Raw genomic sequence first — 69,399 nt, forward strand, 5'->3', positions numbered from 1 at the left:
TTTTGTTCTGTAGGCATCAGATTCAACTCACTTCTGTTGACTGCCTCTCATTCACCAGTAAACCCTTGAGCAGCAGTCTTTCAGAATTGAGTTCCTTCAGCTGCTTATGTTTTCTACTTCAACTTTTCTCATTTCATTCAATCTCAGAGAAAGAAATACGTCCTCTTCCTTAAAGCTGAGCCCCCTAATTGTACTGTGGATTTTTCTTCTCCAGCTTTTTTTTTTTTTTAAATATTTAAGCTGCGTATGGTGTTAGTTGCATCACTGAGATCTTTTGTTGCAGTGCACAGATTCTCTAATTGCGGCTCTGGGGCTTAGTTGCTCCATGCATGTGAGCTCTTACTTCCCCGACCAGGAATTAAACCCACGTCCCCTGTATTTCAAGGCAGATTTTCTACCACTGGACCACCAGGGAAGTCTGTTTATGTTTTGTACTATCAATTATTTATCTCCTTTATCTTGCATAAGTCTATCTCAACTTTTACTGAATCATTAGTACTCTTGCCTGGGAAATCCCATGGGCGGAGGAGCCTGGTAGGCTGCAGTCCATGGGATCACTAAGAGTCGGACACGACAGTGCACTTTTCAGTTTCATGCATTGGAGAAGGAAATGGCAACCCACTCCCCTGTTCTTGCCTGGAGAATCCCAGGGACAGGGGAGCCTGGCGGGCTGCCGTCTGTGGGGTCGCACAGAGTCAGACACAACTGAAGCGACTTAGCAGCAACAGCAGCCTTAGTGAATGGACATGCGAATGTCTCCCCCGTCTCAAAGACTGCTGCTCAAGGGTTTACTGTTTCTTTCCATTCCATGGTTGCCAAACTGCTTCAAAGAGTAGCACTCCTGCCAACAATTTAATGTCTCTATAGTTCACTCACATACTAATTTCTACAGTAGTTCCTGTTTATCGAGTGCCTACTCTGTGCCTACTTTGCTAGTTGTTGGATGTTCGTGGTAACAGAGACATGGTCACTGACCTTCAGTTCAGTTCAGTTCAGTTCAGTCACTCAGTCGTCTCCGACTTTCTGCAACCCCATGAACTGCAGCACACCAGGCCTCCCTGTCCAACACCAACTCCTGAAGCCCACCCAAACTCATGTCCATTGAGTTGGTGATGGCATCCATCTCATGCTCTGTTTTCCCCTCCTCCTCCTGCCCCCAATCCCTCCCAGCATCAGGGTCTTTTCAAATGAGTCAGCTCTTCGCATCAGGTGGCTAAAGTATTGGGAGTTTCACTTCAACATCAGACCTTCCAAAGAACACCCAGGACTGATTTAGGATGGACTGGTTGGACCTCCTTGCAGTCCAAGGGACTCTCAAGAGTCTTCTCCCAACACCACAGTTCAAAAGCATCAGTTCTTTGGCGCTCACCTTTCTTCACAGTCCAACTCTCACATCCATACATGACTACTGGAAAAACCATAGCCTTGACTAGACGGACCTTTGTTGGCAAAGTAATGTCTCTGCTTTTGAATATGCTATCTAGGTTGGTCATAACCTTCCTTCCAAGGAGTAAGCGTCCTTTAATTTCATGGCTGCAGTCACCATCTGCAGTGATTTTGGAGCCCAGAAAAATAAAGTCTGACACTGTTTCCACTGTTTCCCCATCTATTTCCCATGAAGTGATGGGACCAGATGCCATGATCTTAGTTTTCTGAATGTTGAGCTTTAAGCCAACTTTTTCACATTCCTCTTTTACTTTCATCAAGAGGCTCTTTAGTTCTCACTTTCTGCCATAAGGGTGGTGTCATCTGCATATCTGAGGTTATTGATACTTCTCCTGGCAATCTTGATTCCAACTTGTGCTTCCTCCAGCCCAGCGTTTCTCATAATGTACGCTGCACATAAGTTAAATAAGCAGGATGACAATATACAGCCTTGACGTACTCCTTTTCCTATTTGGAACCAGTCTGTTGTTCCATGTCCAGTTCTAACTGTTGCTTCCTGACCTGCATACAGGTTTCTCAAGAGGCAGGTCAGGTGGTCTGGTATTCCCATCTCTTGAAGAATTTTCCATAGTTTATTGTGATCCACACAGTCAAAGGCTTTGGCATAGTCAATAAAGCAGAAATAGATGTTTTTCTGGAACTCTCTTGCTTTTTCAATGATCCAGAGGATGTTGGCAATTTGATCTCTGGTTCCTCTGCCTTTTCTAAAACCAGCTTGAACATCAGGAAGTTCACGGCTCACGTATTGCTGAAACCTGGCTTGGAGAATTTTGAGCATTACTTTACTAGCATGTGAGATGAGTGCAATTGTGCGGTAGTTTGAGCATTCTTTGGCATTGCCTTTCTTTGGGGTTGGAATAAAAACTGACCTTTTCCAGTCCTGTGGCCACTGCTGAGTTTTCCAAATTTGCTGGCATATTGAGTGCAGCACTTTCACAGCATCATCTTTTAGGATTTGAAATAGCTCAACTGGAATTCCATCACCTCCAGTAGCTTTGTTTGTAGTGATGCTTTCTAAGGCCCACTTGACTTCACATTCCAGGATGTCTGGCTCTAGGTCTGTGATCACACCATCGTGATTAACTAGGTTGTGAAGTCTTTTTTGTATAGTTCTGTGTATTCTTGCCACCTCTTCTTAATATTTTCTGCTTCTGTTAGGTCCATACCATTTCTGTCCTTTATTGAGCCCATCTTTGCATGAAATGTTCCCTTGGGATCTAAGTTTCTTGAAGAAACCTCTAGTCTTTCCCATTCTATTGTTTTCCTCTGTTTCTTTGCATTGATTGCTGGGAAAGGCTTTCCTACCTCTCCTTACTATTCTTTGCAACTCTGCATTCAAACAGGTATATCTTTCCTTTTCTCCTTTGCTTTTTGCTTCTCTTCACAGCTATTTGTAAGGTCTCCTCAGACAGCCATTTTGCTTTTTTGCATTTTTTTCCTGGGGATGGTCTTGATCCCTGTCTCCTCTACAATGTCACAAACCTCTGTCCATAGTTCATCAGGCACTCTATCAGATCTAGTCCCTTAAATCTATTTGTCACTTCCACTGTATAATCATAAGGGATTTGATTTAGGTCATAACTGAATGGTCTAGTGGTTTTCCCCACTTTCTTCAATTTAAGTTCTGAATTTGGCAATAAGGAGTTCATGATCTGAGCCACAGTCAGCTCCCAGTCTTGTTTTTGCTGACTGTATAGAGCTTCTCCATCTTTGGCTGCAAAGAATATAATCAATCTGATTTTGGTGTTGGCCATCTGGTGATGTCCATGTGTAAAGTCTTCTCTTGTGTTGTTGGAAGAGAGTGTTTGCTATGACCAGTGCGTTCTCTTGGAAAAACTGTATTACCTTTGCCCGGCTTCATTCTGTACTCCAAGGCCAAATTTGCCTGTTACTCCAGTTATTTCTTGACTTGCTACTTTTGCATTCCAGTCCCCTATAATGAAAAGGACATCTTTTTTGGGTGTTAGTCCTAAAAGGTCTTGTAGGTCTTCATAGAACCGTTCAACTTCAGCTTCTTCAGCATTACTGGTCACGTCATAGACTTGGATTACCGTGATATTGAATGGTTTGCCTTGGAAACGAACAGAGATCATTCTGTCGTTTTTGAGATTGCATCCAAGTAACAGCATTTCAGACTCTTGTTGACTGTGATGGCTACTCCATTTCTTCTAAGGCATTCCTGCCCACAGTAGTAGATATAATGGTCATCTGGGTTAAATTCACCCATTTCAGTCCATTTTAGTTCGCTGATTCCTAGAATGTCGACATTCACTCTTGCCATCTCCTGTTTGACCACTTCCAATTTGCCTTGATTCATGAACCTAACATTCCAGGTTCCTATGCAATATTGCTCTTTACAGCATCGGACCTTGCTTCTATCACCAGTCACATCCACAGCTGGGTATTGTTTTTGCTTTGGCTCCATCCCTTCATTCTTTCTTATTTCTCCACTGATCTCTAGTATCATATTGGGCACCTGCCGACTTGGGGAGTTCATCTTTTTGCCTGTTCATACTGTTCATGGGATTCTCAAGACAAGAATACTGAAGTGGTTTGCCATTCCCTTCTCCAGTGGACCACATTCTGTCAGACCTCTCCACCATGACCCATCCATCTTGGGTGGCCCCACATGGCATGGCCTAAGGCACCGACTTAGGAAATGACAATTTAATGCAGTGATTTTCAAACTCTTTAAAAACTAGAGTAAAAAATGTCTTATGTTGTGCACCAGCATACACATATGTTGTCTGTTTCACAATATGATGCTTACCCTTTACTACTCACTTAGCTGATATTTTATATTCAATTTTATTTCATCTTAAAAATTAACTTTATGACCCATTAATAGGTCAAGACTTAAATTGTTTAAAATAGGGAAAGTAGACAAACCAGTAAATGCTTACAAAATGAGAAAAGTATCGGATTCATGTTGATATACGGCAAAACCAATATAATATTGTAAAGTTAAAAAAATAAAATATAAAAAAAAAGAAAAAGAAAAGTCCAGGCAGTTAGACAATACGGGATCCCCACTTGGAGCCATCGGGGACCTGACATTGACTTTGAGCCCTGAGGAATGCAAAGGCAGCCGTGCAATGTGGAGCAGGGAGGAGAGTAGTCAGGTTGTATCAGCGATCTGTTGCTACATACCAAACCACTCCAAAACTTGGTGGCTAAAACAGCGGTCATTTATTCAATCCAAAGTCAAGGTGACAGCTGGTTTGGTTTCTTCTGAGGCCCATCTCCTTGGCTTGCAGGTGGTGGCATCTTGCTATGACTTCACGTAGTCTGTCCTCTGTGCATATCTAGGTCAGGATATCCACTTTTTATAAGGACACCCATCATACTGGATTAGGGTCACCTACAGACAGAACTTATTTCTTTGAAGACCTTATTTCCAAATATGGTTACATTCCGAGGTACCAGGGATTGGGATTTAAACATGTGAATTTCTAGGGGTTATGTGTGTGCACAATCAACCCTTAACAGAGGGGTTTCAGGGTCCCCCCCAACCCCAGACTACTCTGCCCAACTCTGTTCCTATGACCTCTACCTGGCTTTGTCCCTCCACACTATTCACTCTTGATTTGAAATCTTCAAGCTTTTCCAGATGTGATGTTCAGAAGGGCACTCTCCAACACCAGGACTTCTATTTCCCTCTACAGACTTTAGCTTAGCTTATTCTTCAAGCTTCTGGTCTGCCCACTGCCTCTAGCAGTATTCCCTCTCCCAGCTGATCCCCATGAGACCTAGTCTGTCCCCAACCAGTCAACTGGCATGTCTATGAATAGGCTTCCCCAGGACAATTGATGCTAAGCTGCAGAGCTTTACAGATGTTCCAGTCAAGGTTAAGTGAGCTACAAAATGCATCTGGTATTACTAAAAGGCTTGATTTGCCTTTATAAGGAGTTAAGTAATAGAGGATAACTGAATTTAGGTAAATATCTGCTGAAGACACATAATTGTAGGGACTTCCTGGGTGGTCCAGTGGCTAAGGTCTTGATTCATTCATCAACATCCAAACAAGAGAAAATCTGGGGAAATGTTTCAACTAACTATACTTGAAACACTAAGTACTCTGAGTAACCTATTGATAAAAGTGAATTCAGGATTGGTCACACAACTGAACAAGGAATCCATACATTAGTAAAATATAAAAATTTATTGTTAAATTCATACATTATAGGAATGATCTGTCCACAGTTAAAAAAAAAAAAACCAACATTCATTTAAAGTAGAAATATATATGTAAATTAGGCTACTATCCATCATATTTTTTTTGTGTGCTTATTATGAAAAATGTCCACTGTTGTTTCATGACATGGTCTTAAGTCAAAATCACAATATCCAAGGGAAAAACAACTCTAAAAAGAGAAGAGAAGAGTTTTTTTTAACAAAAATGATCAAAGCCACTTTTTAAAGAATGCTACACAGTCACACATGAGACTATATCCTACCTGTGGTTTCTTAAAATAATCAAGTCCCCTTCCGATCTTAATTATCCATCCATTGTTGAACCTATTGAAATTAGTTATATAGTATTACACTCCAGACATTTAGGTCAGACAATGATCAAAGTTGTATGAAGTGTCAGCTAAATCTCCCCCTAACAAATAAAATCACTTCTTGCAGTGGCGAGTTGAACCAAACCTGGGTTTACCTATGGGCTGTGTCTACAATGAAACAAAACAACCATTAGCTGATAAAAGATTTTAACAATTCAATTAAACCTTCCTCATGAATTTCATCTTCCTGAGAAAGCTTCCCTGTTCTGCTAACAAGTGGCTTCCAAGTGTACTCAGGCAGACTGGTGATGTTTCAGGGACTCCCGTGCCTAGAGGTGGGGATGTGCCAGGGCAGAGGAAGCCCTGATGGGCACAACACAGCATTCTGTCATGCCTGCTAGAAAATTTAATAAACTATAAGAAGTAAAGCCAAATTAAATAAATACCACTATCACCCCAAAAGGAAATTATCCCAATGTCATAATACTGTATGTATAATTGGATAGAAAAGTACTTCCTTTGCTCAGATGACACAGAACATGTAAATTTTATTCCATTAGGAAACAGGAAACTCACACAGAGGACACAATTAGCCAGATTTTTTCTTCAAAAGTGAAAAATACTAAAATTAAGCTTTATTTAAATTTTTAATATTTAAGTGGAATAGTATATGTAATTATATATAATTTGTGAGAAATAAAAATAAGTATTTTTCAACTGCATAAAAATTAAAGTATTACTATATACTAACCTAATTTCTCGGTCATGTATTGAAGAAGAATATTCTAATTCCAAACTCACTCCGTGATTCCTGAGCGACTGTTTTATTTCTTCTAGGCCACTATGCTGATCTTTCCCAGTGCCCTGTCAATAGGAAAAAAATTTTTTACTCAGTTATTAATATTTTAAATTATTCCTAAGCAATGCAGTGTGTGTTCAGTTGCACAGTTGTGTCACTGGCAGGTAGATTCTTTACCTCTGAACCACCTAGAAAGCCCATGCAATGTATATCTTAAAATGTAAATATTCTACACTAGTTTTACTGTCCATTACTGCAAAGAAGCAACCAAAGAAGATGAAGTAGTTTAAGAGCAACTGTTTTTATCAAAATAATCATTTTTTTTCCTAATGTGAACATAACACAACTTGGTGCCATCTCCTAAGATGTATTTTAACGGTGCTGTTTATTCAGATGAGGCTTTCTTCTCAAATTAATCCTGGAAATATGAATTGTTTAGAATTATCCCTATTTAAATCAAAATCAAGATAGAGATGATAGAAACTATCAATACTGAAGACAGAGTGATTGACTCATAGAACATCCAAGAAACTAAACTCACAAACTATTTGAATAGAGAGCTTAGCTAAGTGGCCAAATGCAAGGTACAACATACTAAAATCAACAGCGTTTTCTCCAATGTGTTTTATGCCTAATCCCAGATGGCTCAGGAGTAAAGAGTCCACCTGCCAATGCGGGAGACGCTAGAGACGCGGGTTTGATCCCTGGGTTGGGAAGACCTCCTGGAGGAGGAAATGGCAACCCACTCTCAGTATTCTTGCCTGGAGCATCCCATGGACAGAGGACCCTGGTGGGCTACAGTCAGTGGGGCCGCAAAGAGTCAGACACAACTGAGCGACTGAGCATGAAGATAGCAAGTTCATTTCCAATGAAACAGCTCTGGCTGAAGCATTACATCCAAGTTTGCCTTGAACTACATCCTACAACTGAGTGAAGTTCATGATGTTAAGAAAGAGAAAATGCTTTCAGGTACCTACTTCATCCAGAGAGGTGAGAAGATGAATAGTTTTTACTTTACATGGCCTCTTAACCAGCATCTCACAAAATCGAAGGAAGTTATACAGCTGAAAGACATTAGGATGGGTTATTACTCGTACATGTTAAATAATGACTATTTCATCCTGTGTGAGTACATTTCACCTACCTGATGTGTGTGTCTAATATAAGGATCTTCTATCCAAACTTCTGTAACTGTTTCACTCAGGTATTCTTGAAAAAGGGACTCATAGCTGAAACCTGTTGCATTCTCTTCTATCTTAATTTGCTTGTGATATTTTCCAGCTACAAAACAGAAGTTTCTGTAATAAAACCAGTGACTACTTGTTTTCTTTTTATACATACTATATTTATAAACAGTGAAAAATCAGGAGCACATACAAGTTAATGTTTTTAAACTCATGCACTCAGCGAGCATTTTCGAATGCTCAATCTATACCAGACACATTGCAAGATGCTACACACACACAGAGGTTATAAGGCAAACCATCCAATGAGTTTCGCCTTCATGAAGGCCAGGCAAGTGGGAAAGTCCAGAGATTTCTTGGAATAGGTTCTTGAGCTAAATCCTATGGAACCAGACAGTTTATTCAAGAGAGAACCATACTGTATATAAAGATATCTAATATTTTTGTCACCATGAGTAGAATCATAAGCTATGATTGAGTGGGCAACTGGCCGTTCTCTTCAGATTTAAGTCTTTTTATGTCTTGCAATTTAATAGCTGAGGTATTACATATATGGTTTCCCCAGTGGCTCAGCAGTAAAGAATCCACCTGCAACGCAGGAGACGCAGGTTTGATCCTTGTGTTGGGAAGATTCCCTAGAGAACTCCAGTATTCAACTCACTTCAGTATTCTTGCCTGAAAAGTCTCATGGACGGAGGAGCCTGGTGGGCTACAGTCCAAAGGGTCACAAAGAGTCAGAGATGAGTGAGTTACTAAGCACACATTAAATAAATAAATGCAATATAATATGGAATCTAGGAGTCTTAGAACTTGTAGAGAGTGTGTTAAGCAAAAACTTATAGTACCTCTTAATAATCCAAGCCAAAGACTAGAATGCCATAGGGTCAGCAGGGGAGTTCTATTGTTTTTGTTCATTCAAAATGAATAATTATTGAATAAGTTATCAAAGACCTTTAAGGTTTTTTTTAAAATATGATCCTTAATGGTAGTTCCTGATTTATATGTGGGTTGCACTTTTAAACTTTGTTTGAAAATCAGTGGTTTGGATTCTCTTCCTAATATTTCAAAACATAAAATGTTACAAACTGTGCATCAGTTTTGAAGCCAAGCTAGTCACACAGGTTAGTTTTAGCCAGTGTATTTACGCCACAAAGTTGATGGTACTCTATTTGCTTCAGATTTCAGAGGGAAACTGCATTGCAGGTTTCAATTTGGGATGAAGTAAACAATTTTATCACTCCTCAACAAAGTAGCCAGCTAGCCAGGTTAATCTGGGTAGCCAGGGTTTGGGATAGTACAGAATACCAGGAAGAGGCATGCAGAGGGCAGGAGTAAACAGGAGCTGAGGGCTGGGGGACATTGTTTTTTTTTTTTTTTTGAGAACAGCAGTTCCTTTGACTGTAGGATGCAGCAGCTGTGAATGTCAGGTGGCAACGGCCATTTGTGTCTGTATGTCTGTAAACTGGATGCTCAAAAAGTAGTGAACTAACCATACCTCCTGCATCTCTCATCACTGTGAGTCTCAGTCATGTCTGACTCTATGACCCCATGGACTACAGCCCACCAGGCTCCTCTGTCCATGGGATTTCCCAGGCAAGAATACTGGAGTGGGTTGTCATATCCTCCTCCAGGGGATCTTCCCCACCCAGCGATCAAACCCGTGTCTCCTGTATTGGTAGGCTGATTCTTTACCACTGCGCCACCTGGGGAGCCCCCAGAGAACCAATTATAAATAGGGAACCATACCTTCTGCATCTTTCATCATTAAGAATACCTAACTCCTCAAACGTTCTGATTCAAGACAAAAATCGCAAAGCAGCCCTGGGCATTTCTGGAGCTACTTTAATATTTTGGTCATTTTATAAATGGAGATACAAATAAAATATAGGCTTTACGTTCAGTATTGCTCTGCTTCATGGGGATCATGAATTCCTTAAAATGGCATGCAAAGTTCTGCAGTATGTAGAGCTGTCCTCAAATTCTCAGGAGGAGAATCGGACTGCCACCTTCCCCTGCGCAGAAAACAAAACAAAACAGGGCAAAGGGGCTCCCTTGTGGTCTAGTGGCTAAGACTCTGAGATCCCAGTGCAGGGCTCTGGGTTTGACCCCTGGTTAGGGAACTAGATCCCATACACTGCAACCAAAAAAAAAAAAAAAAAAGACCCTGTCCTTTTTTTAGTGATGCAACTAAGAGCCAATGTAGCCAAATAAATAAATATTAAAAAAAAGTTAAGAACTGGAAATGCAGAAGAGACCTGTAAGCTCCCAAGGGTAAACGGTCCAGACCACACTGAGCTCCAAAGGGCACAGCCAGGAACACTGGGTGAGACAGGCTTTGTCACAAGGGCTCAGGCACACACTCTCCAAAACAGCCTCCTTACCTTCTTTTTCTTGGTCCAAGCGTTTCTTTAAGTGTTCTGCTCTATCCATGTGGTCAGAAATTATTTTTCTGAGATTACGCTTCTTTGTTTCATCTTTGGTGCCTACAAATTAAAAAATAGACTCTCAAGATTCCAAACAGGCTTTCTCTTTGGTATAGGCAGTGTTTCCTAAGTTTTCCATGGATTTCCTGTCCTTTGGCATGGTTTGCCATGGTCCTAAAATACACAAATAATAGGTCCCAGTTTAGCTTGATCCTGTACGACCTCCACCTTTTCACTGAGCATTGGAAGCCCTTTATTTAGAAGTGGGGACTCTGACACTGTGACTGATAGCTGGGGACACTCAATCCAGTGTGGAAACAAAGGTGGCTTATTACATGTCACTGACTATGAGCACTATTTTGTTCCAATTACCCATAAGTTTGAAATCTTAGCATAATCAAAAGATAGCAAACAACATCTTTCTTCCACAAAACCAGTCTCTATTCTAGACTTCCCCTTTACAGCTTACGTTGACTCATTTTCCCAGCCATCCCAAAAATCAAAGGTATTTTTGAGTATACATTATCAATAAAAGCTTATCCCAAGCCCCACCTCCAACCAGTTAACAAATTACTTCTGGTCCCTTCCTTCCTCCCTCCCTTTTAATACTGCTTTCACTTTTCACTTTAATTTCATTTTTAAACTCTGTTTTTAAAAATATTTTATTTTGAATTAATTGTATATTTATGGAAAAGCTAGGAACATGGCAGAGACTCCCTTCATCCGGATTCCCCTATATTAACATATTACACAACTACAGTACAATTATCAGAGCAAGCACATGAACATTCATACAACACTAGTAGCTCATCTACACACCTTACTGGTATTTCATTAATTGTCCACTTTATTGTCCTTTGTTGTGCCTGCCCATCTTTGGGTGCAATATTCCCTTGATATTTCCAACTTTCCTGAGATCTCTAGTCTTTCCCTTTTGTTGTTTTCTTCTAGTTTTATGTACTGTTCATTGAAGAAGGCTTTCTTGTCTCTCTGTGCTATTCTCTGGAACTCTGCGTCGAGTTGGATGTAAAATTGGAAATATCAAGGGAACGTTTCACCCAAAGGTGGGCACAATAAAGTACAGAAACAATAAAGACCTAGTAGACGCTGAAGAGATCAAGAAGAGATGGAAAGAATACACAGGAGAACTGTACAAAAAAGGTCTTAATGAACCAGATTACTCTGAGGATGTGGTCAGTCACCCAGAGCCACACATTCTGGAGTTTGAAGTCAAGTGGGCTTTAGGACTCACTGCTGTTAATAAAGCTAGTGGATGTGATGGAATTCCAGTGCTCACTCACTTCAGTTGTGAGACTCCGTAACTGTAGCCTGCCAGGCTCCTCTGTACATGGGATTCTCCAGGCAGGAATACTGGAGTGGGTTGCCATACCCCTCTCCAGGAGATCTTCCCGACCCAGGGATCGAACCTACATCTCTTACATCTCCTGCACTGGCAGGTGGCTTCTTTACCACTAGCACCACCTGGAATTACAGTAGAACTATTCAAACAAAACCCCAAAGGATGATGCCCTCAAGGTGTTGCTGTCGGTATGTCAGCAAATCTGGAAGACTCAGCAGTGGCCACAGGACTGGAAAAGGTCAATCCTCATCCCAATTCCCAAGAAGGGCAGTACTAAAGAATGAGCTAACAGTCAGATAACAGTTGGATAATTGCACTCATCTCCCATGCTAGTAAGGTCATTCTTAAAATCTTGCATATTAAACTTCAGCATTATGTGAACCAAGAAGTTCAGATGAACAAGCTGGGTCTAGAAAAGGAAGAGGAACCAGAGATCAAATTGCCAACATTTGCTGGATCTTAGAGAAAGCAATGGAATTCCAGAAAAACATCTACCTCTGTTTCATCAACTATGCTAAAGCCTTTGACTTTATCATACACATAGTGTGGATGATAACAAACTATGGAAAGCTCTTAAAGAGATGGGAATACCAGACCATCTTACCTGTCTCCTGAGAAACCTGTGTGCAGGTCAAGAAGCAACAGTTAGAAGCCTGTATGGAACAACTGATCGGTTCAAGATTGAGAAAGGAGTATGACAGGGCTGTCTGCTGTCACCCTCTTTGTTTAACCTATACGCTGCTGAGCACATCATGAGAAATGCTGGGTTGGATGAGCTACAAGCTGGAATCAAGATAGGCGGGAAAAACATCAACAACCTTAGATATGTGGATGATACCACTCTAATGGCAGAAAGTGAAGAGGAACTAGAGAGCCTCTTAATGAGGGTGAAGGAGGAGAGTAACTTCTAAAAGAACTAAGATCGTGGCATCCAGCCCCATTACTTCATGACAAATGGAAGGGGAAAAGGTGGAAGTAGTGACAGATTTCCTCTTCTTGAGCTCTAAAATCACTGCACATGGTGACTACAGTCATGAGGTCAGAAGACGATTGTTTCTTGACAGGAAAGCTATGACAAACCTATACAGTGTGCTGAAAAGCAGAGACATTACTTTGCTGACAAAGGTCCGTATAGTCAAGGCTATGGTCTCCCCAGTGGTCATGTGTGGATGTGAGAGCTAGACCATAAAGAAAGCAGAATGCCAAAGAACTGATGCCTTTGAACTGTGGTGCTGGAGAAGACTCCTGAAAGTCCCCTGGACAGCAAGGAAATAAAATCAGCCAATCTTAAGGGAAACCAACCCTGAATATTCATTGGAAGGACTGATGCTGAAGCTCTACTTGGTCATCTGATGCAAACAGCCAATTCATTGGAAAAGTCCCTGATGCTAGGAAAGATTGAGGGCAGGAGAAGAGGGTGTCAAGAGGATGAGATGGATGGATGGCATCACTGATGCAATGGACATTAACTTGGGCAAATTTTGGGAGATGGTGAGGAACAGGGAGGCCTGGCATGCTGCAGTCAATGGGCTTGAAGAGTTGGACACAACTGGGTGACTGAATAACAACAAATATCCCACTAAAGAAAGTTTTCTGGTCTAGGATCCCACATAGCATTTAGGGGTTATGCCTCTTTAGTCTTCTCCAGTCTGTAATAGTTCCTTTAGTATGTTTCTGCCTTTTATGACCTTGACATTTAGGAAGAGTAAACAGTTATTTTGCAGAATGTGTCTCATTTTGGGCTGCCACTGTTTTCTAAGGGTAAGATTGAGGTTATACATATTTTTAGCAAGAAAATCACAGAAGTGTTGTGCCCTTCTCAGTGGGTACATGAGGTCAATATGTCTTATTACTGGAGATGTCAACTTTGATGACTTGGTTACGGTGGAGTTTACAGATTTCTCCACTAGAAAGTCACTATTTTCTATTTTGTATGAAAAAGCTATCTTGTGGGTAAATATCCTATCTCTCTTCACTCTTCATCCACTAATTTAGGACCCACTGATGGTTTTTTTTTTTTTTTTTTTGGCCATGGCATGCAGCATGTGGGATCTTAGCTGCCCGACCAGGGACTGAACTTGAGCCCCCTGCATTGGAAGGCAAAATCTTAACCATTGGACTGCCAAGGAAGTCCCATTGATGGCCTTTCCCTGTAGCAATTACTACTGCAGTATTTGCCAAATGGTGATTTTCTACTTCCATCATTTCTACTTAATGTATTAACTGGAATTCCACTGTAAGAAAAAGCTGTCCCTTCTCACCCATCTACTTATTTATTCTACTAATAATTTATATCAATATGGACTCATGGAGATTTTACTTTATGGGTTGTAATTGAAAACTATCATCATTTTCCTTTTTTTAATTTATTTTTTTATTGAAGGATAATTGCTTTACAGAATTTTGTTGTTTTCTGTCAAACCTAAATATGAATCAGCCATAGGTATACATATGTCCCCTCCCTTTTGAACCTCCCTCCCACCTCCCACCCCATCCCTCCCCTCTAGATTGATACAGAGCCCCCGTCTGAGTTTCCTGAGCCATACAGCAAATTTCTGTTGGCTATCTATTTTATACATGGTAATGTAAGTTTCCATGTTACTCTTTCCATGCATCTCACCCTCTCCTCCCCTCCCCATGTCCATAAGTCTATTCTCTGTCTGTTTCTCCACTGCTGCCCTGTGAATAAATTCTTCAGTGCCATTTTTCTAGATTCCATATATGTGCCATAGAATATGATATTTATCTTTCTCTTTCTGACTCACTTCACTGTGTATAATAGGTTCTAGGTTCATCCACCTCATCAGAACTTACTCAAATGTGTTCCTTTTTATGGTGAATATAAAAATGTAGTAATATTCCATTGTGTATATCTACCACAGCGTCTTTATCCAATCATCTGTCGATGGACATCTAGGTTGCTTCCATGTTTTAGCTATTTAAAATAGTGCTGCAATGAACATTAGGGTACATGTGTCTTTTTCAATTTTGGTTTCCTCAGGGTATATGCCTTCTAGTGAGATTGCTGGATCATATAGTGGTTTTATTCCTAGTTTTTAAAGGAATCTCCATACTGTCTTCCATAGTGGCTGTATCAATTTACATTCCCACCAACAGTGCAAGAGCGTTCCTTTTTCTCCACACCCTCTCCAGCATTTATTGTTTGTAGACTTTTTGATGATGGCCATTCTGACTGGTGTGAGGTGATATCTCATTGTAGTTTTGATTTGCATTTCCCTAACAATGGGTGGTGTTGAGCATCTTTTCATGTGCGTTTGTTAGCCATCTTTATGTCTTCTTGGGAGAAATGTCTGTTTAGGTCTTTTTCCCTCTTTTTGATTGGGTTGTTTTTCTGGCATTGGGTTGTATGAGCTGCTTTTTCGGAAATTAATCCTTTGTCAGTTGTTTCATTTGCTATTATTTTCTCCCATTCTGAGGGTTGTCTTTTCACCTTGCTTAGTTTCCTTTGCTGTGCAAAAGCTTTTAAGTTTAATCAGCTCCTACTTGTTTACTTTTGTGTTTATTTCCGTTACTCTAGGAGGTGGGTCATAGAGGATCTTGCTTTGATTTATGTCATCAAGTGTTCTGCCTATGTTTTCCTCTAAGAGTTTTATAGTTTCTGGTCTTACATTTAGGTCTTTAATCCATTTTGAATTTATCTTTGTGTATGGTGTTAGGAAGTGTTCTAATTTCATTCTTTTACCTGTAGCTGTCCAGTTTTCCCAGCACCATTTGTTGAAGAGCCTGTCTTTGCCCCATTGTATATTCTTGCCTCCTTTGTCAAAAATAAGGTACCCACAAGTGCATGAGTTTATTTCTGGGCTTTTGATCTTGCTCCATTTGTCTGTATTTCTGTTTTTGTGCCAGTACCATACTGTCTTGATGACTGTAGCTTTGTAGTATAATCTGAAGTCGGGAAGGTTGATTCTTCCAGCTCCATTCTTCTTTCTCAAGACAGCTTTGGCTATTTGGGGTCTTTTGTGTATCCATATGAATTGTGAAATTTTTTTGTTCCAGTTCTGTGAAAAATGCCATTGGTAATTTGATAGGGATCGCATTGAATCTGTAGATTGCATTTGGTAGTATAGTCATTTTCACAATCTTGATTCTTCCTACCCAGGAACATGGAATATTTCTCCATCTGTTTATGTAGTCTTTGATTTCTTTCCTTAGTGTTTTATAATTTTCTGTGTACAGTTCTTTTGTCTCCTTAGGTAAGTTTATTCCTATTTAATTCTTTTTGTTGCAATGGTGAATGGGATTGTTGCTTAATTTCTCTTTCTGATTTTTCATTGTTGGTATATATTAGTATATAGAAATGCAAGTGATTTCGGTATATTGATTTTGTATCCTGCATCTTTGCTAAATTCACTGATTAGCTCTAATAATTTTCTGAACTATCTTTAGTGTCACATCATCTGCAAATAATGAGAGCTTTACTTCTTCTTTTCCAATCTGGATTCCTTTTATTTCTTTTTCTTCTCTGATTAATGTAACTATGTTGAATAACAGTGGTGAAAGTGGACACCCTTGTCTTGTCCCTGATCTTAGGGGGAATGCTTTCAGTTTTTTACCATTGAGAATAATGTTTACTATAGGTTTATCATATATGGCCTTTACTATGTTGAGGTAGGCTCCTTCCATGCCCATTTTTTGAAAAGTTTTAATCATAAATGGGTGCTGAATTTTGTCAAAGGCTTTTTCTGCACCCATTGAGATTATTATATGCTTTTTATCTTTCAATTTGTTAATATGGTATACCACATTGACTGATTTGCATATATTGAAAAATCCTTGCATTCTTGGAATAAACCCAACTTGATGATGGTGTATGGACTATTTGATGTGTTGCTGAATTGTGTTTGCTAAAATTTTGTTGAGGATTTTTGCATCTATGTTCATCAGTGATATTGGCCTGTAGTTTTCTTTTTTTGTGTTGTCTTTGTCTGGTTTTGGTATCAGGATGATGGTGGCCTCGTAAAATGAGTTTGGAAGCATTCCTTCCTCTGCAAGCATTTTTTGGAAGAGTTTTAGAAGGACAGGCATTAGCTCTTCTCTAAATGTTTGACAGAATTCTCTTGTGAAGCCATCTGGTCCTGGGCTTTTGGGAAACTATCATCATTTTCCTGGTTAAATATTATCAGCATTGGCTTTGAGAGCTCCTTGTGCTGGCTCCTGTGTTCTTTTGACGTACCCCATTATTTTTTGACTACTTCCTTACATTTTGGTGCAAAACGTAGTTTTCTTGCTCCAGCCTGAAAATCAACCATTTCTCCCAGAGACTTTGGTTTGTTTATTGGAGAATGGTATCAAGAGATCATATTCTGAGTGCTAAGTGTGTTCACTGTGGCTTGGGGAAAGTCTAGACCCTTTCTGTCAAGACAGGCAGAAAGTCTATGGAGGTTTACTAATACATACATCTCTATTGCTGTATCTGTCCATCTGCATCAAAACCCACAAATTCATGTTAACTTTGATCCCACAGGGTTCATTCTAGCCTTCCTCCTTTCCTTACCTGTAACTTCTTTCATTATCCACAATATATTTACTAGCTTGTTCCTGGTTAGATCCCTGGGTAGGGAAGATCCCCTGGGGAAGGAAATGGCTACCCACTCCAGTTATTCTTGCCTGGAGAATCCCATGGACAGAGGAGCCTGGTAGGCCACAGTTCATGGGGTTGCAAAGAGTCGGACATAATTGAGCAACTAATACTTTCACTTTCAAGTTCAATATAGACATCAAGCAGTTTCAGAATTCTTAACCCATACTGTTGTGAGAAAACAAAATTAACCAACTAAAATATAATGTTTGGGGACTTCCTTGGTGGTCCAGAGGTTAAAAATACGCCTTCCAATGCAGGGTACTTGGATTCAATCCCTGGTCAGGGAACTAAGATCCCACATGCCACGGGGCAACTAAGCCCATCTGCCTCAACTAGAGAACCCATGCTGCAACGAAGACCCAGCACAGTCAAAAAAGAATTAAAAAACAAAACCTGCTTTGCCACTTTTAGCTGTGTGACCTTGGCCAGTTATTCAACCTCTTTTTATCTTCTTGTCTAACACGGAAAGAGTAACAGCACCCTAGAAAATTGTGGAGAGGACTAATTATGAAAAACTAATTGCAAAGAGTTGACATGACTTAGCATCTGAACAACAACAAATTATGATACTGGCATGCAGAAAATAGTAAATGTCAGTATCATTATCATCTACTTAATTTCTTTATACACTGCCCTCTCGGCTTCCTCTAGAACTAGATTTTATCTAACACCTGTTTTCTTAACTCTACTGTTACTTTGCTACTGCCTATAAACATAGGCTATTTCCCCTGTCCTCTTTCTTAATCATTATCCTCAATCACAGTTTGACCATTCTTCAAACATGACTTTGTCTTCCAGGTTTCATCATATAGCCATCTCCAAGTCCCATTGGAAACTCACTCCCACATCTAATCAATGAGCCAATGCCAGTAATTCAATGTCCACTCTGTCCTCTCTCTTTCCTAGTAAGTGGTGTCATTCAGGTCATGGTTCATTCAGGCCCTCATCTCCTCTCATCTTGACTCCTGCAGGAGCTCATTAATTGATCTGCTTGACTTCAGTCTCTTCAGGTTCATGTCTCTCCTACTCTCTTGCCCTGTTCACTCATTTATTCAAGAAATATTTACTGAGAACTTACCACATGCCAGGCATTATTCTAAGCACTGGAGACACAGCAGTTAATAAAACAAAACACAATTCCCCACTATCATTCAAATGGGCGGAAAGACAACAACAGAGGTAAATTGGTAAAACACATATGTTAGACTGTGATAAAGTGCTATTAAATAAAGCAAGGAAGAAGGATAAAAGAGTCCTGGAATGGGGGTTATAATTTCACATTGGGGGTCAGGGAATGGCCTCACAAATAAGGTGATATTTGTATAAATACCTGAAAGAGGAGAGAGAATAGGTCATGCAAATATTTGGGAGAAAAACATGTGCCTAAGAGAGGCAGGCCCTGAAATGCAACTTTAATTTTGTCACTCCTTTGCAGAAACTTTAGTTTCTCCTTGTCAATGGAATGAGTTAAAATCTCCTGGCGGTCAAGGCCATCCACAGCATGCTCCAACCATCAGTCTACCTTTAAACTTCTCCTCTTCCTCTATAGGTATATGCTAAAGTGAACTGAATCATTTATTTAGTAAAACAGCACAGACAGAACTGGAACACTTTTAGCTGAGTTTCTGAAATTCTACTTAACCTTCCAAAACCCCTATTGAAAGCAAGCCCCACCTTTCCATCCCCAAATGACCACTGGCTGTTTAAATCCTCATTGCATTTGTTTCCATGGCTCTTGGCACTTATTCCCTGCAGTACAGTTATTTGCGTTTATATCTTAACCTTCAAGATCATGTCACTGTCTCTTGAACCACCACAGGATCAGTGGAGCACACAGGAGCAGAACTCCTGGGATTCTGCTGCTTCAGGGCCCACCACTGTATGCCATGTCCCTTTCTGAGAGTCAGCAGAGCAGAGCTGCTAAAGCCTTGGGGTCCAGTTGTGACTCTACCAATGGTGGCTGAACTGGAAAGTGAACTTTGCTTTTTATGCTGTTAAAATGAGGGCAACATCACCTCATACTTCATAGGGCAACCGTAAGGACGAATTGGGATCATGCTTCTAATGTGCTCTGAATACTGCCTACCACTCAAGACTTATAAATGATAGCTACTCTTATTATCACCGTCATCAAATGGTCCCTGCCCAAGGTAGGGTTTTAGAGTTCTAAGAAAAGCACTGTACACTGAAGACCAGCCTCTGCTGTCTCAAAGCTTCCGAAACATATCAGAAATATGCATGCAGAAAGGTATAGAGGGGAGATCTTGGGCCAGACAGGAAACACAAGAGGATGGGGAGCAGGGGCTCATTTTAAGTCAATTAATATATAATTACATGTTTATTAGCTGCAAGGGATTGTGCTCGATGTTAAGGTTATTTGGGTACTTCTAGGGGCTTCCCTGGTGGCTCAGAGATTAAAGCGTGTGCCTGCAATGCGGGAGACCCGGGTTTGATCCCTGGGTTGGGAAGAGCCCCTGGAGAAGGAAATGGCAACCCACTCCAGTACTCTTGCCTGGAGAATCCCATCGAGGGAAGAGCCTGGTAGGCTACAGTCCATGGGGTCGCAAAGAGTCAGACACGACTGAGCTACTTCACAACACTGAATTGGTCATCTGACTCGGACAGCCAACTCATTGGAAAAGTCCCTGATGCTGGGATAGATTGAGGGCAGAAGGAGAAGAGGGCATCAGAGGATGAGATGCCTGGATGGCATCAACTGATGGAATGGACATGAACTTCAGCAAACTTTGGGAGATGGTGAGGGACAGGGAGGCCTGGCATGCTGCAGTCCATGGGGTCACAAAGAGTCGGACACGACTGGATGACTGAACGACTGAACAACAACAACACTAATGACCATGTAACAGAAAGTCTTAACTCTCACAATCCTATACATTTCTTACACGAAATTTCAGTATATCCATTTCTAATGAAAAAACTTAAATTGGAGTATAGTGTGATAAAGAACCCACCTGCCAATGCAGGAGATGTAGGAGACACTGGCTCAAACCCTGGGTCAGGAAGACCCACTCTAGTATTCTTGCCTGAAAAACCCCATGGACAGAGGAGCCTGGCAGGCCACAGTCCATGGGGTCACAAAAAATCCCACATGACTGAGCAACTAATACTTCTTAGCTGATTTAGACTGTCGTGGTGGTTTCATGGGTATGGCAAAGTGAATCAGTTACACACACACATATATCCACTGTTTTTAAAATTCTTCTCCCATGCAAGTCATTAGAGAGTACTGAGTAGAGTTCCCCGTGCTATACAGTAGGCCCTTATTAGTTTTTTAAACTTATAATGAAAATGTTTAATGAGAAAAATAAGGAAAAGGGTGTAATGATCTTATTATCTATCACCTAGATTTAAAAACTGATAGCATTTTGTCATATTTGCTTCAACGTTCAAATTCAGACATCATAATTCCTTTCCAAACATGTTAGTCTTCACCCCTAAAATTAAGAAGAGTTTGAAAAATACCATACTACCTAACAAAGTTAATAATTTTATTGCTACTTGTTCCATATACAATCTTCCTAAATTGATCCCCAAATGTTTATACAGTTCCTTCAAACCCAAGTCGCTTCAAGGCAACTATTACATCTGCTGCTGCTAAGTCGCTTCAGTCGTGTCCGACTCTGTGCGACCCCATAGACGGCAGCCCATCAGGCTTCCCGGTCCCTGGGATTCTCCAGGCAAGAACACTAGAGTGGGTTGCCATTTCCTTCTCCAGTGCATGAAAGTGAAAAGTGAAAGTGAAGTCGCTCAGTCGTATCCGACTCTTCGCGACCCCATGGACTGCAGCCCACCAGGCTCCTCCGTCCATGGGATTTTCCAGGCAACAGTACTGGAGTGGGGTGCCATTGCCTTCTCTTTCTTCTCTTCTCTTCTTCTCTAACTATTACGTCTAGTTACCTCTTAAAATTCTAGAACAGTAACCTCTCTTTCACTGACGACATCAATCTAATAAAGATATAAAAGAAACCAGTCCCCCTGTCCTGTAGAATACCCCATCTTCTGTATTTCACTGCTGTCTCGCGGCGAAAGGAATCGTTTTAACTCTTTCATTCCCACTCAGGCAAGACGGATTGCAACTCCATTTCCTCCAGTCTCGGCTCCCCGGCTCACTGCTCACCTTTCAGAACCTGCAGGAGCAGATCGATCCCCTCCTGGTAACACACCAGAGCCTGCGGGCCCCGGGACTCGGACTCCAGATCTAACGCCCGCTTTAACACAGTCAATGCAGCTGTGCTCCCAGGGTCCTGCGCCAGGCTGGACCTCGACATAATCTCCGAAACTACTGTCAGCTTCTTCCAGTTTCTTGGTGGGTGGGTCTGCGGCGCGCCTGCTCGCGGTCACGTGACGCCTCTGCGCTCACTTTTTATGGTGCCGGAGTGGGAGAGAGTCGGCAGGAACTAAAGTGCTGAGCTGTGTGTACGCACTGTTACGGCCGAGTTTGAGTGTGGCACTCTGGGTCCTTCCTCGGCTCCTGTTCTCAGTGGTTAACTTAAGGCTGAGAGACTTCTAGCAACCGCTGGTGAGTGGGGAGTGAGTGGCTGAAGGTATTGCATTTTTGCTAGGAGCATATATCTGGGAACCCTATGCAGAAGAGGATTGATTTTGTCTATCCAGTTCTGGGTTTACGGGTCACAGTAAGCTGTATGGGCCTGCGGCCAGGGTTGGCCCTTGGTCTCCCGAAAAGCCGCTTACCGCCTGGATCACGTCTCCCGGTTTGAGGGATCCCGGGAAGCGGCCTGAGGAGCCCCGCTTCCTGGAGCTCGAGGGCTGAGCGTCCCCGGCCTGGCAGTCTGGCGGGAAAGGGTGTTATAGCATTTTCTGTGCTTCTGTTTTATCCGTAACTTTGGCTTTCTGCTGGGGTCAGCCTAACTAATTGTTAATGGTGACACAAAATTGTCTAATTTAAAAATTGCTGCATTTTAGAACGCAAACCCTCCGGAGTTGGCTTAGTTTACCTTTTGGGATTTCCCTGACGGTCCAGTGGTTAAGACTCCTCGCTTGGGCTGCAGGAGGCGTGGGTGCCACCCCTGGTAGAGAAACTTAAGATCGCACTTGCTGTAGGACGCAGGCAAAAAAAAAAAAAAATTACCGTTTTACTAAAAGTCGTGATTTTGCAACCGTGTCTTGATCGCCACCTACCCAAAGCTACTTGTTCTGCGTTGTTTTGTTTTGTATTTTCCCAAGAGGCACTTAGGAGGGCTGCCTAGTAGGCATTAGAGTTCAAAAAAGAGGCATTTCTTGCCCTCAGAGATGTCAGTTTGTTCAAAGGGAAGTTCTACGTTCTGCGTTCCTTCCCGACCCCCATTTACTATTAAATAGATGTCTTGCCTCTTTAGAAAAGGAATTAGTTTTCTTTTTTTAAGAACAGTTACATGTACGGTCATTGTAAAAGAACAACAGCAACAAACCTATCAGACAATACCAGGGGTGGAAGTTTGAGAAAATAGCTCTGGTAGCCTGCCCTTCTGTCCTCAGATATGCTAACGTTTCTCTGATAGGCTTCTAGAGTTTCACAGACATCGCTCTCTCTTTTTAATGGAATGGAAGTGGGATTATACTCCTCATGTGTATGTGTGTGTGTGTGTGCTCAGTCTTGTCCAACTCTTTGTGACCCCATGGACTGTAGCTCACCAGCCTCTGTCCATTGGATTTTCCAGGCAAGAATACTGGAGTGAATTGCCATTTCCTACTACTCCAAGGGATCTTCCTGACTCAGGGATCGCACCCACATCGCTTGCCTCTCCTGCATTGGCAGGCGGATTCTTTACCTCTGCACCACCTGGGAAGCCCTGCATTTATTTTCCTGGCTTTTCATCTGTCCGAGAGAAAGGTAGTTGTACAGTGAGACAGTATAATTGCTTCAAGGTCTTTAATTGCTTCAAGAGTTATGTGCCTAATTATTAAGAACAACTTTTACTTTATTGAAAGTTAATGACTTTTGACTATCACACCTTCTGAAGTCTGGAAGTGAAACTTAATTCAGCGAAAATTGAGTGGCTGCTACAAGGCTGTGCTACTTAGGTAGATGCTTGAAATATATCTGTGAATAGACAGAGCAAACCAAAAACAAAACAAAATTTTAAAATCTTTGTCCTTGTGGAACTCACATGCTATTGGGTGGAAACAGATGGTAAACGACAAACCTAACAAGTAATTAAATTATGTTAGAAGATGTTAAGGGCTGTGGAAAGAAAGTCAAGTAGAGTAAAAGACATTGGGAGTGCTGACAATTGTCCTCTGGGTCAAAATGTTAAATAATGGAATCAGGGTAGACCTCATTGAGAAGATGAGATTGGAGCCAGAAATTGAAGGATGTGAGAATTAACTATGTGGATATCAGGAACATTCCAGTAGAGGGAATAGTCAGGGGAGTATGCCTGCCTGGCAAGTTACAGGGCTTTCTTGCAGCGGGTGTGTATAGCAACTGAGCAGGAGAATAATTGGAGATGAAATCCTCAGGGTGGAAGGTTAAAGACTGGCTGCCAGTCTAAAATGAAGAGGCGTTAAGTTAGAAGTTTTCAGTCTAGTAGTAAATAAACTTTAATTTTGGAGTAATTTTAGATTTACAGAAAAGTTATGCAGATATTAATATGTCCTATATACCCTGCCTGTCGGAAGCCGCGTTAGGCATTACTGACAAAATGGAGGCATGGCCCTAAACCCCCTCCCTTTATTCCGCAGGCACGGACCGGGAATGAAGGAGTTAGGCTTTGTGATTCTGACTTGTTTTTCCCTTTCCTCGGCTGAGTTGACTGAAGAGAATATTAAGGTGCTTATTGTTTTTGAGAGGAGCATAAGAAGGCATAAAGCCTTCTGCAGCTGTGCTCAAAGAGTAATTCATAAAGTTAATCACTGACATTTGTTCAAGGACTTTTACAAAAAGTGCTCCAGGGTGAGCACACAGGCCGCAGCTTGAGGCCATGTGAGGGATTGCTATCTGAAGCCCATTTGTGAGAAAAGTTTATGGCAAAGGAGTTTGCTGAATTTAGGGCTTAGGAATAATTAAAATAGAAGCTAAAGATTTAAGGATTGCTGTAGTGTTAGCATATTCTACTATAGCTTATAGAAATTAGGGACTTTAGAGATATTATTAGGTAGAAGCCCTTTCTAAGAAATAGTGAGCTTAGGATACTAGGGGCAAACAGGACCTTAGAAAGATAAGAAATAAACTGAGGAATGTGATATGCAGCCCAGACATTAGCATGAGTTACAGTGTATTCACAAAGACACATGAGAAAAAGTAGATAAGAGAATCGGTAAGGAAGGAGCTCCTTTTGAGGGGCAACAATGATTTCTGGAAAAAAATAAATCTGGGTCCATGGGAACTAAAAATATCAAACCTCTGACCTACTGCTTTTGTAAAAGTATAAAAGAGAATCATAAGCTTGAAATAAAGAGGCAGTCCAAGAAAAATGAGAGGCTGCCTCAGTTTCTCGCCGACACCGCTCATCCCTTCAGGCTGAATCCCTGGCTGCTGGAGCTGGACTCTGGCACCTGCCCACACAAAATTTCCCTTTATTAACATCTTACATCAGTGTGGTATATTTGTTATAATTGATAAGCCAATATGAATACCTTGTTAACTAAAGGTCGTACTTCATTCAGATTTTTTTAGTTTTTGTCTGATGTCCTTTTACTCTTTCAAAATTCCATCCAAGGTACCACATTATGTTTAGTTGTCAAGTATTCCTCTTGACTATGACAGTTTCTCAGACTTACCTTGGTTTTGATGACCGTGACAGTTTTGAGGTGGTCAGGTATTTGAGGAAATACTGGCCAAGTATTTTGTACAATGTCCTTCAACTGGAGTCTGTCTGATATTTTTCTGTTAGAGTGATGAAAGGGGTTTTTGGAAGGAAGACATAGAGGTGAAGTGCTGTTCTCGTTCTGTCATTCCGTACATGCTATCAGCTTGGCATTTATCACAGCTGATGTTAATCTTGATCACTTTGAAGATGTAGTGTTGGTTAGATTTCTCTAGTGTAACATTATTCCCTCCTCCCCGCCCACCCCGACTTCTTTCCTGACTCTGGCAGAAAGTCTTTAAGCATACCCCATGCTTAAGTGTTGATAGCTTTTCTCCACCTCTTTAAGAGGGGAGTATCTACATAAATTATTTGAAATTCTTCTGTAAGAGAGTTTTTTTTTTCCCCTCTCTCTCATTATTCATCTGTTTATATCAGTATGGATTCATGGTTAGTTTATGTTTTGGGTTATATGCCAAAACTGTATTACTTACCTTGTTGCTCATATTATTTCAGCTGTAGCTGCTGGGAGCTCTTTCAGTTGGCTTCTAGTCCCTTTGACATACCCCCGTCATTTTTGACTTTTTTGAGTAGTTCCTTTCTAGCACTACAAGATGCTCCAGAATTATCTTTATATATGCTTTATATATGCCTTGCTACAGCTGTGTAATCAGCCTTTTCTCCAAGGAGTCCTGGTTCTTTTTATCAGAGAATGCTATTAGGAACTAAGATCTTAGCACTGGGTGTGCTCATTCCTATTGGGATGCCATTGTTTTTAGGTCCTCTCAGCTAAGAGGGCCAACCCATGTATGTATATGTATCTATAATTATTTCTATATCCATCACATCTTTATTTAGCTAAATATTAGTTCTAGCACTAATCCTGTGTCATCGGATGACATAGATATTCTACCCTTCCTCTCTGGCTTGTGTGTAACCACCTACTCTAACAATGAGAAACTGGCTCTTTGGAAGGTTTTGAGCAGAGGTGTTGATATTACCTGATTTCAGATTTAGTGAGATGATTGCTGCTGTAGGGAAAAGACCTTGGGGAAATTAGAATAGAAGCTGCTGCTGCTGCTGCTGCTGCTAAGTCACTTCAGTCGTGTCCGACTCTGTGCGACCCCATAGACGGCAGCCCACCAGGCTCACCTGTCCCTGGGATTCTCCAGGCAAGAACACTGGAGTGGGTTGCCATTTCCTTCTCCAATGCATGAAAGTGAAAAGTGAAAGTGAAGTCGCTCAGTTGTGTCTGACCCTTAGTGACCCCATGGACTGCAGCCCACCAGGCTCCTCCGTCCATGGGATTTTCCAGGCAACAGTATTGGAGTGGGGTGCCATCGCCTTCTCCGAGAATAGAAGCGGGAAGGCCAATTAGGACACTTTGCTTGGAATCTAAATAAGAGAAAGATTTAACAAAGAGCCAAGCTAAATAAATTGGATTAGTACCTAACTTTGTGCTTAGGTACCTACTATCTTTGTTAGTACCTAAGAAAATACTTAACTTTGGAGGAAGAAGTATGGTAGGGAAAATAATTTAGATTGTTTGATTGGAGGGCTGGAGGAGTAAGCATCTCTTCTAAAGAAGCCTTGATACAAAGGATCTAAACAGCCAGCCAAGCAAACTGGATAATTTGAAGTAGAAATTGCTGTGCTGTATTGTAATGTTTGAAGTATAAAATCTGAATGATGGTTATGAAATTCTGATTTACTTCTGAATTCTCGGTTGAGTGGACCATGGATGAAACCCATTAATTAATTCAGACATGCATCAACAAACCCTGGGTACCTGCAGTCTATCAGATGGTGTGCTAGATGCCACAAGTATAGAATATGAATAAAACAAAATTTTTGCTTTGGGGGCACTCAGAATATAGTAGTTAGCTCTTCTAAAACTGATACAGAATTTTGAAATACTGGTTCAGTTGCTGATAATTTTTCTGAAGTCAGGCCCTTTTAGGGGGACATCTTGTATTAATTTCCCAACTTCATTGCTTTTTCCACACCACAGGAAAAACCTGCAGAGCTTGAGTGAGCCAGAATCTGGTAGACATTGAAATACAGCACTTACTTTATTTTGGCATAAGGTTAGGGTACTCTTACTATAGCTTTGTAATAACTTAATGATCTTATAATAGTAAAAGTTACTATCTATTAAGGGCTTCTGATGTGCCAAGTACTGTTCTAGATGTTTTTAGAATAATTCATTTGCAAGATAGGTGTTATTTTCTTTCTGTTCTTGGAGGCGGTGGGGTGGGGAGGGGGGGGGGGCGGAATTGAAACATATGAATTAAGTCACGTATCCAAAATATATTAATGCATGTAGTTCATGAACTTAATCTTTCTACGTTCAGTTTAAGTCAGTGTGTGTGTGTGTGTGTGTGTGTGTGTTAGTCACTCAATCATGTCTGACTCTTTGTGACCCCATGGACTCTAGCTCACCAGGCTCCTCTGTCCATGGAATTCTCCAGGCAAGAATACTGGAGTGGGTAGCCATTTCCTTCTCCAAGGTATCTTCCCAGCCCAGGGGTCGAACCCAGGTCTCCTGTATTGCAGGTAGATTCTTTGCCCTTTGGCAAAGGGAGCCACCAGGGAAGCCCTTAAGTCAGTATACTAGGTTATAATTGTTCTCTGTCTAAATAAATGTGACTTTTACTTTATAAAAGCAGTGCATGTTCATTAAGAATAGTTTAAAATGCAAATAAGCAAAAAAGAGCATCCTACTGTTCTTAACAGAAAGGTATTAGGATTTAATGAAAATGTAATAGAAGAATTAGGTTCCAGACCATATACTCTCTCTTTTTTTTTTTTGACACTCAAACACATCTTTTTATTATATACTAAATTTAAAAGTACAAATCTTATTAAAAATGCTTATGAAACATTATATACATAAGTACTGTCAAATACTATCAGATTATGACATTATGTACATTTGCTAAGGTTAATTAGAAACAGAACAACATTCATAACTTTGCTGATAACGAATTTCAGAAGTCAAATATTTTAATTAGCATTTGGCAACTTTGAAGTAGTGATCTGCACAGGAAGATGTCTGCAGAGGTAAAACAGTGAGAAGACAAACGGAAAAATGCAGGTATTCCTGCCCTCAGTGTCAATAAGGAGATCTCGTCTTCATCCTCTTAAGTCAGAAATTAAAGTGCATAAGACCACCAGGAATACCTGATTCGGTTGTACCCTGAAGCTGGAGGCTCTTGGGTGAAATGACTGACCTCTCTGGGATTCATTTTCCATATAAATAAAGTAAGAAGGTCATTAGTTCCAATTAGGGGTTGGGATTTCTTCAGTCCTTTCCAGCTCTTTCTTTTTTTGTTATACTAGAGGAAAGCATTCTTTATCTGCCCTCCCTGTTGAAGATTTTTTGAATGATAGTAACCTCCACTGCCCATTTTTGTTGTTGAGATCAACTTAGGGTTTAACTTTTTGGTGAAAATGGTACATGGTTAATGTATAATTACTGCCTATGGTTTTCTTGAACTCTGACTAAAACATTTATTATAACTTAATTCTTGTCTTTATTGTATTAAAACAACCAAGATTGTACTGTTAAACATCCAGCTTTTCAATTTGCTCAGCTTTTTGTTACTACAGAAATGAGGGAGCTATCCGTTTCCAAAGCATACGTGACCCACAGATCTGTTTTTTTCTTCTCACAGCCTCTAAGGAGAACAGCCACCACATCCATGGCAGGGATTTTGCGCTCAATAGTTCAGAGGCCCCCAGGGAGACTACAAGTAAGTGTTTCTTTTCAGTAATTATCTTTTTCAGTTGTCTTGCTTTTCTATTCCTTAAGAACTTTTAATCGCTTTTCTTTTTTTTAATTTTATTTTATTTTTAAACTTTACATAATTGTATTAGTTTTGCCAAATATCAAAATGAATCCGCCACAGGTATACATGTGTTCCCCATCCTGAACCCTCCTCCCTCCTCCCTCCCCATACATACAGGCAAGTTAAATTTTTAAGTTTCTTTATATATTTTTTCTTTTTTTTAATGTTGAGAGTTGATTTTAATTGGTTTATTTGCTGTTTTATCCCTAAAGAATTGAAATCACAAAAGACCTTTTCCTGGAGAACTTGCTGGTAAAAAAAGACTAGTGTTGATCCCCGCTTTGTTCACCTTAATCTTTTTAGATTTTTTTCCCTTCAATTTTAAAGAGAGTCCATTTTCAATCTTAGAAAATTAGAAAAATGTAGAAACACAGAAAGAAGAGAAACAATTTCCCAGAGATGATTTATGTTTGTACTTTCATGTATTTCCTCCTGGTCTTTCTTTTAGAAATTGCAGTGGAGTAGCCTAGTCTACTCATGAGGGCCAGAGTCTAGGTAGGCCTGCAATTAGATGATGATAATGTCAGGTGCTTGAGATTCTTACCTTAGCCTCAGATTAATCTTGAGGGGTCAGTATTATTTCCTGGTGGATCAGAGCCTGTGTCCGTCACTTCCCCCCACCCCCCGCCCCCATTCCTTCCTGCTTATTCTCCCAGTGCCCTCTGCTGTCCAGGGAAGGCATAGAGGGAATGATTACTGCCTACCCAGAGGAATTTCCTAGTATGAAGTATTGGCAGTGAATCCTTTTTCTTTGGCAGCCTAGGAGAAATACTACTGGAAGCTTGTAGAAAGAGGACAGGAGACAGGAACCCAGAGTTGATGGCACTGTTGGGACTAGAAAGAAAACTGGAAACTCATTTTGACTTTCTTTTACATTGTGTTGTTGAAGGGTAAATTACCATGTGTTGTCTTGAGCGCATTGATGATCTATAACCTACAGGCCAGGTTCAGCCCACCATCTGTTTTTGAAAAAGTTTTATTAGAACACAGCCACAACGATTTGTTTACGTATTGTCGATGGCTGCTTTGGCCCTGCGGTGACAGAGCTGACACTTGGCTCTGGAAACCATGTAGCCCAGAACTGGAAATATTTATTGTCTACTCCTTTACAGAAAATTATTGCCAATCGCTGGTTTAAACATTTATATTAATATTTAATGTTAGTGGTAAGATAAGATGTATTCATTCAGCTAGGTGGTTGAGATAAATGTTTAATAATTACAGGTTAGATAAGAATAGGGCTTCCCTGATGGCTCAGACAGTAAAGCAATGCAATGCAGGAGACCCAGGTTCAATCCCTGGGTTGGGAAGATCCCTGGAGAAGGAAATGGCTACCCACTCCAATATTCTTGCCTGGAGAACTCCATGGACAGAGGAACCTGGCAAGCTAGAGTCCATGGGGCTGCAAAAAGTCATACAAGACTGAGCGACTAACACAAGAACAAAAAGAATAGACTTTCGTCACCTAAAAATAGTAGGTTTGGGTTTCTGCACTAGATAGAGTGCTAAAAAACAAATGTTTTATGTCATATTTTAGACGGCAACAAAAGGTGTGGAACCTCTTGTTTGTACAGACTGGATTCGTCACAAATTTACGAGGTCAAGAATTCCAGATGAAGTAAGAACAAGGTTTTGTTTTCCTGTTACTATTTTTGAAAAACATGTTGTATTTTGAAAGGTACTGGTTTTTGTAATATTGGAAACTTTCACGTTAAATTATTTGTCAATATAGGTAGAAGGGTAGAGTTTTAAACATAGGGTGATTTAGGTAAATAATTATTAAAAATAAAGTTGTGCTACTGGCCTTTTAAGTAGTGGATTTTTTATCATCTCAGAACCTGTTTATTCCTGTTTATTCCAAAAAATATTATGGTTTTTTCCCTTAATATTTTGTGTTTTCATATCACCGTTGTCCTGAGAAAACAAACTGTCTTCCTCCTGCTCAGACTGTCCCTGTGGCTCTTGGTTTTCACTCTCTATCAACTGTTGCTAATTTGGATCTTCTCTGCTAAACTTGTCTGTACCTATCATTGTTTCAAAAAACTCTGGCTAAGCCCTCAATAGATTTTTGTTTTGTTTTCTCCAAATTTTCAGTATTATGGTAAAATGCATAAGATATAAACTTTAGTATCTTAACTGTTTTTTTAAGTGTACACTTCAGTGATATTATGGGCTTCACTGGTGGCTCACATGGTAAAGAATCTACCTGCAATGCAGGAGACCCTGGTTCAGTCCCTGGGTGTGGAAGATCCCCTAGAGAAGGGAATGGCAACCCACTTTAGTATTCTTTCTTGGAGAATTCCATGGACAGAGGAGCCTGGTGAGCTACAGTCTAGGAGGTCGGAAAGAGTTGGACCCAACTGAACGACTAACACTTTCACTCAGTGATATTAAGTACTTTCAGATTATTCTGTGACCATCACCAGCATCCCTCTCCAGAACTCTTCATCTTACAAAATTGAAACAACTCTGTTCCCATTAGACAGTAACTCCTCATACCTTCTTCCCCCAGTCTCTGGCAACCACCATTCTCTACTGATTGTTTAAAAGCTAAAATAGTATTACCGTCGATTATTTTGATACCCTTAACATGCTTGATGTTCTTTTATCAGAACTCTCTTTTTTTCCAAGTCATGGTCTGCAACTACATTGTCATATCTTTCCGTGTTTCTTAGACTGTAAACTTCTGGAAGAAAAGGATAGGTACAGATGTTAACATTTGTTTAAAATGTGGAAGGCAGTGATTTTGATCGCCAGCTGTAGTGAGTGTGAAAACTTTCCAGCCTCATAGAAATGACCCTGAAGTGTGCATCTGTAGCCTGTTGCTTATCTCCCAGACTTATTCCTGTTTTCTCAAATAATTTCTAAACCTTGCTGCTTGGATAACCCATAGGTATTTCAAGTTATCCAAAATTGAGCTCATTGTCTTACTTTCCCTCCAAATAAGCAAACTAAAAGAACATGCTTGTCCTGTATTAGTGATGTCAGTTGATCCTCTGTCTGATTTCCCAGACTGAAAACCTTTGAGTCAGTCTCAACCCCATCTGCTCCCTCACCCACCACAAATCCATCTATTTTGCTGGCCAAAGTCCCTAGATCAGTCCTTTTCTGTTCCAGCTGCTGTAATTCAGACCCTTAAACCATGTCCCTAAGTCCTTCTTGAGTTTTTTTTTGTATCAGTCTCCACCTCCAGTTCTTTTGAAAGAGTTTTCTTTCCAAGCCTATCTTTGAAATGTCATATTGTTTCAAACCTCCAATAGCTTTATATGCCTTCTGGAAATTTCTAAAGACTTAGCATAGTTGAGCTTGGTTTAACTCCCCTTGCATTGCTTTTCATGTTTTTTTTCCTACCTTATTCACATGGAACCACTGACTTTTCCTGAATATTTCATGCTCCTCACACCATTTCTTTATGTCGTCTCTCCTTTTCTTTGGTGTGCCTACCCCATCCTGTGTCTGCCACCATTCTTCTCACCCAACATTTCATCAAAAGCTCTAGAAAAATATCCTTCATCCCACCTGTTTGGAGACAACCACTGCCCACACCCTCCATGTACTCCTCTTTTATGTATTTTTAAAGATGTGCATCATCTTGGCTGTCATGCTTCTCTAGCTGCTTTCATCACTTAGCAATGTAACCTGATCCTCCATGGAGAAATTAATGATTGAATAATATTCTTTGTGATTAAAGTAACATCTTTTTTTGTCCTTCCTCTGTTTCCCCAAAGGTATGACTCTCGACTTAATGTTTTTGAGACCTTTCTGCATTTAAGGGTGTGTGTATGTATGTGTACATGTATACACACACATATATGGGTTCCCTGGTGGCTCAGTGGTAAAGAATCTGCCTGCAATTAGGAGACCTGGGTTTGATCCCTGGGTCAGGAAGACCCCCTGCCAACTCCAGTATTCTTGCCTGGAGAATTCCATGGACAGAGGAGCCTGATAGGCTATGGTCCATGAGGTCCCAAAGAGTTAGACACGACTGAAGGACTAACACACACACATATGTATAGAATTGTTTGATTCACGTTTAGAATTTAAGGTCATATTCTTAGAATCAATATTTATAGAATACATCACATGTACACACTCATCATGGTATCAGTAAAGTTAAGTCGCTCAGTCATGTCTGACTCTTTGTGACCCCATGAATCACAGCACGCCAGGTCTCCCTGTCCATCACCAACTCCTGGAATTCACGCAAACTCACATCCATCGAGTTGGTGATTCCATCCAGCCATCTCATCCTCAGTCATCCCCTTCTCCTCCTGCCCCCAATCTCTCCCAACATCAGAGTCTTTTCCAATGAGACAACTCTTTGCATGAGGTGGCCAAAGTATTGGAGTTTCAGCTTTAGCATCATTCCTTCCAATGAACACCCAGGACTGATCTCCTTTAGAATGGACTGGTTAGATCTCCTTGCAGTCCAAGGGACTCTCTTAAGAGTCTTCTCCAACACCACAGTTCAAAAGCATCAATTCTTCGGTGCTCAGCTTTCATCACAGTCCAACTCTCACATCCATACATGACTACTGGAGAAACAATAGCCTTCACTAGACGGACCTTTGTTGGCAAAGTAATGTCTCTGCTTTTCAATATGCTATCTAGGTTGGTCATAACTTTTCTTCTAAGGAGTAAGCATCTTTGAATTTCATGGCTGCAGTCACCATCTGCAGTGATTTTGGAGCCCCAAAAAATAAAGTCTGACACTGTTTCCACTCTTTCCCCATCTATTTCCCATGAAGTGATGGGACTAGATGCCATGATCTTAGTTTTCTGAATGTTGAGCTTTAAGCCAACTTTTTCACTCTCCTCTTTGACTTTCATCAAGAGGCTCTTTAGTTCCTCTTCACTTTCTGCCATAAGGTAGTGTCATCTGCATATCTGAGGTTATTGATATTTCTCCCGACAATCTTGATTCCAGCTTGTGTTTCTTCCAGTCCAGCGTTTCTCATGATGTATGTACTCTGCACGTAAGTTAAATAAGCAGGGTGACAATATACAGCCTTGACGTACTCCTTTTCGTATTTGGAACCAGTCTATTGTTCCATGTCCAGTTCTAACTGTTGCTTCCTGACCTGCATATAGGTTTCTCAAGAGGCAGGTCGGGTGGTCTGGTATTCCCATCTCTTTCAGAATTTTCCACAGTTTCTTGTGATGCACACAGTCAAAGGCTTTGGCATAGTCAGAAAAGCAGAAATAGATGTTTTTCTGGAACTCTCTTGCTTTTTCCATGATCCAGCGGATGTTGACAATTTGATCTCTGGTTCCTCTGCCTTTTCTAAAACCAGCTTGAACATCTGGAAGTTCATGGTTCACGTATTGCTGAAGCCTGGCTTGGAGAATTTTGAACATTACTTTACTAGCATGTGAGATGAGTGCAATTGTGCGGTAGTTTGAGCATTCTTTGGCATTGCCTTTCTTTGGGATTGGAATGAAAACTGACCTTTTCCAGTCCTGTGGCCACTGCTGAGCTTTCCAAATTTGCTGGCATATTGAGTGCAGCACTTTCACAGCATCATCTTTCAGGATTTGAAATAGCTCAACTGGAATGCTATCCCCTCCACTAGCTTTGTTTGTAGTGATGCTTTCTAAGGCCCACTTGACTTCACATTCCAGGATGTCTGGCTCTAGGTGAGTGATCACACCATCATGATTATCTGGGTCATGAAGATCTTTTATGTACAGTTCTTTTGTGTATTCTTGCCACCTCTTCTTAATATCTTCTGCTTCTGTTAGGTCCATATGATTTCTGTCCTTTATCGAGCCCATCTTTGCATGAAATGTCCCCTTGGTATCTCTAATTTTCTTGAAGAGATCTCGAGTCTTTCCCATTCTGTTGTTTTCCTCTATTTCTTTGCATTGATCGCTGAGGAAGGCTTTCTTATCTCTTGTTGCTATTCTTTGGAACTCTGCATTCAGATGTTTATATCCTTTTCTCCTTTGCTTTTCACTTCTCTTCTTTTCACAGCTATTTGTAAGGCCTCCCCAGACAGCCATTTTGCTTTTTTGCATTTCTTTTCCATGGGGATGGTCTTGATCCCTGTCTACTGTACAATGTCACGAACCTCTGTTTGGTATAGATGAAGCAAATACAGAATCCTGCTACACATAGTGATGTGGAAATTTGTTTTTTTGTGGTGTGGAAATTTGGTTGTTTTCGCTCAAGAGTATATTGTGACCATCCTTCAAAGTTAGTACCTACAAAAGTGGTAAATGTAAGCCTTATTTATTTTAATAGCAGCATTAAATTCAGTAGAATCCAATGTAATTTATTTGCATCATATCTGATTTAGTTATATTATTACTAGTTTTATTTAGAATGTAATAATTATGACTATGCAATAATCATAATTTTTTAGCTATTCTCTTGAGGAATATGGATATGGCCTTTAAATGTTTCAGTATTACAAATAGTGTTATACATATATCCTTATTTGGGGATGTAGCCCAGTGCATACTTCTTTTTAATAATACCCATGTGTTATTGTAAGTTTATATTTATCCCCTCCTTGAATGGGGTAGGGGATGCAGTTCAAGGCCCATCGGTATAGTGCAGTGCCTTCTCCTGGCATTTGTCATCCGGTTCCTCCTGCTTTGTTCTTTATCAAAACAAAACAAAATCCCTGGCTATGTGATGTTTTTCTTAGTGCATGAACTCCTTTGACTTTATCTATCTGAGTAGTTGGACTGGTAGAAATGTTCAATTTGAGGATGAGGATTGTAGAATGATTAGATATGAAATCATAATGTAGTTGTTTGAAGTTTTGGGGGTACATTGAAGCTATGTTGAAAATTTATCATTTATAGTTCTTCTTTCTAGGTTTTTCGGCCTTCACCTGGAGATCATGAAAAATATGGTGGGGATCCACAGCAACCTCATAAACTGCATATTGTTACCAGAATAAAAAGTACAAAAAGACGTCCATATTGGGAGAAAGATATAATAAAGATGCTTGGGTTACAAAAAGTATGTACCTGTTTTAGTCATCTTTAGTGTTGTTTAAATTTGCTGTAAATTTTCCACCTTTAAAACTTTTAACCTACTTATTCAATATTTCTTTTGTTTAAACGTATTATTTCATGTAATGTATTAGAAAGTTTGATTTAGATAGAAGGAGACTTCACCTTAACCTCTTCCTGACACGTGGGACCATCTGCACTGTTGAAATTGATCCCTAATGTTGTTTCCTTTGTTTGTAGGCACACACTCCTCAAGTTCACAAGAATATCCCTTCAGTGAATGCAAAGCTGAAAATAGTTAAACATTTGATAAGGTTTGTTATCTGTTATTCTAGCAGTTTCTTAAAATGTGTTACCTGGTATGACACTAACAGCATCCTCTCATGTCACAGAATCAAGCCCCTGAAGCTGCCCCAGGGTCTCCCAACAGAGGAGGACATGTCCAACACGTGCCTGAAGAGCACTGGCGAGCTGGTCACGCGGTGGCTTCTGAACCCAGCGGACCAGGAAGCGAAGAAGTGCTGACGGCCCAGCAGCTTCAGAGTAAAAAGTGGAAGTCATTTCTATTTAAAGATGGTGAGAAAGTTCTCATTAAAATATTGAAAAAATTCTAATCCTTTTCACTGGCTAAACATGGTGTGATTCTTCCTTGGTGTAGACTTGGAGGTTTTAGTGCTATTAATTGGTTTAATTCACTCCCCACCCCACCCTCGGTAGTTTATCTCCCCTTCCTCCCCAACCACCCCCCAGTAGTGAACTGGAAAATGGGTAAGAATAGCAATGTTTAAACACGTGGGTTCAAGTGACACCTTAGCAATCATCATTAACTTTTTTAAAAACTGGTTTTCTCATTTGGATTCAGCACACTCTATGAGTGGCCCTTTAAAAACATTTTTTTTAAATTTTTAATTGAAGGATAGTTGCTTTACAGTATTGTGTTGGTTTCTGCCAAACATCAACATGAATTAACCGTAGGTATATATATGTCCTCTTGAACCTCCCTCCCCATCCCATCCTTCTAGGTTGTTACAGAGCCTATAAGTAGCCCTTTGAGTAAAGAGTGTGTTATGTGTTGGGGAAATCCAGAGCTGACCAGATGTGGTTCCTGCCCTAAAGGAGCTTAGTCTGCTCTGTTGGAGAACAGAGATTCAGCCAGAGGCATTAGACACCGGGTATAGCTTGACAGATTGCTGTGTGCTGTCATCTCTATAAGTTCATATGTGGACTTGGCTTCATTCTATTCTTTAACACCCAGTAGTATCTATTTTCTAGTTATAAATCTCATTTGGCCTAAACTTTATTGATATTCCTTGAATTCCTAGAAACCTCTGCCAACAGTTGAGGTTTATTATTTAAAACAAGAATGAGAAGGGACAAATTCTATAGGGAAAATTATTTCCTTTCCTTTGTTTCCTTTTCAGATAGTTGTAGGGGTGGGGAGAAGTAAGAATTTTAGGAGAGGTTTAGTACGGGGAGATCTGTGGCAACTGATAACTAAAGATGATGCTGAAGACTCGGAATTCTGTTGCCCTTTATTTTCCTTCCTTCAACTCTCCTAAAACCTGGCTCAGGCAGCAGTAACATTGGCATACTCGCTGCCTGTGGTCCTGTGTCTGTCCTGTCAAAGTCTAGGCATCAAGCAGAAGTGCTGCCTGAAGTGAAGCCAGATCCATGAATTAATAAACTTCAAGGAGTCACAGTTTCAGTTCCACAATTACTGACCATCCGGTACATATATAGCCTGGAGAGGATATAAAGCGGAAGGATACTAACTTCACAGGGCTGGTTCTAACTGGTTCAAGTGAAGTCACTCAGTCGTGTCCAACTCTTTGCAATCTCATGGACTGTATCCTACCAGGATCCTCCGTCCATGGAATTTTCCAGGCAAGAGTACTGGAGTGGGTTGCCATTTCCTTCTCCAGGGGATCTTCCCGACCCAGGGATCGAACCCAGGTCTCCCACATTGCAGGCAGACACTTTACCATCTTTGCCACCAGGGAAATCCCCCCAACCAGGGAAATCCCCCATTCTAACTGGAGAGATACCTATTTGCCACAACAGAAGCTGTCCATGCTGGAGTTAGCTTGAGGCCAGTTGTGGATATGAAAGTTGCCCCTGCTGATGTTTTCCCATCTTTTAGTGGGCTAATACTGTTTTACATGGGGAGAGGACCATTGGTTAGTTTTTACCCAAAGAGTCTAACAAAGTTTGGATAAGTTACTTTAACTTTAGCTATGCCTGACTAAAGGAAAATATCTAAATCTTCATTTGGATGTTTAGAAATGAAATTGTCCAGAAGAGTAAAAGCCTGTTGGGAGATGAGCACAGGCTAGAGCGTTTGTTTTCTGTTGTCGTGTGACAGTACCACAGTCTCAGCCGCTTAAAACCACATGTGCTCATTACCCCACTGTTTGTCTGGGTCAGGCATCTGGGCATGGCTTAGCTTGCTAGTCCACTTACGGTCTGACAAGGTTACAAAAAAGGTATCAGCCAAAACTGGCCTCTTGTCAGAGCCTTGACAGAACAGGTATCTGCTTCTAAGCTGTCCCAGGTTGTTGGCAGAATTCATTTCCTCGTGGCTATAAAAATCAAGGCAAGTTGCTTCTTTAAAAGCGGCATCAGAGTGAGAGACTCCAGCAAGATGGGTGCTACCTCTTAGGTTATCATGTAAATGCAGTCATCTGGATTCCATCTCCTTTGTTGCATTCCACTGGTTAGAAGCAAGTCATGGGTCCAGCCCACATTCGAGGAGGAGGGAAGTTCCACAAAGACATGACCACCAGGGGCCGGGGTCAGGGGGCCTCCATGAAGTTGATATGCCAAGCCTGGTCAAGTCCATCCTCAAGCTGGACAAGGGGAATCCCAAGATTCATACTCCTTTGCCTCCCATCATTTCAAACCTTGTGAAGTGAAGTGAAGTGAAGTCTCTCAGTTATGTCCGACTCTTGGCCACCCCCTGGACTGTAGCCTACCAAGCTCCTCTGTCCCTGGGATTCTCCAGGCAAGAGTACTGGAGTGGGTTGCCATTTCCTTCTCCAGGAGATCTGCCCAACCCAGGGATCGAACAAGGGTCTCCCACATTGCAGGCAGATGCTTTACCATCTGAGCCACTTTGTAGGGACTTCTTCTTCCCTGTCTTTGTGTCTCTGAGAATTGCTTTATTTCACAAGGTTTGTCTGGCCACTCCTTGGTGAAACCATTGGCCCTTTGGTCAGGCTCAAGGGAGATAAAGTTACCTAAGTACTATCTTTTTAAGAGCCTCTCCACTTCCCAGGGTCTTCTCAATCTAAATGGTGCCTCTTTCAGTCCAAACACCTGTTTTCTTCATCTTTTCTTGATAACAGTACTAACTGTTAATAGTACGCTTCTCATTCTGTCACAGTTTCACCAAAGTTTGGAATTGCGCTGGCCACTTTAGGAAGCTTTTGCCATGAGCAAAATTGTGTGTTTGGGAGATACTTTAGAACAAAAAGAAAAGAAATCTCAATGAAGACATTATTTGTCTTGTTTTTTTTAAAAAAAATTTTTAAAGACTTTTTTTAATGTAGGTGGTATTCTTCCCTTCTTATATTTTGAGGAGTATTAAGTATTGACTTTCAAGCACACAGCTTGATAAAAATATCAAGGGTCTAAATTACTGTCTAAACCATCTGTCACCTTTTTTAAAGTATACATGTCACAATCTGTTTTATACATTAAAACTTTTCTCAACTTTAATATCTTAGGTAAATAATTAATTAATTAAGACTAGGGGACTTCCTTGGCAGTCCAGTGGTTAAGATTCCACACTTCCACTTCAGGAGGCGCAGGTTCAATCCCTGGTCAGGGAGGTAATCTCTGACCTGCACATGCCATGCAGCCTGGCCAAAAATAAAAAAAAAAGACTAGAAGTCTGGACAGTTTTCAAATAAGAAACAGATACAAAACATTAATCACTAAATAAAAATTTTACCCTTATTGCTTAGCATGGCAATCTAGTGACAAATGATGAAATGCCTTTGGATAAGATTACTTATATTCCTTTTTCCCTCGAAAGTAGTAAGATGATATGAAATGATTGGAGAAAAAAATAGCCAAACAATTTTTCATTTTCTGTCCTCTAATTTTCTTCATTGTTTGGAGAAAAAATTATTGATCACTTCAGTTAATGATAATGTAGTTAATTATGCATGTGTACCTGCTCAGTCAGTCAGTCGTGTCTGACTCTTTGACCCAGTGAACTGTAGCCTGCCAGCCTCCTCTGTCCATGAGATTTCCCAGGCAAGAATACTGGAGTGGATAGCCATTTCTTCCTCCAGGGAATTTTCCCAAACCAGGGATGGAACCCAAGTCTCCTGCATTGGCAGGCGGGTTCTTTACCACTGAGCTACCTGGGAAGCCCAGAGGGAACATACCTCAACATAATAAGGGCCATATACGACACACCCACAGCAAACATCATTCTCAATGGTAGAAAACCTGGAAGCATTTCCTCTTAAGATCAGGAACAAGACAAGGATGTCCACTGTCTCCACTATTATTCAGCATAGTTTTGGAAGTCCTAGCCATGATAATCAAAGAAGAAAAAGGAATAAAAGAAACCCAAATTGGAAAAGAAGTATGCATAGAAAATCCTAAAGATGCTACCAGAAAACTACTAGAGCTCATCAATGAATTTGGTAAAGTTTCAGGATACAGAATTACTACACAGAAATCTCTTGCAATCCTGTACACCAAAAACGAAAGATCAGAAAGAGAAATTAAGGAAACAATCCCATTCACCATCAGATCAAAAAGAAAAAAATTCCTAGGATTAAATCTACCTTCAGTTCAGTTCAGTCGCTCAGGCATGTCCAACTCTTTGTGACCCCATGAACTGCAGCACGCAAGGCCTCCCTGTCCATCACCAACTCCCGGAGTCCACCCAAACCCATGTCCATCGAGTTGGTGATGTCATCCAATCATCTCATCCTCTGTCATCCCCTTCTCCTCCCACCTTCAATCTTTCCCAGCATCAGGATCTTTTCAAATGAGTCAGTTCTTCACATCAAAGTGGCCAAAGTATTGGAGTTTCAGCTTCAGCATCAGTCCTTCCAGTGAACACTCAGGACTGATCTCCTTTAAGGTGGACTGGTTGGATCTCCTTGCTGTCCAAGTGATTCTCAAGAGCCTTCTCCAACACCACAGTTCAAAAGCATCAATTCTTTGGCACTCAGCTTTCTTTGTAGTCCAACTCACATCCGTACATGACTACTGGAAAAAACCATAGCCTTGACTAGACGGACCTTTGTTGGCAAAGTAATGTCTCTGCTTTTTAATATGCTGTCTAGGTTGGTCATAACTTTCCTTTTAAGGAGTAAGCGTCTTTTAATTTCATGGCTGCAGTCACCGTCTGCAGTGATTTTGGAACCAAAAAAAAAAAAAAAAAAAGTCTGACACTGTTTCCACTGTTTCCCCATCTATTTGCCATGAAGTGATGGGACCGGATGCCATGATCTTAGTTTTCTGAATGTTGCACTTTAAGCCAACTTTTTCACTCTCCTCTTTCATCAGGAGGCTCTTTAGTTCTTTGCTTTCTGCCGTAAGGGTGGTATCATCTGCATATCTGAGGTTATTGATATTTCTCCCGACAATCTTGATTCCAGCTTGTGCTTCATCCAGCCCAGCATTTCTCATGATGTATTCTGCATATAAGTTAAATAAGCAGGGTGACAATATACAGCCTGATGTACTCCTTTTCCTATTTGGAACCAGTCGGTTGTTCCATGTCCAATTCTAACTATTGCTTCCTGACCTGCATATAGGTTTCTCAAGAGGCAGGTCAGGTGGTCTGGTATTCCCATCTCTTTCAGGATTTTCCACAGTTTCTTGTGATCCACACAGTCAAAGGCTTTGGCATAGTCAATAAAGCAGAAATAGATGTTTTTCTGGAACTCTCTTGCTTTTTCAGTGATCCAGCGAATGTTGGCAATTTGATCTCTGGTTCCTCTGCCTCTAAAACCAGCTTGAACATCTCTAAGTTCATGGTTCAAGCCTGGCTTGGAGAATTTTGAGCATTATTTTACTAGCGTGTGAGAGGAGCGCAGTTGTGTGGTAGTTTGAGCATTCTTTGGCATTACCTTTCTTTGGGATTAGAATGAAAACTGACCTTTTCCAGTCTTGTGGCCACTGCTGAGTTTTCCAAATTTGCTGGTATATTGAGTGCAGCACTTTCACAGCATCATCTTTCAGGATTTGAAATAGTTCAACTCGAATTCCATCACCTCCACTAGCTTTGTTCATAGTCATGCTTCCTAAGGCCCACTTGACTTCACATTCCAGGATGTCTGGCTCTAGGTGAGTGATCACACCATCGTGATTATCTGGGTCGTGAAGCTCTTTTTTGTAGAGTTCTTCTGTGTATTCTTGCCACCTCTTAATATTTTCTGCTTCTGTTAGGTCCACACCATTTCATCTTTGCATGAAATGTTCCCTTGGTATCTCTAATTTTCTTGAAGAGATCTCTAGTCTTTCCCATTCTATTGTTTTCCTGTATTTCTTTTTACTGATCACTGAGGAAGGCTTTCTTATCTCTCCTTACCATTTTTTGGAACTCTGCATTCAAATGGGTTATCTTTCCTTTTCTCCTTTGTTTTTTACTTCTCTTCTTTTTCTCAGCTATTTGTAAGGCCTCCTTAGACAGCCATTTTGCTTTTTTGGATTTCTTTTTCTTGGGGATGGTCTTGATCCCTGTCTCCTGTAAAATAAATCTACCTATGGGGGCAAAATTACTTTTAAAAAGTAATATCAACAAAAAATAAAAAGTAGGGGGAATTGATCTTCCTAGGTTAGTTATATGTCCATTAAATACATTTCAGTGAATATATTTTTTAAGTTAAACATAGTCCTTGGACACAAAGACTGGTACCATAAAAATATCTTGTAGAAGTTTTCTCCACTGTTCTGAAATTAAAAATTCTCCCCTTGCCCCCACTCCCTTTATTATTATGAATCTGAACAGGTACTAGGGAACAGCTTCAGTTAAATGGAAATCACCAGAGGCTCTTGGCTTATTTCAGTCTTTCTTCACCTCCAGTAGCCAAGATGTGTATCCACCTTGTCTAAGAACCACAGCAGCAATAATAAAAGTATGAAAACTTCAGTTGATTTAGTTCTTGGGTCTCCATTAATCTTAATGGCTTCCCATGCTGTGCTATATAGACTTCCACTGACAGTAAACCCCTGGCATCTTTCAGATAATCACCTAACCTTGGTAAACTGGTGCTGTTCCTTCACACATCGCTGTCCAATATTGCCACTCTAAACCCAGCCACCTCCTTCCCTCTCCCACAAAGGGACAGCCCACAGTTGCTTGCCTCAGGGAACTAGCCATACCCTAAACTGACCTTCTAAAGACTCCCCTGAATAACTCTGATTTAATTGTGTGTGTAGATTATGCATACTTAGTAAAATTAAAAATTACTAAGTCATTTTAAATTTTAAATGGGTTATCAGACTCAAATTTGCCCTTGAAATATAAGCTTTCTTCAAAAATTATATCCATTTGGACTTCCTTGGTCCAGAGATTAAGAATCTGCCTGACAGTGCAGGGGATATGGATTGGATCCCTGGTCCAAGATCACACATGCCACGGAGCAAGTAAGCCTGAGCACCCTAGAGCCCGAGCTCCACGAGAGAAGCCACCACGGTGAAAAACCTGAGCACCACAGTGAAGAGCAGCCCGCCACTCACCACAACCAGAGAAAGCCCAGTGCAGCAACAAGGACCCAGTGCATCCATAAATAAATAAATAATTTTTTTAAAAATATTTAAAACATTATATCCATTCAATGCCCTCTCCCAGATCTGCCCAGTAACAAAACTAAATATTTATACCGATAGGCTAGGTAGCTGATTTGGAGTTAGTCCATGATGCTTTAGAAACAAATGTGCTGATCATCACAGGAGCCCTACAAAACTGACAAAGAATGAAAGAGCCTTGAAGTGCTTTTCTATATGTGAGGAGGTGGACATAATAAAAAGTGAAACTTAGCAAGTATGTTTTGTGATATTACCCAGAGGCAGAGGAACAGCAGCAGCAGCACTGGGCCAGCGCTGGTAGGGTAATTTTAAAGATACCACTGAAGGTTTTTCCACTGCACATCCTACCTGCCAGCAATGCAGTTCTGACAAGACTAGACAGGATGTTCAAAGCCCCTTTGAACACCTTGATTTCCTCTCAGCTGGTGGTGGTTGGGGGTGAGGCGGTGTATTTCTGGTAGTATTTACATACTACAGGGCACGCACAACTGTGGATATAAGGATAAATAAAACACCTGATTCTCTAAAGGGCCCTGCTGGATTCTGGGGTGTCTTCAGTGTTTTCATTGCTTGGGTTTTATAATCTGGGACCCTGGCTTTGTAAGACTTGTCACAAGACTCATGATCCTTTGGTTTCTGGTACTTGCCTGTGTTATGGTTGGTCATTGTTGTTATTGTTCAGTTGCTAAGTCGTGTCCAACTTTTTGCAACCCCGTGAACTGCAGCACGCCAGGCTTCCCTGTCCTTGACTACCTCCTGGAGTTTGTCCAAACTCAGGCGCATTGAGTTGGTGATGCCATCCAGCCATCTCATCCTCTGTCATCCCTTCTCCTCCTGCCTTCTATCTTTTGTCCTTGTATCCTGTCCAAAATCTTAAATGCTGCTGTGCAGTCATTGTCACATCAGATGACTCAGCAACTCATCCTACGACAGAAGAGGGGCCATTAGCTCTGGTCCAATAAAGACTGTGCCTTCTGGACATCTTCCTGGTCTCACCTGGCAGACTTTCCTGTTTTGTTTTTCTTTTTTGCCACACCCTACGGCATTCGGGATCTTAGTTCCCCAACCAGGGATGGAACCCATGCCCCCGCCAGTGGTCCTAACTGCTGGACCCCCAGGGAATTTCCTGAATCAGCAAACTCTTGACAAGTGAAAAATCTGGCTGTCGTGGATTCATGCCTGTGGTCTGACTTTGTCCAAGGAGGTCTTTGGCCAAGGAGGATCATTAGAGAAAAACAACTCTGAGAGTCAGGAGCTGGCTTGGAACCATCACACCTTGGTGTGTCTAGGAGCTGGAGCGATTTCACAGGTCACCAACATCAGATAAAGCCGCTGTGACTGATGGTGGTTTAGTTGCTAAGTTGTGTTCGACTCTCGTGACCCCATGGACTGTAGCCCACCAGGCTCCTCTGTCCATGGGCTTCTCCAGGCAAGGATACTGGAGTAGGTTGACATTTCCTTCTCCATCTGTGACTGACGGATCAAGACAAAAACAAGCTCATTGTGTAATCATGTCTGAGCATAGATGAAAACACCAACATTGTTCAAGCCAGAAAAATGACTGAACACTCCCCTCTTCTGGGTAACGTGGGGGTTGCTGCTGCTTGTCACACAGCTTCAGCCTCACTTCTTCCCTCTCACCTTCTAGGTGAGATTAATGAAGACACCAGTCATAGAGCCGTCTCTTTTTCCTGACAGTGTCCAATCCTGAGCAACCCCTGCTTCTTTGAACACTCATCAAAATCATCTAATAAAAGCCAAATCCTGTAAAGTCCTTCCCAAAGAACCTTTTCTGAGATGCAATAAAGGGAACCTACCAAGCTCCAGGTGTGTCTTTGGATCTGTGGCAAGCCAGCACTCTTGATGCTAATTCTTTTTTTTTTGGCTGCGTCAGGTCGTAGTTGGGGCACTTGTTGTGTCTTGCAGGGTCTTTCATTGCATTGCCCAGGCTCAAGAGTTGCAGCGTGGGCTTAGTTGCCCCATGGCATGTGGGATCTTAGTTCCCTGACCAGTGGTTGAACCCAAGTCGCCTGCATTGCAAGGTGGATTCCACTGGACCGCCAGGGAAGTCCCCTGATGCTAATTCTTGTTGCTTTCAGGGTCTAAGCTGCTAGGATCTCTCCTTAAGATCATTCCACCCAGCCTCCACCTCTTTAGAGTATCTCTGCTCCTAGCTTCACCGCAGGTAACCCAGTCTGCTGGTTCCTCTGCTTGGAGAACTTGCCAGAAAGAAACTCAAGTGGTCCAAGTCTTCCTTTCTCTTCTGTGCAGGGGGATCCGTCATTTCCCTGCTTTCTGTATTCCTTTTCCCAGCATGGCTGGTGCAATTCCAGGCCCTCAGGATGGCTTGGCATGACATGTGAGGGGAATCTCTAGGGAAGAGAATCTGAGATCAAGCCATGGGGGTGAGGAACAGGGTGCAGGGAACAGGGTGGGAGTAACCATCAGGTGCCACTGCCCCCACCAGGAAACCCTGCCCCTGTTCCTCCCTGTCTGAGGCTTGTGTCCTGCCCACTGCATTCCCAGGGATGTCCCCGATAAGGGCCACTGTCAACAACTGCATGTCAGTATCTGGCTGTGAGGTGTCTTCATGCATGTACATATGTGGAATCTCCCAGAGCTGGCATTCTGCTGTTTGAGGAGCCTGGAGAAGATGCTGCTTCCACTGTTCCCACTTCAGTGTCCACAGCCCTTTCTGAGCCTCCCTGACACCAGCCTCCACCTTCTCAGTGGACCTACAAGGTCTCCCAGCCTCTGCTGGAGTGCCTTCCACAGGCCCGTTTTCCCTCACTGCACCTGTCCAGGCTCTGCTCATTGTCTCCCTTCTCACCAGTGGGTCCTGCCCCACCACACTTTCCCACCTCATCACTGGCTTTTGTTTTGCCACTCCCTTCTCACTGGCATCTCCTGCTCCCACAGCTGGCCTCACCATGTTGCTCCAGAATGCCCTAGCTACTGTGTCCTAATCATCACTCGTCCTCTTCACTCCGCCTCATCCCCTCTGGCTTCCTATCTTGGCCACCAAGGTCTTCTCTGGCATTAGTCCCACCTCTTTCCCACCAGAGCCCTTTGTGCCCCTGGACTGCAGTCTTTCTGGGCCATCCTCCGGCCCCCACCAGAGCACACTCAGATACACGATCTTGTTCCCCAGCTAGACTCCCGCTTTGTCTCTGGGGGTCTCTTCTGTACCCCCATGTTCATAGGAGCATTATTTACAATAGCCAAGACATGGAAATAACCTAAGTATCCATCAATGGCTGAATGGATAAACAAAATGTGGTTGTATAATGAGCATTGCATGCTAAATCACTGCAGTTGTGTCTGGCTCTTTGTGATCCTTTGGACTGTAGCCCTCCAGGTTCCTCTGTCCCTGGGATTCTCCAGGCAAGAATGCTGGAGTGGGTTGCCATGCCCTCCTCCAGGAGATCTTCTTGACTCAGGGACTGAACCATTGTCTCTTATGTCTCCAATTGGCAGGCCGCTTCTTAACCACTGCACCACCTGGGAAGCCCCATATTATTCAGCCATAAAAAGAAGGAAATTCTATCGTTTGCAACAACAGGAATGGGCCTTGACAGCATTATGCTAAATGAAATAAGTCAGAGGAAGACTAATGGTGTATGATATCACTAATACGGGGACTCTTAAAAAAAAGAAAGAAACAGCTCATAGGAAGAGAGATCAGGTTTGTGGTTACCATAGGCAAAGGCCCAAACTTCCAGTTATAAGTAAATAAATCCTGGGAGGTAATGTACCATGTGATAACTTGTTAACACTGCTGTATGATATATTTGAAAGTTTGTAAGAGAGTAGATCCTAAGAGTTCTCTTCACAAGTTAAAATTTTTTTGTTTTTAATGTGTCATCATGAGATGATGGACATGAACTAAATTCATTGTGATCATCATTTAATAAAATGTGTAAATCACATCATTGTGCTGTATATGTTAAACTTACACAGTATTATGTGTCAATTGTGGGGGCTTCCGTGGTGGCTCAGTGATAAAGAATATGCCTGCTAATGCAGGAGACATGGATTCAACCCCTGAGTCAGGAAGATTCCCTGGAGGAGGAAATGGCAACCCACTCCAGTATTCTTGCCTGGAGAATCCCATGGACAGGGGAGCCTGGCTGCAGTCTGGGGTCGAAAAGAGTCAAACATGACTGAGCGACTTTCACATACACAGTACACTCATTATAGAATAAGATTAATTTGCCATCACTGTTCAGTATTCAATGAGTAATACCTTTACTAATAAGGGTACTAATGTACACTTTGCATACAAAGCTGCTATTGAAACACACTCTCAGGTGGACATTCACCCCTTTGCTCTTTGAGCAGAAGGCTTCTCTCCTCTCAGATTGCATCTTCCATACTCTGAAGATACCCATGACTCTCACAACTTCCCCCTCCAACTCTGCTCTCACTGGGGGTACTAGACCTCAGGACTTTTCAGAGGTCTTCCCTGGTGATGATAGTTAAGGCCTCCACAGATCTCCATAGTGTGGATACTCTCCCCAGATCCCCCTGAGAAGACCCCAAGGCCCAGAACCATCCATAGAGTCTCATGCTCTTCACCTGTCTTAAAAGAATGCCGAGGATAAGAGACAGCATGGTAATAGACCCTATCTCTTAGCACTGCTCTGTAAATAAGAGCAGAGACAGATGCTAGAAAGATAATAGAAACTAAAACAACCCATGCACTGCACATATAGGAAAGTCTTCACAAGCACCATGATGTTGTGCAACTGTGAAGAAAACTGTGTTTTGTTCACTCATAAACCCCACAGCAATACCTTCAGAACTGTATTGCACTAAAGATGTATTTTTTCCCCTAAGATACTCTTGTCAAAACATTCCAGAACCCAGGACAATCCTAAGATCCGTTAATTATATTTTTGCAAGAAAATGAAACTAAAAATGTGTGTGCATAATCCAATTTAACCTAATTAGTATGCTTTCTATTTTAATAAAGGATAGGAACACATGTTGGAACAAAATTTTTATCTGATCATTTTAATTTTAGATCCATGGACACAAAGCTCAAAGGATACCTGAGCATGGAACTCTTTTTCTTTAGAGAGGACTCCAAAAAACCTCCTCAAAGCTGTAAGCGATAAGGAATTTCTGTTTTTCACCTGTGAAAAGGCTAATCCAGATTCTCTGGCTCTAGTTCCTTACATCAGAAGCAGTACATCTTTGAAATACTTTGACCGAGAGTTCACTTTGTAACATATCTTTGTCTTAATTTTAGAATTCAGTACGGGAAAAAGGCAGGAAGTAGTGACGGAAGGCTTGGGAATAGAGGCAGCAGGAGGGGACGCCAAGCCCATGGAAGACCCTTAGGAAATGAAGAGGTTTGTGTAGACCTAAGAGTTCAGAAGGGGCAGACGACCTGGGGAACAGGTGGAGGAGCACAGGTCCTGCAGAGGGAAGGACCATGAGTGTGAGGGACTGAGTGAAGGACATAATGGGAACTAGAATTAGGAGAGGAGAAGACACAGTTAGGAACAGAGCCGCATGGAGAATTAGGGAAGCCAAACCTGTTGATTTTCACAACATTGACTTGGGATGTGCAAACAGATAAGATGGGATGCTGACAGTCATGGCTCCGTATGGTTTTGCTAGTTTCAAATTACAGTGAACAGCCTCCAGCAGCTTATTTCATTCTTTAAAAAATGAGAAAAGCTGTTTTTCCTAAATGATAATTACACTCAAAATGGATTTGACAAAGCCAAGCACTGGAGTGGTGTTGCTACTCTTTGCTGCTGTTAAATTTGAGCTTCTCAATCAAATAGGAATTCAACCCCAGGCAACCAGCAAAAAAGATAAACAAGTGGAACAGAAATGAGAAGCAATTCACACCCAGATTCCGGTGGCAGCCCTTCTCAGGATGCCAGAGACTGTAGATGCGTGTAACACAGTGGTCCCTAACCTTTGTGGCACCGGGGACCGGTTTCCTGGAAGACAATGTTTCCACGGACTGGGGGTGGGGATGTGGCTTCAGGATGATTCAAGTGCATTCCATTTATTGTGCACTTTATTTCTATTACATCAGCTCCACTTCAGATCACCAGGCATTAGGTCCTGGAGGTTGGGGACCCCTGTTGTAAAGCGTTCAGGCTCTTTAACCTCAAAGGCACAATCAGAAACCACGCCTCCCCATCCCTTTCTGCTCTTCACATTTTTAAAGCTTCAGCCATGTTTTAACCTTTCATCTTAAAAATAAACAGCATAGCTTTTCTGAGGAACGTATTGAGTGAACCCAAGCAGCAGGAATGTCCACCTGGCATAATTCCTTTCACACTTTAATCTGTGTTTTGTTCTTTGTGTTTTGTCTCCCTCATTGGCCAGGCCTTCCTTTGTGTTCCTTTGACTAAAGCCAGCCTCTGTTTCAGGCATTTGTGAGGTTTGTTTTGGGGTCAGGGAGGTGGTCAGGGTCTTAGTTCCCTGACCAGTGATTGAACACGTAGGAGAAATAAGAGACACGGATTCAGTCTCTGGGTCGAGAAGATCCCCTGAAGAAGGGCATGGCAACCCACTCCAGTATTCTTGCCTGGAGAATCCATAGACAGAGGAGTCCATAGGATAACAAAGAGTTGAACACGACTGAAGCAACAGCACAGGCTAGAGGGAGGAAAGAGAGGTTTTCTGGAGAGTGCCCTATACACAGGCAAGGGCCTTCCTGTGTCCCTAGACATTTCAGGATTTCAGTTGATTTACAACTGCCAGGATCTGCATGTCGGCATCTACGGCCTCCTTCCCTTGGAAGTGCAGGTAAGTACACTGCCTAGTTGGCACGGCAGACCAGAAGGGCAAAGAATTAACCTGCTCTCGCCTCAACAGGCAGATACTTGGTCAATGGCTCTTAGAAGTTGATGCATAAATACCCCAGCTCCTTGTCCCTAGAATGTAATATTAATAATTCTGCAGTGTGTGTTTTGTACAGTTCCTTGATGTTTGCTTGGAGGACCAAACGCCAGTGCCCACTGTGGTAGCCGGCTTGATGACATATGTTTGATGAGTTGTCTCCCTTCCCTGTATCCCCGAGCCACTTCATACCAGCATTCCCTGCACCACTCAAATAAACCACCTGCACCTGAGGGTCAGGGTCAGGGTCAGGGTCTACTTCTATGGTAACCAAACTAAGACACCTTAAATATGGACTCTGCTCTACAACATCTGGTATCTCAGTCATAAGTCATCATACTGTTTCTTGTTTTTAAATTATTTTGAAATGATCTCACCTGGGTGTACTTTATTGCTTTAGTGGTGACATTGAAGGAGTTTGCAGTTAAATGGAGAACATGTTTGTGTTTTCCCCCACAGAAGAATTCATTCTTGAGCAAAGTGAATGTCTAAAGAATGTCCTGGATTGCCTATATGCAGAGATAATAATCAAAATATTAAACAGCTGATACAGCATGGTCCTCATTTGATCATAGAAGATGCTGGCCTGTATACTGCAGGGCTGCCACACTATTGGCTCTGCCCCAGTGAAACACAGGGGTCCCAGTTCTGCCTGGGTCACATCTTCAGGCAGGGTTGAGAGATCACTGAGCAGAGAAGGGTTTACCGGGCTTTGTCCAGGGGGGCTCAGATGTAGGCGGTTATTTTTTTTTTCAGCTGTGCTGAGCCTTGGTTGCTGCTCGAGGGCTTTCTCTAGTCTCAGTGTGGGGGGGGCTACTCTTTGTTGCCGTGCAAGGGCTTCTCGTTGCGGTGACTTCTCTTTCTGTGGAGCACAGGCTGTAAGGCACAAGGGCTCAGCGGTTGCAGCACACAGACTCAGTAGTCTCAGAGCAGGTGGGATCTTCCCAGACCAGGGATCGAACCCCTGTCCCCTATATTGACAGGCAGATTCTTGTCCACTGGACCAGGGAAGTCAGGTGGGTATGATTTTGATTCTTCCTTAGAAAAAGAAGTGATGCATAGAAACATTCATCAAACATCTCTGAAGGAAGCTAAAGGCCCAGCAGGGACCACATCAGCAGGGACTTTGAGAACTTTACAATCCAACATGTTACTGGTGTTTTCTCCTGAGTATGGAAGTAAAAGCCGCACTCTGCCTGAGGCTCCAGGAGGAATGTCTCTTCTCCATGGTAGGTGGTCTGGACAAGACCAAAAAGCAAAGCAGCCAGCCCATAGGTATGTGTATGATCCAAGATAGTCCATCAGAGTCTCTCCCCTGGGATGATAAAAGTGAAGCAGAATGGTGAAAGGATGGGAGAAAAAGGCATTGGAGTTCATCTATGCAGTGAGCTCACTAGTTCATTCATGCAGTAGGCTGCTACAAAGCATGGTCAACTGGTTCCTGCTACCCAGAGTCCAGAGTTGCCCGGTTTCTCTTCTTGTCCTTGATCTTCTCTTTGGCTCTGTGAGCCTTTTGATAGCCTTGCAGTAATTTCCTTTTATTGCTTAAAATTTCGAGGATTGGCTTTTACTTGCACCTAAAGAACCATAACAAATTCAGGCCCAATATGCTTATCTTTGGCCACATTTTGTGGAGAATGGACCCCTTGAAAGAGCATATGGCAGCAACTACTGACAAAAAAGGAAAAAAGAGAAGCCAGTCCCTGGATCTTCATCAAAGAAGAGGAAGAAGACATAGGAGACAGGAGTGGGCCTGAGGGATGCGGTCCTTGAGGAGGATTAGCTTTGCCGAGGTTGGCTCTCAGGTGCCCAGGGAGCTCAGATTCCACCCTGGGAATTCGAGGGTTTCTCCACCGTCTCCCAGGTTGGCTTATGAGTCAGGGATCCCTCACAAGCAAAGCTCTAGGGGCTTGAGCAGATGCTGGGAGGAGGTCCAAGGCTCAGGTCAGGCTCTCTTCTTATTAGTAATTCTGGTAAGACAGGGAGTATGTGGGCATTGAAATCATGAGCTAGGACTTCCTGGTTGTCCAGTGGTTAAGACTGTGCTTCTACTGCAGGGGGCACAGGTTCGATCCCTGGTCGGGGAACTAAGATCCCACATGCTGTGTAGTGTAGTCAAGAAAACAAAAATTGTGGGCTAAAATGAGGCCCTGCTGAAATAGGTAGACTTATTCCTAAGAATATGGTAAGAATACATCATTTACTGTGATATTCACTTTTACTGCACAGTAATTATGCATATATCTATATATATCTCATGGGAAACATAATGTGAACTGGATGGATTTTCCCTTTTTTATGCTTATTTGCATGAAGAAGAGGAGGAAATGAATTTTTTGTCTTAAATGCAACCATTCCTTTGCCAGCCTTGGGTACAACACAACCTTATCAAATCCTCAAAGAGGGGCCATATGAGCACCTACCAGCCTGGCCCGCCCATGGAGCTTTGTCTAGAAGCCGTGCTTCTTATAGAACTTAGCTCGGGCTAAAACATCATCGACATAGTCAGCCTGTATGTCTGCGGAGGTGGCAATGGCTTCAGTTCCTGACTTGAAGGCTGAGAGACCACCTGAAATGAAACCAGAGGTTCGGGTTGAAAAATTAACTTTCAACAGAAGTAAGCTATGAGCAAATCTCCAAAAGCATAGTCCCAGATCTTCTTTCCTCTTCCTCTCCTCCTCAGAGGATCTACTTCCTCAAGAGTCACTGAGAAGATTCCAGATTGCTTTCCTTCTGTCTCTCTTTTTCTAGAGGCTTTTGTTTTCTTGCTGCAAAAGTCAGATTTGCTTCTCATTTCTTTACCAGTCTTCACTCTGAGAATACTTATAGCATTGTCTCAGTCGTTCAATAACTCATTTATTCACTCATTCATTCAATAAATGTTTTTAAGCAACTACTGTGCACCAGGATGGGTGCCACACTGACTTGCACACTGCACAATGATGCCCGAGACACACTCATTTCTTTGTAGGGGTATGTGTGCAGTATGCATGTGTGTGTTGTATACCCTAGAAGGTTAATCTTCAGTAGTTACTCATGTGTTTAACATAACCGTGCTCTGCTTGGATGTCTAGAGAAAAAGACCCCTGGCCTTGATCCTTGCCTCCTAGGACCTTGAAATAGAATATAGAAATTGTTTATTCAAAAATCAGGCTGTAAAGTGTGGAAGGAGAGAGAGACTTGCATACGATGGGTCCGTAGGAGGTGTGGTTGGATATAAAAGGAGAAGGAACCAGGGAACCTCAGAAAACAATCTGGTTGTTCTGGCCAGGATGACTGGGTATATTTTGGTGCCTTCCACAGAGACAGAGAATACAGAAGAAAAAGCAAATGTATAATGGGAGGCTAGTGAGTTAATTCGCTTCCCTGTAGCTCAGCTGGTAAAGAACCCACCCGCCAATGCAGGAGATGCAAGACATGTGGGATCCCTGGATTGGGAAGATCCCCTGGAGAACGAAATGGCAACCCTCTCCAGTATTCTTGCCTGGGAAAGCGCATGGACAGAGGAGCCTGGTGGGCTACAGTCCATGGGATCGAAAAGAGTCAGGTACGACTGAGCGAGCAGGCAAAGTGAGTTGATTCAGTCTGGGAAATGCTGAACCTGAGGTGGTCTGTGATCAGCCTAGAAAGCATCTTCCCTGGACACATCATGGTACTTAAAGCCCTGCTGTCACTGAGGATGCTCATGGGGTGAACATTCATTCCAACAATTCAGAAAGTGAGCAACAGTTTCTTGCACCAGGGGAAGAAAACCCATCAGAGAAAGGCAAACATATTCTTTTAAACAATCACACTAACTCTCAGGGCATCACTCAAGGACCAATGATTGGCTCAAGGACCAATGAGAAGTCTTCCCTGGTGGTCCAGTGGTTAAAAATCCCCTGCCAAGCCAGGGGACATGGGTTTGATCCCTGGTCCTGGAAGATCCCACATGCCATGGGGGCAACTAAGCCTGTGAACCGCAACTACCGAGCCTGTGCTCTGGAGCTCGCAAGCCGCAACTACTGAGCCCATGTGCTGCAACTTCTGAAGCCCACATGCCTAGAGCCCATACCACCATGCCTCCACAGTGAGAAGCCTGTGCTCTGCAACTAGAGAGTAGCCTCCAGTTGCCACAACTATAGAAAATCCTGCATGCAGCAATGAAGACCCAGCACAGCCATAAATAGGTAAATGGTTTTTTAAAAAGGAGAACCAAGGAGCGATGTAAAAGGAACCCCAATGTCTGGCATAAGGGGAATGCAAGCAGAAAAGAAGACCACTCCAGGGAGCTCAGTGCTTCAGAGAGCGTTTAGGCTCCTCCCAGGGCCAGTGCTGCTCTGGTGGGCATAGGCCCAGGAATACCCAGGGCACACCCGGCCTTCAGGGCTCTCTCACTCACCGCTCTTCTAAACAAAGCACTACACATCTGGCCTACCTTTGAGGTGTTGAGCCACACTCCAGCTGGGGAATTTTTTCTGGATTGCCTTAATACTGTCTGTGAGAATCCCAACAGCCTGCAAAAGGTGTTCTTTGCCATCCCAGGTACCAACAGGATGATGAATTTTTTTATCAAGCTAGAAAATTCAGATAAGAATGTCAGCATCTGAATGGAGCAACACAGGTTTCTGCTGTCCTGATTTCTACTCCTTATGTTCAAGGTCATGGGCACCGCCTTGCCCCTTTTCTCTCTTTCAACAGAATCAATTCTAAATGTCCTTTCTTTCACGGGAAAGAGAGTCTGAAAAACAAAGTAAGATTTGGGAGAACTGGGTGTGGCATAGTTTTAGTTAAGCACTCAAATATTAACAAATACATAAAGGAAAAAGTTGTTTTAAAACAAATAATGAGCACCCAAAATCTAGATATTTGAAGTCAAAAATATCTTTTTCTAAGTAGGGAGACTGGAAGTCTGGGTTTCTCAGACCATTCAAAATAAAGCCTGGTGGAATTCCCTGGTGGTCCAGTGGTTGGGATTTGGTGACTCCACTTCTGGGGCCCAGGTTCAATCCCTGGTTAGGGAACAAAGATCCTACAAGCTGTGTGACACAGCCAAAAAATAATTAAATATGAATTTTAAAATAAATAAATAATAAAAGCCTGGAAGCAAATATTCTGAAAATTTGGGTCCCCTTCCTCCAAATTGTCTAACGAACAATTTGGTTCAAGTAGGACTTCATTATATTGTTTTGATCTACATGGATGAAATTTACTATTTCATGAACCTCAAGTGGATACTGGTAATAGTGCCCTTTTTTTATAAGATTTTCTCAATTTAAGTATATTGCATAGTATTCATTGCAAATTGTAGTCATAAAACCCGTAAGATACTTTTTTAAAAAGATATCAAATAACTGGTATATCCTGACATGTTACAGAATTACCAGCAGAAACCATGCAAGTACCAGTGTTTTAAAGCCTAGGATAAATGCAAATAGATGCAAATAATCTATCAGGAAGGATGGAGTGGGGCTGATAAAAAGCTTCTGGTTGAGTACCTGCATCAGGCCAAATTTAAGTCCTGTGTGGTCCCAGCCATCCAGCAGGATGGTTCCACCGTGGCTTTCTCTAGAGATGATGGCTGCAATGAGAGCAGGGTCCACGCAGTGCCGCAGTCCAATTTCTTTGATCAGAATTTGATAAGACTGTAAGGCCTTCAAATCCATCTCAGCAAACATCTCAGAACCACGGATGCCTGAGTCAATAGAAAATAAATGGTGTTCTCCACTTCATAAGAGAACTCTTTTTCAGTTTAATAAGTAAGCCACAGCTCCTGACTGTAGCCCCTCAGGCTTGGGACAGCCATTTTAGGACATTTTTGATCTCTGATTGCATAAATCCGGAAAGGTCCATAGCCCAGATAGATATCACTTCCGCTTTCTTTATTGTTCTGTTTTCAGCCACATTTGGTGCAAGAGGGGAAGTCTTGGACATGAAGTCAGCCAACCTAAGTTTGAGTCTGGTTCTGCTGCTACCTAGCCCTGGAACCTTGGGAAGTCCTTCCTCCTTGCTAAGGCTCAGTTGTCTGATCTGTAAATTGGGAAGGTAGGATTAGATTGACCTTGCAGTTGCTTCAAACTCTGACGTGCTAATACTGGGACAACGTGAAGAGTCTTCGGAACAGAAGACCAGGAGAGGACATAAGGGAGCCTTGCCCAAGATGCTTGTGTTGTAACATGAAACAAACCCAGCAACAGATGGAAAGCAGCCAGAAATGGACATTTTACTATGTAGAAGTAAACACATCTGGGTCAGGTTTGGAAAGGATGAAGGGAAAACAAGAAGTTTGTTAGATGGGTCGGGATTCTGTTTTCCTCTAGTTTTTAATTTTGATAATGCAGCTATAAAAGTGAACTTCTCAAAATTAAGCTACTTCCTAAGAAAGAATCTGAAAATGATGAAAGGAGGCTAGCCAGATGCTTGCATGGCCTTACACTCACCGCAGGCAATCATCCTGGTGTTACCACAGGGGATACCAGGGGTCTCCATGATCATGACGTCTCCGTAGCAGCCATGGTACAGGCGGAAGTGCAGGCGAGGACTCATTGTGTGAGTAAAGGAGTGTGAGCCCCTAGAAGTGCCTGTAGGGCAGAATGATAATTCACATGAAACCTTCGAGGAAATACTGCTCGAGTTGCTCTTATGAGCATTACTAAACCAATGGCAAAGCCATAGGCTTAATCCTCCCAAACCCCTCTCCAAGACCCCAGAATGGCTCACTAGATGGAACCGAACAGAAGATTCCCTCTTCCCACTCTAGTCCAACCTTAAAAAAATTGAATACTACCCTTAATTCTAAACTTTGTTCAAAGTATTATGACAATCAGTTCTTATAGGTCTCAAAAACATTTGCTACAATCTTCATCAGAATGAAAACTGCCAATAGAGTTTTAAGTAAAAACTTGGAGAAAATTTTTAAGACACAAGTGCTTCTGGAAATGTAAACATCTGAATTCATAATGGCTTTTGTTTAGGAAGATAAGAAAGAAGAGTATCATTCGCTTAAAGAAAGAAGGGTATCATTCACTTAAAATAGTAATTTGATATCATTTTTCTGTGAAGTTGAGTTTCTATCTAAGTCTAATTAAGAAAATTGGAAATAAAAATTTAACTTACCATTAAATTTAAGTTAAATCTATTCTTATTTTTTATTTTGTTATTATGAAGTGAGTTTCTATTTACTGAAGAAGATAAGAAGCTTGTCTATAAGTTGAAAAGTCTCTTCTAGTAGTTGTTGCTGCTGCTGCTGCTGCTAAGTTGCTTCAGTCGTGTCTGACTCTGTGCGACCCCATAGACGGCAGCCCACCAGGCTCCCATGTCCCTGGGATTCTCCAGGCAAGAACACTGGAGTGGGTTGCCATTTCCTTCTCCAATGCATGAAAGTGAAAAGTGAAAGCGAAGCCGCTCAGTCGTATCTGACTCTTCAAGACCCCATGGACTGCAGCCCACCAGGCTCCTCCGTCCATGGGATCTTCCAGGCAAGAGTACTGGAGTGGGGTGCCATCGCCTTCTCCGAGGATGGCTGAATTGTGCCTTAAGACCACAAATTTTTGTTGTAACAAATTATATTTGTTAAAACATTTGCTGTGAAAACCTGTGTTGCACTTAGTGTTGTGAATGGTGTTTTTCCCTAGAGAGGTAGATTTTACCCTTTTCCCATAGATCAGTTCTGATCAACTAGACAGTATAAATTCTAGAGACTTTCTTAGAATTAGGCACAAAGTCAATGGAACTCTTCCTTGCAAATGTTTAGTCACTAAATCATGCCTGGCTCTTTTGTGATCCCATGAACTATAGCCCTCCAGGCTCCTCTGTCAATGGGATTTCCCCAGCAAGAATACTGGAGCAGATTGCTATTTCCTTTTCCAGGGGATCTTTCCAACCCAGGGATCGAACCCACGTCTCCTGCATTGGTAGGCAGTAGGTTAGGTAATATTTATCTTCAAAGGAAAGCAAAGCAACTCTAAAGATTAACTCTTCACAAGTATGTGACTTTTAAAAAGCCAAACTCATCAAAACAAATAAAAAATGCAGGCATAATATTCTCTCTCCCATATACAAACAGGCAAAAAAGGAATTAAAAAATGAACCAAAAGGGCAGAGAGTGAAACTATCAAGTAAGCTCGGGATGCTGAGAAAGCCTATCTAGATTATAGAAGCAGCATAAACCAGTAAAGCCCTTACATTTCTTTAAGCTGTGTGGATTCCCATGTGAGGCAGAGAGCTGGAGCATCGCCTTGACTCCCCTCTTGGCCCTTGGTGTTTTATAGTGTTCATGCCTACAGGGTGTGTGTGAAATACATATAAGTGAATGAATGGACAGAGTCCCACGACACAGATTACATGTAAAATTGAAGCATGGGTTGTAAAGTAATTGGCCTCCAATTAAAATAAATTAATTAATTAAAAAAAACTGAAGCATGGGGTTTGAGAGTGAGGGTGCAGACAGAAAACACACATCCCGAATCTGACCACTTCTCATCACATCTGCTAACACCGTAGCCAAAACCAGCATCATGGCTGGCCTGTTTAATGTTCAGCCTCTTAACTGACCTCCCCACTCCACTCTTGAAGTATGTTTTGATCTTATGAATATTTCTATAATAAAATAAGTTACATCAAACAGAGAAAAAGCCATTCTAAAAAATGAAAAACAAAAGCTCTATGCATGCATGCTAAGTCATTTAAGTTATGTCCGCCTCTTTGCAACCCTATGGACTGTAGCCCACCAGGCTCCTCTGTGCATGGGATTCTCCAGGCAAGAGCACTGGAGTGGACTGCCATGCCCTCCTCCAGAGGATATTCCCAACCCAGGGATGGAACCTGCATCTCTCGTCTCCAGCATCGGCAGGTGGGTTCTTTACCAAGTGCCGCCTGAGAAGCACTTCCACTGGCGTGTATCTCCCCAAATGCCTTTTTGGTCGCATCATACTGACTGAATGTGAACTCTTTCTTCTAAACTCCTCCCAAACTAGAATTTTTTCTATTTACTCATATAACTCGTATTTACTGTCTGGAATTGATAGTTTTCTCCTCATACGTCTTGCCTCACAAAGCATTGTTCCATAATTTCCCACCAATAACACCTCCACTTGCTTGGCAAGAAAACACTCTTAATTATAGAAATAAGCAGCTGATTCATGGCTGGGCCTGTCAGGAGAGCCCACCCCCAACCCCATGACGTACAATCACTACCATTTCTGATTTATGACTGGGCTGGATGGGGCTAGATGTTTTTGTGGACACCTTGCAAACAGTGCTAAATGTCAATCAAGGACTTACCAATGAGGACAAATAGGCCCCCAAACAGGGCAAAAGATAGCATGGTAGGTGGTGGCTCGTATCCTACAGCACCTGTGGTGATTCAAAAGAGAAACTGGTTAATTTTAAAACTTGAAAGTTTCCTAAAGAAACTAGTTTTGATTTTCTTAAAAAAGTTTCTTTTCAATTCAGTGCCCTTCTTTTGTGTCCAAGATATTATTCTCATAGACTCAGTTCATTGGATCACTCTCTATCCTAAGCACCAACTCCCAACTCATTTTAACCAGATTTCATACTGACATGAGCCCATGAACATCTTTTTAAAATTTATTTTTAAATTGGGGTATAATTGCTCTACAATGTCGTTTTGGTTTCTGCTATTCAGTGGCCTGAATCAACCATGTTGTTGCTGTTTATTCGCTAAGACATGTCCAACTCTTGCAGTCCCATGGATTGTAGCCCTGCCAGGCTCCTCTGTCTGTGGGATTTCCCAGGCAAGAATACTAGAGCGGGTTGCCATTTCCTCTTCCAAGGGATCTCCCTGACTCAGGGATCTAACCTACTTCTCCTGCTTTGGTAGGCAGGTTCTTTACCTCTGAGCACTAAGGAAGCCCAAATCAGTCATCAGGTGAGTTCAGTTCGGTCGCTCAGTCATGTCCGACTCTGTGACCCCATGGACTGCAGCACGCCAGGCCTCCCTGTCCATCACCAACTCCCGGAGCTTACTCAAACTCATGTCCATGAGTCAGTGATGCCATCCAACCATCTCATCCTCTGTCATCCCCTTCTCCTCCCACCTTCAATCTTTCCCAGCATCAGGGTCTTTTCCAAGGAGTCAGTTCTTTGCATCAGGTGGCCAAAGTATTGGAGTTTCAGCTTCAGCATCAGTTCTTCCAATGAATATTCAGGACTGATTCCTTTAGGATGGACTGGTTGAATCTCTATGCAGTCCAAGAGACTCTCAAGAGTCTTCTCCAACACCACAGTTCAAAGGCACCAATTCTTTGGTTCTCAGCTTTCTTTATAGTCCAACTCTCACATCCATACATGACCACTGGAAAAACCATAGCCTTGACTAGATGGACCTTTGTTGGCAAAGTAATGTCTCTGCTTTTTAATATGCTGTCTATGTCGGCCATAACTTTGCTTCCAAGGCTGTAGTCACCATCTGCATAGGTATACATATATCCCCTCCCTCTTCAGCCTCCCTCCCACCCTCCTGTTCCACCCCTCTTGATCATCACAGGAGTCTATGAACAACTACTTACATATGCTACCTACACACACACTCCCATCCATCTCCAAACAAGGTCACACCACAATTTTGTTCCTATTCTTGTACTAGTTTCCTGAGAAAATCAAAAGGAACCACTTTTGATAAGAGGAACCTTTGAGACCATGACTCAGAAGAGGTTTGCTGTGCTCCATTTCTTCCTCCATGGGCTCTGTTCTTGGTTTCATTCAAAAAGCAGCTTATGTGTTTTACAAGATATAACAAGGCTAGGACTCCAAACTGTTCTCCATACTGGCTATATTGGGAGATTAGGATTGACATATATACACTGCCATGTGTAACACAGATAGCTAGTGGAAACCTGTTATATAGCACAGGGAGCTCACTGGCGCTCTGTGACCTACAGGAGTGGGATAGGGGTGGGGGTGGTTGGGGAGGGAGGCTTAATAGGGAGGGAATATGTGTATACTTATAGCTGATATACTTCATTGTACAGCAGAGACTAACACAACATTGTAAAGCAATTATACTCCAACTAAAAAACAAAAAACACAATAAAGCTAGGACTAACCTGGTTTGGGACTTTGCAGAGAAAAATCTCTCGTCTCTCTTTGAGAAGGTCCTCTGAAGTCAGCAGCAACCCGTCAGGACTTTACACAGTGGTGGCCTTGGTCCTATAACATAGGTTGGTTTAAGTTTGAAAATCCATTAGCAAATTTCCGTCTTCCTGGCTTCAATCCACTGCCTTCAGTGCAGCTCTTGTGCTGTGGAGGAGCTTTTAAACTCCAGCATGCATTCTTGCCTGCCTCTCTCACCTTCATCCTGTACCTCCGATCTGGGAGGAGCTTTATATATGCTTTAAAGCCCTCTCTATAAACCACTGACCTCATTAGGCCTGATTATAATGGTACTCGGGGCTTAGGTGGCCCTTTTAATAAAAGGATTTAAAAGCATATATTAACCACTATTAATCAATTAATCTAATGAACCCCCAAGTTGTACTGGAGGTATATATTTGGCGGACTGTTTCTGGGTTTCTAAAGTTGTGCTAGGCAAACATCTTCTGAATGTGAGAACAAGAAACAGATAATTAGCCTTAAAAAGATAAATAGGAAATACTAGCAGCTGCCACTCTTGGATTGTTTACCTGAAATGCTAAGCCTCCTGCTCTTTGTTCTTCATTCCACGGTCACATGGTCCTTTCGGCTCTTTGCTCCAATTCTGCCTCTGACAAGCGAATCTAAGAGTGTCTGCCTGGTCTTGAGATGTCAGTGAAAAGCCAGGGACTAGAAATATGGGTACTGGTTTCCCAAACTTCTGAAGAAATGTGAAAACAAAATTTGGCCAGGGATGAACATTGCTTCGAGAATGGACTGTCTTCACTGATTTGTAGGAAGAGATGGAGCCCATTGTGCAGCTCCAGAAACAGGAAGTGGAAGGGATGTTCTTTTTTCACGTGTGTCTGCACTGGGTCTTAGAGAGGCACTCAGGCCTCTCTTTAGTTTTGGCACAGGGGCTTAGTTGCCCCGTAGTTTGTGGGATCTTAGTTCCCTGACCAGGGATGGAACCCACATCTCCTGCCTTCCAGGAAGATTCTTAACCAGTGGACCACCAGGGAGGTCCTGAGCAAAGTACCTTTCCCAGAGGGGAGGAGAGTCTGACACGGGTCCTGCCACCAGTGTGAGAAGTTTCGAAGACTGTACACATTCTTTCATTCATCCCCCAGGTGAACAGAGGTGTGAGGGAGACTGGGCAGGAGACAGGGAAGACAGAGGCCCTGAGTCTAGCGACTTCCAGGCTCCCTGGCAGTGAGCAGCCACACCTCCTGGGAAAAGCTGATCTCTGTTCAGCCCACTGCACTAGCTGCCGCCCGGATCCATCTCTGGTTTGTAGAATAGTCAGCCCTTCACAAGGCCTCCAGCCTTGCATTCCAGGGAAGAAGGGTGGGGCTGTCCTGACTGATGATGCTCCAGCCATCAGGAAAATGACTCGTGCAGGCCCTGCTCCACTGCTACTGTCATCGTCGTGGTCAGGGCCACTCTGTACAAAGCGGTTTGGCGTGGGTCCAGCTGCTCCCAGATGGCCCTCGGGAGTGCATGGGCTACCGCCAGTGACCATGGCCCCAGCTCATAGCCTTCCCAGTGCCAGGGCTTCTGTGGGGCTTACCAGCTAGGAGTAAGCAGAAAGATCAAGAAAGGGAGAAGAGTTAAATTAGGTAAGAGATACTGGGTAGAGACTCAAGCTGTCTCTAAAGAATAAAAGAAATCATAAAACACAGAAAGGACGGTTGAATGTGGAGCTGAGTTTATTCTTCTCCCTGTTTTCAGAGAAGGGGCCTCCAGTCCTTCCAGGTATGAAGGTCTTAATGTCCACGCCCTCTGCAGTTTAAAAAATGGCTTAAAACTCATGTGGATTATGAAGCTTTGCCCAAGTTATGAGACTACAAATGAGCATTTATTTGACACCCATCGTCCATTAGGACCGAAGCGACTTAGCAGCAGCAGCAGCAGTCCATTAGGTTGCTGTGGACATTGTATTGTTTGATCCTCCCAACGACCTTGTGCTGCTGCTGCTGAGTCACTTCAGTCGTGTCCGACTCTGTGCGACCCCATAGATGGCAGCCCACCAGGATGCCCCGTCCCTGGGATTCTCCAGGCAAAAACACTGGAATGGGTTGCCGTTTCCTTCTCCAATGCATGAAAGTGAAAAGTGAAAGTGAAGTCACTCAGTCATGTCCGTAGGTATTATCCTTTATTTTAGAGATGAGGAAAATGAGACTCAGAGAAGTTAAGCAATTTATCAAAGGTTACATGTGTAGGACATGGCAAAGCTGGGATGTGAACCCAGGACCACAAAATTCCAAAATCCACGTTCTTCTACTGCATCAGAGGTACTGGCACCACGGTCCAATGACCCCAGAGAGTGGTTTACCCTAACAGGCTCAAATCAACCAGTGTGCACACAAAGCATTGTCTGTGGTCTGAGTAAATAATTCCAGTCACAGATATTTACCAGTCATTCAAGTAGATGCTGTTCTTTTTAGATACAAATGAGTATGAGTCAACTGTATCCTCAGTGTCTACTTGTCACTGTGCCTCTTCTCCATCAACAGCAACGGCAGCTAACATGCATTGAGCTTGTACAGCAAGCCTAGTAGAGTAGTAGGAAGGGGTACAGCCTAGGCCTGAACCCAGATTGGTTGCCCTCTAAAGCCTAACTCTTTTTTAAAAAAAATTATTTTATTGAAGTATAGTTGATTTACACTGTCATGTTAATTCTGTTATACATATATACATTCTTTTTCAAACTCTTTTCCATTAGGGTTTATCACAAGATACCGAATATAATCCCTTGTTCCATATGGTAGGACCTTATTGTTTACCCATTTTACATATAATAGTTTGTATCTGCTAACCCCAAACTCCCTACTGCCTGCTTGGCAACCACAAGTTTGCTTTCTATGTCTGTGAAGTCTGTTTCTGTTTCATAGATAAATTTGTGTCGTTTATTTGATTACTTTTATTACTTTTGGCTGGACAGCTTGTGGGATCTTAGCTCCCCAACCAGGGATTGGACCCACACGCTCAGACGTGAAAGCTTGGGATCCTAAACTCTGGACCACCAGGGGATTCCCTGTGTCATGTTTTAGATTCTATCCATAAGTGATATATGATTCTTTGTCTTTCTCCATCTGACTTCACTCAGTTGATCATCTCTAGGTCCATCTGTGTTTCTGCACATGGCATTATTTCATTCTTTTTTATGGCTGAGTAGTATTCCATTGTATGTATGTACCACATCTTCTTTTCCATTCATCTGGCAATGGACATTTAGGTTGTCTACATGTCATGGCTATTGTAAATAGTGCTACTATGAACACTGGGGTGCATGTATCTTTTCAAATTATAGTTTTCTCTGGCTATATCCCCAGAAGTGGAATTGCTGGATCATATGGCAACTTTAGTTTTAGTTTTTTGAGGGACCGCCATACTGTTTTCCATAGCAGCTGCACCAATTTACATTCCCTAAAACCTAGTTCTTTTTGTATTCATTCATTTATTTATTTTTGGTTGTGCTAGGTCTTCATAGCTGCACAGGCTGTCTCTAGTTGTGGCAAGTGGGGGCTACTCTCTGCCGTGGGGCTCGGGCTTCTCATTGCTGTGGCTTCTCTTGGTGCAGAGCACAGGCTTCAGGAGCACAGGCCTCAGTAGTTGTGGCCACAGGCTAGGCGGCTCTGCAGCATGTGCAATCTTCCCAGGTCATGGATCAAACCCATGCACTCGGCACTGGCAGGCTGATTCTTATTCACTGTACCACCAGGGAAGTCCTAAAGCCTAGTTCTTACCATTGCGATCTACTGACCCAATGATGATTAAACCCAAGTGCTATCATGTGAGGATCTTAGTCGCTGTTCAGTCACTCAGTCCTGTCCGACTCTGTGACCTTGTGGACTGTGGCACACCAGGCTTCCCTGTCCTCTGCTATCTCCAGGAGTCTGCCCAAACTCATGTTCATTGAGTCAGTGATGCCATCCAACTATCTCATCCTCTGTCATCCCCTTCTCCTCCCTCAATCTTTCCCAGCATCAGGGTCTTTTTCAATGAGTCGGCTCTTCACATCAAGTAACCAAAGTACTGGAGCTTCTTAGTAATTTTTGGATGATCTTAGTAATTTTTGATATTTTGAAAGGAATTTACTGAATTTACTGAATGATTCTCCATCTCTTCCTAGGAATGCCAAAAATGGCTCTGCACGTGAATTGTGTTCATGCTGTCAGAAGGGGCTTGTGGGGACCTTGTCACCTGCTATAATCTCCCTCAGTCCCCAGGCTTTCCAGAATAAAAATATACTCTCATGCATGCAATGTCCTTGCTGTGCAAATGGAACTCTATGACCAGTCCCCTGACCTCATGCCTCTTCCAATCAGTTGTCTGCCTCTCAAACTTCACAAGAGAGCAATTCTCTGGCAGCCTCTGGCAGAAATATCCCCAGCCTGGATGTCTAGAGCCCCAGCTCCCAGTCTCCGATATCCCACTAACCAGCTAGGGGTAGCCAACAGTGCAGACTCTACTTTCCCATTTATAGAGTCAAAAAGTTGGATGAGACCAGATGATCAATGAGATCTCCTCTGGCTCCCACCATCTTCTGGAGTTAGTGAATCAAGTGTGTCTGGATCTAGGAGAGGCAGTAAACATGGGAGGTTGAGGAGAAAGTGAGTTGTAATTTTGGAGTTCTTGCAGGAGAAGATAAGCACACAGCCTTTTACTCCGCCATCTTGTGGGTCTTTGACTGTGTGGATCACAACAAACTATGGAAGTTTCTTAAAGAGATGGGAATACCAGACCACCTTACCTGCCTCCTGAGAAATCTGTATGCAGGTTAAGAAGCAACAGTTAGAACTGGACATGGAACAACAGACTGGTTCCAAATAGGAAAAGGAGTATGTCAAGGCTGTATATTGTCACCCTGCTTATTTAATTTATATGCAGAGTACATCATGAGAAATACCAGACTGGAAGAAGCACACGCAGAATCAAGATTGCCAGGAGAAATATCAATAACCTCAGATATACAGATGACACCACCCTTATGTCAGAAAGAGAAGAAGAACTAAAGAGCCTCTTGATGAAAGTGAAAGAGGAGAGTGAAAAAGCTGGCTTAACACTCAACATTCAGAAAACTAAGATCATGGCATCCAGTCCTATAACTTCATGACAAATAGATGGGGAAACAATGGAAACAGTGAGAGACTTTATTTTCTTGGACTCCAAAATCAGTGCAGATGGTGATTGCAGCCATAAAATTAAAAGACACTTGCTCCTTGGAAGAAAAGTTATGACCAACCTAGACAGCATTTTAAAAAGCAGAGACATTACTTTGCCAACAAAGTCTAGTCAAGGCTATGGTTTTTCCAATAGTCGTGTATGGATGGGAGAGTTGGACTACAAAGAAAGCTGAGCACCGAAGAATTGATCCTTTTGAACTGTAGTGTTGGAGAAGACTCTTGAGAGTCTCTTGGACTGCAAGGAGACTTGCAGATCCAACCAGTCCATTCTAAAGGAAATCAGTCCTGGATGTTCATTGGAAGGACTGATGCTGAAGCTGAAACTCTAATACTTTGGCCACCCCATGCAAAGAATTGACTCCTTGGAAAAGACCCCGATGCTAGCAAAGATAGAAGGGGACGACAGAGGATGAGATGATTGGACAGCTTCACCAACTCGATGGACATGAGTTTGAGCAAGCTCGGGGAATGGGTGTTGGACAGGGAAGGCTGGTGTGGTGCAGTCCATGGGGTCACAAAGAGTCGGACACTACTGAGTGACTGAGCGAGTGAACTGAACTGAACTGAGGAGAAAGGTATGGAAACTTGGACTGCATTTCTGTTCTCATCAAAATGACAAGTGCCATGCAACTCATCCTGTGTTTAAGGTGGCTTTCAAAGTGAATTTTCTCTGATTTTCCCCTCTACCTTGCAATTAGTCAATAGTAAGAAGGTGTTGCAATGGTAAAGAATCTGCCTGCCAGTGGAGGAGACAAGGGTTCAACCCCTGGGTCAGGAAGATCCCCTGAGGAAGAAATGGCAACCTACTCCAATATTCTTGCCTGGAAAATTCCATGGACAGAGGAGCCTGGCGGGCTAGTCCATAGAGTCACAAAGAGTCAGACATGAACAAGCAACTGAGCTTACACACACGAAGACCTTTATCATATATAAATCCAGAATTTAAATTCAAGACCCTGTTCATCAACCATTTTCATATGGACAAGGACAATATAAAAAGAAGTATCGTTTGCTGGCTTGCTTGTTAGTCTCAGCCATAATTATGGATTTCCCTGTCAGGCTGGGTGACTCAGAACAGGTATGAGCACTGCCAATGAGGTTTTTAAACTGCATGTGTCGAGTGGCTCAAAATTTCCCAAATAATGTAAATAGCTGACAAATACAGTAAATTGAAAAATCAAGCTTCTCTTTTAAAAAATCATAATTGTCAGGAGACTTCAATCCAGGTTCTAGTCACTGTCTCTCATAGTCTGGGGCTCAGTGGAGGCTGCAGTCTGTCATCGTGTCTATCACTGTGATGTCCAGGTCTAAGGCAAGAGTCAGAGGCCTCGAGCGAGTCCACTGAATTTCCCAGTTTTCTTTCCTGCTGCCTCTCTCCTTCCTGACCCCAGTTTCCTCCTTCTCCTTGGGCTAATCTGATAACGAAATTGTAGTCATGATCACCGAAAGTATATAGTCATAGCATTTTCAGGTACAATTTAATTTTTAACCAGCGCTCTTAATACCTAAATTTTGTTTTCTCAAAATGAAAAATGATCCAGTCTGAGGTGGGTCCCCCACCTCCAGGATCTAATGCCTGATGACCTGAGGTGGAGCTGATATAATAGTAATAGAAATAAAGTGCATAATAAATGTAATGCATTCGAATCATCCTAAAGTCCGTCCATACCCCCACCCCATCCCAGTCCTTGGGAAAAAGTGTCTCCATGAAACCCGTCCTTGGTGCCAAAGGCTGGGGACTGTTGTGCTAGGGGACACCAGAGCATAGAGGTGTCACACACCGTTGCAAAGGGGGTATTATTTTTACAGTAAACACATACATTTAAAAATCCATACCTTTATTGTGGAGAAAAATGTGCAACCTTCATGAATGTTTAAGATGGAGCATCAGATTAAAAATCTTTCTATTTCTGCTCCTTCCTGTGACTCTGCTCAGATACTCTCTCTCCCAGGGCGGCCTCAGTGTGCCTCTGCCGTTGAGAGACCTCCAAGAGAAAAGCTTAAGGAGTATGTCCTCCTAGTTAGGAGAAGGAGATGCGTGATGCTGGGATGTGAAGCACTGTGTGTGTCCAGAAGTCAGTATTGGTGGGTGTTCCTTGAGGGAGTCCTCAAATCACACCCAGGAAAGAAAGAGCCGTGTCGCATCCTTGGGAGTTAAAGCAGGCCAGCATCACAAGCTCCCCTGTTTCCCTCTCCCTCTTCATCCCCACTCACCTCCCTCCCAGAACCGGTCTGTCGTTATAGACACAGGTTTGATTCCACCGTGCTGCCGTTTGTGAATGCCAGCCATGGTCCTCCATTCTTTTTTTTTTTTTTTTTAATAATTGTATTTATTTATTTATTTATTTTTGGCTCTGCTGGGTCTTCATTGCTATATGGGCTTTTCACTAGTTTCAGATATTGGGGGCTACTCCTTGTTGCAGTGCCTGGGCTTTCCACTGCAGTGGCTTTTCTTTTGTGGAGTGTGGGTTCTAGGGTGTGCGGGCTTCCGTAGTTGCAGCTCCCAGGCTCTGGAGCACAGGCTCAATAGTTGTGGCTCACTGGCTTAGTTGCTCCATGGCATGTGGCGTCTTCCCGGCACAGGACTTG

General features: G+C 42.2%; 3 protein-coding genes across 7 annotated transcripts; 1 reads left to right on the top strand and 2 right to left on the bottom strand.

The window, feature by feature from the left end:
* Window positions 1-5,589: 5,589 nt before the first annotated feature.
* Window positions 5,590-21,608, bottom strand: MITD1 (microtubule interacting and trafficking domain containing 1). The gene is made up of 7 exons (XM_061431644.1): window positions 21,458-21,608; window positions 10,316-10,417; window positions 7,895-8,031; window positions 7,728-7,814; window positions 6,703-6,815; window positions 5,904-5,964; window positions 5,590-5,810 (listed from the first exon to the last, which is right to left on the bottom strand). The coding sequence occupies exons 1-7, from the start codon at window positions 21,606-21,608 to the stop codon at window positions 5,715-5,717; spliced, it is 747 nt and encodes a 248-aa protein (XP_061287628.1). The 3' UTR covers window positions 5,590-5,714.
* On the top strand, window positions 21,558-36,516 carry MRPL30 (mitochondrial ribosomal protein L30). 5 transcript variants are annotated; one of them, XM_061431645.1, is made up of 7 exons: window positions 21,768-21,859; window positions 22,998-23,170; window positions 28,763-28,840; window positions 30,474-30,554; window positions 35,763-35,909; window positions 36,143-36,216; window positions 36,295-36,516. In XM_061431645.1, exons 3-7 carry the CDS (start codon window positions 28,790-28,792, stop codon window positions 36,425-36,427), a joined length of 486 nt encoding a protein of 161 aa, XP_061287629.1. In that variant the 5' UTR covers window positions 21,768-21,859; window positions 22,998-23,170; window positions 28,763-28,789; the 3' UTR covers window positions 36,428-36,516. The 5 variants fall into 5 exon arrangements, with proteins under 5 accessions (XP_061287630.1, XP_061287629.1, XP_061287633.1 ...); XM_061431647.1 differs by having other exon boundaries at window positions 21,773-21,884; XM_061431646.1 differs by lacking the exons at window positions 21,768-21,859; window positions 22,998-23,170 and adding an exon at window positions 21,558-21,646.
* A 13,040-nt stretch (window positions 36,517-49,556) lies between these two features.
* Window positions 49,557-62,635, bottom strand: LYG2 (lysozyme g2). Its single transcript, XM_061431651.1, has 6 exons — window positions 61,597-62,635; window positions 59,813-59,884; window positions 56,971-57,111; window positions 56,029-56,225; window positions 54,969-55,107; window positions 49,557-53,120 (listed from the first exon to the last, which is right to left on the bottom strand). The coding sequence occupies exons 2-6, from the start codon at window positions 59,853-59,855 to the stop codon at window positions 53,002-53,004; spliced, it is 639 nt and encodes a 212-aa protein (XP_061287635.1). The 5' UTR covers window positions 59,856-59,884; window positions 61,597-62,635; the 3' UTR covers window positions 49,557-53,001.
* Window positions 62,636-69,399: the final 6,764 nt, after the last annotated feature.

Source organism: Bos javanicus, chromosome 11, assembly GCF_032452875.1.
Source record: "Bos javanicus breed banteng chromosome 11, ARS-OSU_banteng_1.0, whole genome shotgun sequence".
Lineage (NCBI taxonomy): Eukaryota > Metazoa > Chordata > Mammalia > Artiodactyla > Bovidae > Bos > Bos javanicus.

Excerpts from the sequence above, each read along its gene's own strand:
- MITD1 (XM_061431644.1), bottom strand. The coding sequence starts at position 21,608 with ATGTCGAGGTCCAGCCTGGCGCAGGACCCTGGGAGCACAGCTGCATTG. Across the intron at positions 10,418-21,457 it reads GCTCCTGCAGGTTCTGAAAG|GCACCAAAGATGAAACAAAG; the intron begins GTGAGCAGTGAG and ends TTTAATTTGTAG. Across the intron at positions 6,816-7,727 it reads TTCTCACCTCTCTGGATGAA|GGCACTGGGAAAGATCAGCA; the intron begins GTAGGTACCTGA and ends TCCTATTGACAG.
- MRPL30 (XM_061431646.1), top strand. The coding sequence starts at position 28,790 with ATGGCAGGGATTTTGCGCTCAATAGTTCAGAGGCCCCCAGGGAGACTA. Across the intron at positions 30,555-35,762 it reads GGTCAAGAATTCCAGATGAA|GTTTTTCGGCCTTCACCTGG; the intron begins GTAAGAACAAGG and ends TCTTCTTTCTAG. Across the intron at positions 35,910-36,142 it reads AGATGCTTGGGTTACAAAAA|GCACACACTCCTCAAGTTCA; the intron begins GTATGTACCTGT and ends CTTTGTTTGTAG.
- LYG2 (XM_061431651.1), bottom strand. The coding sequence starts at position 59,855 with ATGCTATCTTTTGCCCTGTTTGGGGGCCTATTTGTCCTCATTG. Across the intron at positions 56,226-56,970 it reads CACCAGGATGATTGCCTGCG|GCATCCGTGGTTCTGAGATG; the intron begins GTGAGTGTAAGG and ends CTATTGACTCAG. Across the intron at positions 55,108-56,028 it reads TTAAATTTGGCCTGATGCAG|CTTGATAAAAAAATTCATCA; the intron begins GTACTCAACCAG and ends TGAATTTTCTAG.